The 72,089-nt window shown below is 40.3% G+C and overlaps 1 protein-coding gene across 1 annotated transcript; it reads left to right on the forward strand.

Moving 5' to 3' along the window:
* Positions 1 to 14,402: 14,402 nt before the first annotated feature.
* vstm2b (V-set and transmembrane domain containing 2B) lies at positions 14,403 to 44,959 on the forward strand. The gene is made up of 4 exons (XM_072381299.1): positions 14,403 to 14,573; positions 15,271 to 15,300; positions 15,941 to 16,382; positions 44,061 to 44,959. Exons 1-4 carry the CDS (start codon positions 14,442 to 14,444, stop codon positions 44,147 to 44,149), a joined length of 693 nt encoding a protein of 230 aa, XP_072237400.1. The 5' UTR covers positions 14,403 to 14,441; the 3' UTR covers positions 44,150 to 44,959.
* Positions 44,960 to 72,089: the final 27,130 nt, after the last annotated feature.

Genomic DNA, 72,089 nt, shown 5'->3' on the forward strand with positions numbered 1-72,089 from the left:
ATATTTTTTGAATATCAGTTCTGGATTCTTCACACTTATGATTAATATTGGTGTTGCATCCATTATTTCACCTGGTTAATTCCTTCCCCTTTTTTTTCAAAGCAACTCTTGTATGTCTAAATTCAAGCTAAGCTAAAGCTCAAGCTAATGCTAGTTAGCTAGCTCAATATAATTAGATGCTGCCAATTATGCTAATGAATAGGCTAGGCTACTGTTGGTGCTAATGTTAATGTTGTCCTTGATGGCTAATGGAAGGTTTATGCTCTAGGTTGAGTTAAAACCAATGCTAAGCTAATTTAACTTGTTGCTATTGTGATTTCTAGTTTGGAGTTAGATTAATGTTAGCTTTATTGCTAATGCTAATACTTGCTAACCTATTGGAAATTTAAACTAGATTAATATTACCTTTATTGCTATTGCTAATAAATGCTAGCTTTAATGCTAATTTAGAGCTAGGTTAATGCTCAACCCTTTTTTGATGTGACTCAAGCTAAGGTCATTGCCCTAACTTTTGCCCTACCCAGATGCTTCCAGTTGGATCTCTTCCTAAATTTAAGACCGACGCGCCCATTATTTTTAGGAGTTTCACCAGTTAGAAGCTACTTTTAGCCCTAAGATCCTTTGTGAATACGGCTGCAGATCTACAAGAAACACCATTAACAAACCCTGATTTGATTCTCTTTGTTGGTGGACCTGCTCCAAGCGACCCACAAAGTGGTCGCAACAAAGTTGGTTTTGTTGTCACCTACCACAAAACTCCCCTCTCACTTTTTCTGCACAAGTGGCAGAACTTATAGCCCTGACAGAGGCATGCAAACTGGCAAAAAACAACACAGTAACCATCTACACTGACTCAAGATATGCTATCTTTGGAAACATACAATTCCTAAAATCTGACGGCAAACCCCTTTTTCCATCATGACAAAGTTGCAGTTCTATGCCATTTGGCTCCCAAAGTCAGTTGCTGTTTGTAAATGCCTTGCTCACATTGACAACACAGATACTGTCTCTTTAGGAAATGCAGGAGTGGATGCCGCTTCAAACAAAAGCTACACTTCAATCCACTTCCACCAATCTTCTGTTTGTATCAATTCCTGTCACTAATCCCACCTCCCTTACAGCAATACAGTCCTTTGCCACACCACAGGATAAAACGTTGTGGCGATCCAACAATGAACCTTGCCTGCCTAAACATTTCTTTCCTCACTTCGCAAAATTGACACATGGGTTGGACCATGTGTCAAAAGGGGGAATGATGGATGCCATTACCCAACACTGGTTCACCGAAGGATTTTCAGTTAAAGCAGCAGAAATTCTGTCAATCATGTATGGTTTGTGCAACGCATAACAAGTAAAACCAAAACGATCTCACATGCCGCTCAACCACCACAAACAGACCATTTGAACACTGTCACCAGCAGAAGGGATAGTTGACATGTGGTCGAAATGGATTGAAGTATTCCCAGCACAACACCAAAGCAGCCAAGTGGTCGCATAGGATCTGCTAACAGAGATTATTCCCAGATGGGGAATACCAACTTAACTGAGCAGCGATAAAAGCTCTCACTTTGTCAATTCTGCAGTAACCCAAGTCAGCGAATTTCTTGTTATTGACCTCACACAACATTGTGCATATCACCCTGCCAGTAGAGGTGCTGTTGAACGAGAAAATGGCACTCTGAAATAAAAATTGGCTAAGTGTTGTGACGAAACGGGACTGCCATGGACAAAAGCTTTGCCTATTGTTCTTATACATATCAGAATGAGGAAAACATCCAGAGTAAACATGAATCCCTTTGAAATTATTTTGGGAGTAGAGCCTGTAACCAGTACACTCCCCTCCACTGGCCTATGTGAGGATGACATGCTACAATATTGCAGATATCCTCCTCTCTCATTCAGCAGGTGAAATCAGCCCTTCCACATCACTCCATCACAGCCTGATGATAGGGTGATGATAAAGGACCTAAGAAGGAAGCACTGCCCAGCCAACATGTACATGTCGGGCCCCATATGGGTCACAAAGGGGCTGCATGGGTACCAAGTGGGCATGGGCTTGAACTGGGGAAATTGTCTGGGATCCATATGATTTCAGTAACATGGGTCCCATATAGGAAGCCCGTGCGGGCTGCCCATGTGGGTCCCATAGGGGATATGAGTAGGCAAGGTGAGCATGGGGTGGAAGCAGGCAAGTTATGTGGTTCCCATGTGGGTTGCCTAACATGAGCCCCACATGGGCTTCCCATGTGCTATGGGCCCCATAAGGGACATAAGTGGGCAGAGTGGGAATGGGGTGGAACTGGGTGACATTATCTGGGACCCATATTGTTTCAATAACATGGGCCTCATATAGGAAACTCATTTGGGCTTACTGTGTTGGCCTCATAAGGGATATGAATGGGCTAAGTGGGAATGGGCCAGAAGTAGAAAAGTTGCGTGAGCCCCATGTGGGTTCAGTAACATGGGCCCCACATGGTAAGCCCCTGTGGGCCTACTTTATGGGCCCTAGAAGGGACCTAATTGGGCAAAGACGGCACGTGGAACTTGATAACTTTATCTGTGATTGATGTTGCTTCAGTCAAAATATACTGAATAAAAAAATAATACTAATAAACTCTATTTTTGAATAAAAATTTGTAATTTTTTTCAGTGCAAGGTTTTTGCTTTAAATTGAATTATGTTTCTTAAAAACATACTTTCAGAAGATCAAAGATCAGTCCCCATGTGTAGTGCGCCCAGTAATGATCACACTGCGCGCTTTTATTTAGAATTTCTTCGGATCAGCGCCGACAGCAGCAAAGAGTTTAACGGTAATTTTAATTGTGTAGTATTGTGCATTATGTTGGACAAGAGGAGCCGTTTCACTGTGTGAGACCTCTGAAAGAAACTATGGTAAACGTCGCTACATGCTAAGAGACTAGGCCTCTTTATTAGTTGTTGATGTAGCTTGTTATGTGAAAAAATTGCCTTTTATTGAGATACTTTTCTTAAAGACCGTGTAAAGTGAATTCAGTCACTTTCTTCTAAATACATTAAATATTTTTCAACATATAGCTGTCACTAGATGTCAAATCCAGTATCCTTTCAGTCAAAAGAAGTGAGGCTGTGACTGAAGCCGCAGCTGCTGAAGAAGTGTTGGCGGTGTTGGATGAACAATAAAGGGAAGAGACAGAACTACAACAATTAGAAGCTGAGGATAAACAACGGCTGATACAGTTTGAATCTGAGAAGCTAGTCAGACAACAAGCAATCCAGGAAAGGCGTAGAAAGCTTGAGCGCCTGGAAGAAATAAAGAAACTTAATGCCGCAAGAGCTCAAGCAAAGGTCTATGGCCAAGCTGGTTACCGTGGAGAACTTAATCTGCTGCATGATGTTGAACCAGAATTGGCAATTGTCATTTGAAACATTGATAGACAGGAAAAACATTCTGAAGAATGAAAAATTTTACTACCTAAGACAATATGTAGGTGACACCGCAAAGAAGGCCGTGGAAGGCACGGAGGCAGCTTAAGCCTGCCAACTATTGGAAAATCACTTTGGAGACCCATTCATAATAGGGAAGTCCTTCAGAGATAAGCTGCATGGATGGCCAAAGATAAGCTCCAGGAGTTGTTGTGAGTTAAGAGAATTTGCAGACTTCCTTCAGAGCTGTGAAGCTGCAATGCCCCACATCAGAACACTAGATATTCTTAATGACTGCAATGAAAGTCAAAATATTCTACTGAAATTGCCAGACTGGTTGGTGTCCAGTTTGAACCGCAAGGTAATGGAGAACAGACTTGCAAATGCCACATATCCATCATTCAAAGAGTTAGTTGTTTTCCTGTCAAGAGAAGCAGATCTTGCTTGTGATCCCATCTCCTCAATACAAGCAGTCATGAAGATGGAAGGTGAAAGGCAATACAGAAGTCAAACTGTTCAAGCAAAGACACTGACCACAAACACAACACCACACAGCATTCAATCAAGTGACTTCTGCAAAAGAACAGTTTTGAATCGTGTCAAGTTTGTGCAGACAGAAAGACTTTGCTTTGGATCACTCAAAAGGATGCAACAACAGAAGTCTATGTCAAAAGTGCCAGAAAAGACATCCAAAATGTCTGCATGATGATAAGTTCATAAAAGGTCAAACATCCCCATCTTCAAAGAGGGACAACAACTTAATAAGGAGGAAGAAACAATTTCAATAGCAAATGCTAATAGAGTCGTGCAAGAAGGCCTAAGTACACAGATATCCTCAATTGTGCCAGTTTGGATCTCAACCATAAAGCAGCCTGACCAAGAAGTTCTGGTTTATACCCTCTTACCGGGGGCTCACACCAAAAGCGTCGTGAGCGGCCAGCTGCCATTCATTTTCAATGTAAGCTGGCGTCGATAAGCGGCCGGCGTTGTGAGCTTCATGAGCTTCGTGAGCATCATGAGCTTCGTGAGTGTCGTGAGCTTCAAGAGTTGAGAAAGGCTCAACTTTATGCAAATGAGCAGTGACGCGACGCGACGACAGCCAATTAGGGCCGATCTGGATTCCGAAAGTGAAAAAAAGGCGGAAAAAAGCGGAAAACTGCAGAGCGCAAACACAAAGAAACACAAAGAAGGCTGCCCAGAGTACGATCCATGGTGAAAGAGGGAACCGATGTATGGATGGATTATTATATATATCTGCTAGTTGCTATACATATAAGCCCCGCCCCTTTGGCCGCTTCCGGCTTCTCTGGCCGCTTCCGGCGGCAGAAGAAGTACAAGCGGCGGGTTGTGAGCGTCGTGAGCGGCTTGGTGTGAGCGGCTTGGTGTGAGCCCCCGGTTAGACACGCGATACGTTCATTCTGGATGAAGTGGCTCGTGACCGCAACTCAAAGAAGGAGAATGTTTGTTTGCGGCTGCCTACAATGTGTACTAGGTCAATGGACATACATTGCCAGAAACTGACAAATTTGCAAGTTCGAGGATATAACCAAGAGAAATTAATTACATTGCCACTACTCTTTACAAGAGAATTTCACCACCACTAGATTGTGAAATAGGCCTTCTCATCGGCTATAACTGTCAGCAAGCTGTCAGCAAGCAAGCTGTAAGCAAGAGAGATATTGTCTGGTGAAGAAACTCATCCTGGAGCATCATTGGTTGCTTTAGTATGGCAAGTGATGACGGTGACGCAATAGGAAGATGCCACAGAGTTATAGTGTGTCAAGTGACACCCATTGCTCTAGAATCTGATTTCACAGAGCATACCACAAATGACATATTAGTATCTCAGGAAGACCTTCTGTTTTTGTCCAAGATGAAGGAAAGTATCAGACAGAAGAAAGATGGCTACTTTGAATCACCACTCCCTTTCAAGAAGGAGAAACCTAATCTTCTAGACAACAAACTATGTGCAGTTCATAGACTCTCTGCTTTAGAACGCAGACTGAGGAGGAATGAGCAGTATTACAAGGATTATGTTCATTTCATGAATGACATAATCACCCGAGGAGATGCCGAGAAAGTTCCAAAAGCTGAACTCTAGAACCAACCTGCGTGGTACATTCCGCACCATGGGGTTTATCATCCCCATAAACCTAGCAAAGTCTGTGTGGTTTTCGACTGTTCAGTACCCTTTCAAGATACCTCTCTGAATGATCATCTCCTAACTGGACCAGACCTGACCTGGAGTCCTATGTTGATTCAGAAAAGGGCCTGTAGCTATAATGTGTGATGTAGAATGGATGTTCCACCAGTTTCATGTGGCAATGGAGCATCAAGACTAAGGTTCCTCTGGTGGGATGGAGGTAATCTGAATTCAAAACCCTCAGTGTATCGGATGAAGGTGCACCTTTTGGGGCAGCTTCATCTCCTGGTTGCTCCAAATTTGGATTAAAACATCTGGCATCTCAGGGTCTTGGACTCATCTTCAGCGATGAGTCCATTAAGTTCATACAGAGAAGCTTTTATGTAGATGATGGCTTAACGAGCGTGGACTCACCAGGTGAAGCCATATGTCTGGTTGAGGAGTCGAGAGCTCTGTGCAAAACAGGAAATCTTTGTCTACACAAATTCGTATCCAACAACAAAGATGTGCTTGCCATGGTACCTCCTGAAGAATGTGTGCAAACCAAAGTTCTTGATATTGACCTTGGAGAGTCTCACGTTGAGCGGGCATTAGAAGTTCAGTGGTGCATTGAAGCAGATGAATTTCAGTTCAATTTTCAGTTCAGGGTTGTGGTTAAGGAGAACTCACTGACAAGAAGAGGGGTTCTCTCAACTGTTGCCTCTGTTTACCTTTCATACTAGTTGGTAAACAGATCCTCCAGGAGTTATGCAGAAACAAAGTCAGCTGGGATGAAGATCTCCCTGAACGCATTCGGCCAAGGTGGGAGTCATGGCTTAAAGATCTGCCTCACTTGGCTGCCTTGAAGATCCCAAGAAGTTATTGTCCATCAAACTTTGGAAAGGTCAAGCGGTATGAGCTGCAAAACTTCTCAGATGCAAGCTTTGATGGCGGTATGAGCTGCACAACTTCTTAGATGTAAGCTTTGATGGATATGGTGCATGCTCAAACCTAGGAGCAAAACAGGCGAAACAGGACAAATCAGTTGCTCACTTGTTATGGGGAAGATGAGCGTAGTCACAATCAAATTCATGACAATTCCGAAGCTTGAACTGTCATCAGCTGTCACCTCAGTCCGTAATGGTGAGATCATCAAGGGGAGCTTGAGATAGAAAATCTCCAAGAGTATTACTGGACTGACTCAAAGGTGGTTCTTGGTTATGTGAACAACGATGCCAAGTGGTTTCACACATTCGTTGCTAACCGGGTTCAGTGCATAAGATCTCACTCTAACCCTGGACAGTGGTGACATTTCAGCTCTGAAGACAACCCAGCCGACTGCGACTCGAGTGGCCTAAGTGGGGTTCAACTGAATTAGTCTAATTGGTTGCAAGGACCAGACTTTCTTTGGCATCAGCATCTTCCAACTGAAGACGAGATGGTGGGAAAATTAGAAACAACTGACCCTGAGCTTCGCAAATCATATGTTCAGGCTGTAAAGACGAAGGAGGGATCATTGGTGAATCGCCTCACTAAATTCTCTGAAGTATTTGCTGAAGATATACAAAGGTTAAAGCTCCAGAAAGACCACACCTTGAGTAAACGCAACAGGTTACTTCAGTTGAATGCGTTCTTAGATGAAAGCCATGTTCTCAGGGTGGGAGGACGCCTATTCCAATCAGCTTTACACCACGATGTAAGGCGCTCCGCAATACTTCAGAAGAAATCTCATGTGTCATCTCTGCTGGTCAAGCATCACCATGAGTGAGTTTTTCACCAAGGAAGAGGCATGACAATAAATGAGTTGCGTACAAATGGAATATGGATCATAGTAAGTGGAAATTTGGTCTCATCACAAATTTATAGGGTGTGTAAAGTGTAGGAGATACAGAAGAACACCTGAAGTACTGAGGCATCCCCTCCTTTCACTTATTGTGGTCTCGATTGTTTCGGACCCTTTATTGTGAAAGAAGGAAGGAATTGAAACAATATGGGTTGCTCTTCACTTGTTTATGCTGCAGAGCGGTACATATAGAGCTATTAGACGACCTAACAACAGATGCTTTCATGAATACTCTTTGATCATTCATAGCCATCAGAGGAGCTGTGCGCCAACTGAGATGCGATCAAGGAACAGATTTTGTAGGTGCCAAGAGAGTACTTTCTGAGCTATTAAAGGGAATGGATCAAGAGCAGTAAAAAAGGTTTGGCTGTGAATTTGTAATGAATATCCCATCAGCGAGTCACATGGGTGGCATCTGGGAGCGCCAAATTAGAAAGATTAGAAGTATCTTGACAGTCATGCTCGACAAATCAGCAAGCAGACTCGAAACCACAACTTTGAGGACTTTACTATATGAAACCATGGCTATAATCAACAGCAGGCCACTGAGCACTGAACATCTTTACGATCCTACCGGCCCAGAACCTCTCACGCCTAACCATATATTGACCATGAAGTCATCAGTTATTCTGCCTCCACCCGGAAGGTTCTGTGAAGAAGATCTTTATCCGAGTAAAAGGTGGAGAAGAGTGCAGTTCCTAGCCAATGAATTTAAGCAAAGATGGAAATGAGAATACCTGCTGAATCTTCAACAAAGGCAGAAATGGCAAAGAGAATCCAGAAACTCACAAATTATATGGTGATCCTATAAAGTGACAACTTGCTAAGAGGTGAATAGAAGCTTGGTAAAGTTTTGGAAGTTTACCCCAGCACAGATGGCTTGGTGAGGAAGCTCATGATACTTGTCAGTGACACTATATTTGAGAAAGGAAAGCCCCATACCAGAGATATTCACCTTGAAAGGCCCATTCCCAAGTACTTTAATAGAGGCCACCTAAGCCATATGCATCACTTCACATTCATGAAGATTCACTCAGTCACACACTCTAACTTTTATATTAGAAATCCCTCGTTTCAAGTTAATGAGGGATTTGGTGGGAGTGTAAGTGTTGTAATCATATTTCATGTTGTTAAATACTTAAGTTAACTTAAGTAGTTAAGTTGAAATATGGGTTAATCACTCATTTTTTAAGTTCATTATATTTGTGCTGTTGTATTTGACCCTAAACTGACGTTTATTGCTTGTGTACTGCTACAGCAGACTTATCGTTACATCGCTATATTGCAGAGCAAAGCCCGACATGTATGATGAATCTCTGTTCACAACAAGCGGCCAGCGAGGTACTTTTGCATTTTTTGTGTGTTTTGTTTATGTTTACACAGTGCAACACTCGTCACTTCCTACTGAAACATGGCGTACGCTCAAACCAAAATGCCCTCCCACATACAAAAATATCCGGATGTATCAATGTGTGTGCACGCATGTTTGAAAAGAGAGTAGGCACAACTATGGGTGACACTGCTCTCTCAGGGGTGGTGGGTGTGGGAGTGTGGGTGACTCTGATTACCCCCAAGGTAAATACCGCTATTTGTGTAACTAACAACAAAGGTGTTCATACAGTAATCAGTGCAGAAGTGCGCCGGGGAAAAGGTGAGGCTGATTAAGACATTTCACACTTTACGCACTGGGTTATTAACATTTTCACACAAAGACAATCAGGGGCTTGTTAGAAAGATCTTAAGCTGTTGTTTAACCAGCAAAAAACAGCAAGTTACTAACTTTAACCACCAACTATGATGCTGTGAAGACGGAATAGAAATTGGGGGCACACATGCTCAATGCACGTCATGGGGAATAATATTAGGACAATTACACGAATAAAGTTACTCACCAAGAAGCCACCCATCATGCACAGTGTCACCTTGTAGTCTGTTCCCAACAATTCTGTTACTGAATGTATGAATCGTGCATTGAACCAGGCCACCCCCACAAACCATTTGCGCATCACATACGATCTGTACATTGATGGAATGAAAATGTTTCCTGTTGATATACATCATGTGAAGGCGCGTTTATAGCACTATGTGTGCAGTCTATAGCTCCGATTACATTAGGAATACCGGCTCTCGCTTCAAATTGCGCTTCAATGTTGCCTTTTTCAACTGCATTGTGGGAATTTGATATACCTGCTGATATGCAGATGATTCCGTCCCACTCGGCCGACATGGCTTGGCTCAGGGTGGACTGGCACAGTCCCAATAGGTTGGCCAGCTCCCTCTGGAATGCCCCGGTTGGTTAAACCCTAGTGTGCACATCACCTGTGGCACAAGCAGCGCATGGCTCCTCGCTGTGTTGCTCTCCAACGCCGGCCGCAGCTCTGCGAACAATTCCAAGAGGATTGCCCTCAAAACGGCTGATGAGTCAGTTGTCATCATGTGCCAGCAAATCCTCTGTCTCTGAACACATGCTTTCTTCCAATTGCACCATTTACAATATCTTCCAATACCGCTAAAGCAGCCATTGTTTGAGAAAAAAACAACCTTTGCGTCTTCTCACTTCCCATACACATAATTTCACTCTTTGTTCAATATCTCTTCACCACAACATCAATTTAGTAGTATGAAGACTAAAATAGGCTATTCAAAGTAAACACTAGAAAGTTGTGCACTAAGAAGCATGTACTAGATCACATCTGTGATACATTTGAACATGACTAACTAAAGCTTATAGGCACGTCATCCAACGTGACTTACAAATGAGGATATAACAATGCAGCTAACATCAAAGCTAACATAAGATACATAGAAGGAACCTAAGAACTAGTCACTCTCTGTCAGAGGTGACAGGGGCGACAGTGTATTAATAGAGTGCAGGCATGGAGGGAAGTACAGAAAGAGAACGTGCAATAGGTGGGGAAGGGAAGTAGTGGGTAAGTGCTAGAGTAGGAGATGCTCTCTGAAGAGCTGGGTCTTCAAGATTTTCTTGAAGATAGATAGAGAAGCCAGTGGAGTTCAGTGAGCAGAGGGGTGACGTGTGCTATTTTAGGCTGATTGAAGACCAGACGTGCCACCGCTTTCTGGACCATCTGCAGAGGTTTCACAGCACAGGCTGGGTGACCAGTTAGGAGGGCGTTCCAGCAGTCAAGGTAGAAGATGACCATAGACTGCACCAGAAGCTGGGTTGAGATTGGATTGCGTACGGCATGATCTTTCTTATGTTTAACAATGCAAAGCTGCACAATTGAATGATGGAGGCAACATGATCTTTAAAGGTCAGCTGCTCATCAATCATGAAACCCAACTTTTTAGCTACCTTTGACGGTGCAAGCCAGGAGACATTAAATGACCGTCCAGTGAGATATGATTCAAACCAGGAGTGTGCTCTTCCTGGACATAAGGATACCATGATTGACAGTGTCAAATACAGCCGATAAGTTGAGCAGGATAAGTACAGAGGACTTAAATGTCACTCTGGCTTCTTTTAAGGCTTCTGTCACACCCAACAGAGCCGTTTTAGTGGAGAGGCCACTTTTAAACCCAAATTGGTTTGGGTCAAGGAGGTTGTTTTGTGAGAGGTATTCTGTGTCCTGCTACAGCAGCGGGCATGTAGCAGGACAGCTAAATGTGAGAAGTTTAGACACATTGCTCTGAGTGAGAGGGGTGAATGAAGAAAATGATGCAGAAGGCATTTTGCATGCTGAGTTACTGGCAACCTTGATTAGGGAAGGTTTGGGCAGTTTGCATAGAGCTTTGACTTTGTCAGTAAAAAATGTTGAAGGTGGAAAATAGTTTCCAGGTGTCAGTAGTACTGTGAATCTTGTCAATGCAGAAAGCCTTTTTTGCATCAGTGACACTGGCTGAGAATGATGACAGTAGTGCCTGGAATTGTGTTAGATCTGCAGGATCTTTGGATTTGTGCCATTACCTTTGTGCAGCTCTGAGGTTGGTGAAAGACCGGAGGGTATCTTTGAGCCAAGTGTGGGACTGGGAGGATCGAGTGGGTTTGGTGGATTGAGGACACAGACTATCCCGACAAGAGCTCAGTGTAGAGCAGAGGTACTCTGGCGTCATTAATCTCACGGGAGGAGAATGTGTTGGACGTTGAAAGAGCAGAGGCAACAAGGGACGAGAAGTTTGTGGACGACAGGTTGTGGCGGAAGGAAACCATAGGGGTAGAAGCAGTGGATCTTCCCTGGAGACTCTAAAGTGAATAAAATAGTGGTCAGAAAAGTACAGAGGTGTGAGAGAAGGCATCTGGGGCACAGTTTCTTTTGAAATTTAGATCTAGCTATTTGCCAGCTTTATGAGTAGGAGGACTGTGTACCAGTTGTAGCTCAAACGAGTGCATTAATGTCAGAAAATCTGAAGAGTTTGGACTGTCAAGGTGGATATTCATATCATTAAGGACCATTATGAGATAGTCAGGCTCAGGGATGGAAGAGAGCAAGGTGTCTAGTTCATCTTGAAAGTCAACAAGTTGTTCTGGTGGACGACATATATATGACAACCATGTAGATTTTGACTGGTGCACTTTCCAAGATGTGACGGCTAGCAGTTGGTTGCATTTCCATTTGTTGGAAATGAGCAGGCATCTTCCTCCACCTCACACAGATGTACGAGAGGGTTGGGAGAATGTGTGGTTGGTCAAAAGTGCAGCTGGGGTAGCATTGTTTTCGGGTTTAATCCAGGTCTCAGTGAGAGCCAGGATGTCAAGTGACAGGTGGTTGACATATGCAGTAAGTCTGCTTTGTTCACTGACTATTGGCAATTCCACAGCCCCACAGACAAGGGAGTGAAGTGTGTTTTTCGAGAGTGGAGGTTATTAAGGTAAGGTGACCAGACGTCCCCGATTTCCGGGGACAGTCCCCGGTCAAAACTGTCCCCAAAAATGTCTCAGATTTTGACACTGAATGGGGGAAAATGCGCGCAGACTCAAAGTAACACCAGTTATTACGGTAGCCATTTAAAGCATTGCCAGAGACTACGTCGTACAGACGCAGCAGCGTCAAAAACAACAATCTAGAGTCGGCAAAAAGGAAAGAAAAGGAGACCAACGGTCGCGATAAATGGTATGTTGAGTATTAACTTATTTATTTTGTGTGAGCTGGCAGTAGACTTGGCTGTGAGTTCATGTGAGTGTGTGTGAAGTGATGTGACATTAAAGTAAGACTGTTTTTCTGAATTGAAGACCTAACGTAACGTTATAAAAGTCAGTGAACATAAACATTATGACACTGTTTTCATATCTGTCATTAGTTAAGCTGTAACATTAGCATGAGATTCAGCTGTTGTCTGGGTTGTCTTCAGCTGTTACCCCTTAATTTATGCTGTGCTCCCAGTTCACGTGTTAGTTAATTGCACTTGGCAGAGACCACCCATCCAGAGTTAACCAAGGAGTGGTTTGAGAGAGGGGAGAGACTAGGCGTTCACAGCCCGTGATTAATCTCATTGATTTCTGATGGCCAAACCGAAGCTATTAGATAACAAGTTTCACCTAAGGATGGGTGTCAGTCACATGCTCAACAGCAGATATTGAATTAGTAAAAAAGCTTAGAAAAACTTAAACTAGCAGACAGACAAGGATCTTTCGTTGCAATTTCGTTATCGTTCAATGTGTTCGACATGTGTATAATAAATTAAAGTAAAACCTGTTCAACACAGACAACATGAAACAGGCTCCATCTTTAAAGCTGCTACTTCTCTTCATGGATACCTAAGTGGTTCTCAGGGAACAGCTTGGTATTCAAATGGGGATTTAATATGAAATAAGCTTCAAACTGAGTCGTTCTTTAGATTATCTTTAATTTAAAGTTAAACCGCAGCTTTAGTCCACTCACTAACTTGGTGTGCGTGTGAGTGTGCATTCGTGGCTTAAATTAAATAAAAGAAAAGTATGTTTATTATTTAAAGGCCAGGAGCAGTAAGAGGAGAAGACACTGTGCAGCGGGGATAGAGAGAGAGCGCAGAGGGGGGAGGCTGCCCAGCCGCTCGCGATGCGCTCGCGACGCACATCAAGAGCCAGAGGGCTTAAGGTCTGCTACTGCAGTCAATGCAGAGGCACGGACAAACGTCTGCTCTACCCTGCGATTATTACCGTTGGACAGCACCCGGGATAAACTGTCCTCTTGGTCTCCAGCCCGGCACCCTTTCACACACAAACACACAGAGACAGGATTGGTTATGTGATGGGTGTTGGAGTGGAGCCCGAGCGAGCCTTCCTTCGCCAGGGATGCGGGATAGAGATGGAGAGCAAGTGTATTTCGCTCAGTGCAAAGTCCGTTTTCTTCTTGGAGGCATCGGGGAATAAAAAAGCCGCCGCTCCAAAAAGGGATTCAATTTGCCCCCTGGTTTAACTATTACGGTTCCCTGTGTCTTCGCTGAAATGCGGACTTAACACTCGAGCTCAGCTCTGGTTCGTTGTCTAACTACATGTTGCAGCTGATGCAGCTGTTCTGCTTCAATTAGGTTCTTTGCTGTTCATATCTGGAGTTTTTTGAGCAATCGCCTAACAACTCATCTCGATCAAAAACATGATCTTCTCATAACCGTGCAGAGTGTGACAAGACTGTGACATGGAAAGGACAGGACTCTACAGCCTCCTCTATTATTTTATTCTCAACACGCCTTTTATGATTTGTGCAAATGGTAAGTAGAGTCAGAATAGGGTTAAGCATATCCTTAACAGGGTTAAGCATATCCTGCTAATGTTTAAACTGCCTGCATATTTTACTGTACGTTTTTTCCATTAAAAGCATATCAAAGCATAAGATAAAGACAAGAAATAAGCTGATCATTTCAAGAAGTGGTAAAGACATTTCAAGACTGATAAAGCAGAGGTAGATTTAAAATATAATACTAAAGCCTGTTAATGAGAGTGGGCAGTGTAATTCAAATACAGGAAGATGGTAGGCCAAGAGCAGAATACATTTTAGATTTGTGGAAGGTAAAGAACTTAAGCTTGACATTACCATAAATTTACCTGGTGTTTTACCACTGTGTTTTCCTTCATACACCAAAGCTGCATTTACTGAAATCCCTAAAGACGTGAGTGTGGGAGAAGGAGAGGATGTTGAGATGCCCTGTGCCTTCAAGGCTGTCAGCTCAGCACCCATGTCTTTGGAGATTCAGTGGTGGTACCTGAAGGAGGATGGTCCTAAAGAACTGCCTCATGAGCTGCAGATTAATGCTCCAACAAACAGAGCAAAGGTACCTGGAGCTTACCTACATGTTTCACATCGTCTTAGCACTTTGTTACCCAGCAACTTAAAATACATCCATACATGTGCTACACATCTGCTGTATATATCTGTCTGTTTTTAACAATCTATTGGCTGTAATTACCTGTGAAGTGATTTTCACTGGCTTCAGTTTACCTTTACTTTTTTAAATGCGTCTGACCTTGGCTGTATTTGTTTGTCTTTACACTCACAAAAGGACACAAGCACGTTTATTACTCAGGACGATGGTGATGCCGCTCTAATGGCAGGAAGAGCACATGTTGGTTATGAAATCACGACATTCTTCTCAGGTCCACTGCTTTAAGTCACCATGATAGGATGTTGTGGCAGGACACAGTGGGAATGAGTTTTCCCTTCAGCATGACAGATCAGTCTAAATTTTTTTCAGCTGTCAGAGGAGTCAGGAACAATCACATCTGTGCTATTTCCTCTGCGAATCAAGCACATGCAGTGGAAAATGAGTGTAGAGAAGACAAGGAGGGCCAGGAAGAGAGGCTATCAATGGTGTCTTTGAGACATGTACACAACCAGCTCTGCTCATACCATTCGCTCTCTCAGCAAGGAAAGGGAAAATCTTTTGTTGAAAGTGTGCATCTTTTACTAAAATAATTGATTTAATTTGATCTAATGTTGTTCATGTTATTCATTATGCTTTGTCTTTTCAGGAAGGTTCGAGAGAAGCCACAAAGATAAGTGTAAGTGTCAACTTTATATTCTGATTCAAGGGTGTTCAACATGCCTTTATTCTTTGAACGCCACAACATGTAATCAATGATATTCCAATCTTTTTGACAAATAAGAATACTTTAGATAAAGAAGACATTTGATTCTATAATGATAAATATGCATTTGATTTTGTTTTGTAAATAAAAGTTTGATTTGTGGCATCTGAAAATGAAAGTTGTGAAGAATCTTTTTGCACATTTTTGTGCATTTTTCAAATCAGCCGCATTCCACCTAGTCATGTACTTTCCCACTTGCTGCACACATAGTTTATCTCATAATGTTTTCAGATCTTTAAGTCAGTATCAGTGTATCAGAGTATCAGTGATACCCTGGCAGGTTCAGGTTATAATGTTCCTTTTTAGTAGAGGTAAAGTGCTTCCTTATTAGAGATAATTGAGGCTTTATAGCAATTATTGTGTTGGTCTGCTGAGCAGCTATCACACTGTCATGATTTGGTGCTTTGTTTTTTATGTTTGTACATTCACCTCTGTTCATAAAACATGAAGCTAACCTCATTAAGCTGATTAATTAATGCATATTAAAACCAGCTGTAAGTGAAACTCTGTAATATGCCAGGTTTTTAGTGTTCTCTCTCTGCTTTGGTTTCAGACTGTGCGTGTTCAGGGCAACGCCATCTCCCACCGCCTCAGCTTGTCTAAGGTGAAGAAGGAGGATGAGGGGGTGTATGAGTGTCGTGTGTCTGATCTGTGGGCTGAAGAGAATCAGGAATTTACAGTTCACGCCACCCTGCATATCATACCAGGTGGTGGCATGGTGGCTGAGGAGGCCGTATCACACATCCAGAACCGCTTGTCCCTGAGGAATACCAACACAGCTCTGGGTGGGGGCTCTGCCGGGAGCGCCACCTTAAAGCCCGGCCAAGGGCTCGTAGGAGGTGTGAGTTCAGAGCAGGGGAAGCGCCGAGTGCCTCAGATGACTCAGCCCAACCCCCTCACCTCCATCACATCCACAACCACCACCTCAATGGCCAAGTCATCAGCCTCACCACTGCCAGGGACTGCAACCATCCTTCGGCAGCAGCACAGGGCCGGTGAGTGAGTGTTGGAAGGGTGAAAGAGAACCACAGTGACCCCTAGTGGTTGTTTAAAAAGTTCCACCTGAGATAACCCAAAAACACACACACTTGCAGTTCAGCAGACAGTTTTGTTACTTCTGTAGTCTGCATTTCACAGTCCAACTATCTTAGTAAATCAAATTTTAACAAAATGTGCTGTTGTTTCTCTTGACATGTTCCTTTTAGCTTTGAGCCATAGTGGAAGATTGGGAAGATATGCAGAACTATATTTCTCTCGGTTCCTCCTGTCACCGTAATTTCAATATGTTTTACATTCTAGTCAAGTTTTGTCAACCATGTATGTAAATCTTTATTTAGACATATTTGGAAAGAGTGAGAGATTTTAGGTACAGAGGAGTGTTGAATTTGTTTGGTATTTTAGATTTATTGATCACTTTCTTATCTTTTCCTCAGGATTGATTTATCTTGGAAATGGTTTATGAGAGATCATTACATTGTTGAAGTCATATGAGCGAATAATTTAACATTACTCCCTACACACACACTATGAATTCTCTAATGAGTGCCATCACACCAACAAACCTCTTGCAGACATAGGACATTTTTGCTGACTTGTTTATGGCTCTATAACGCCTATTTATATCTACCTCTTCCAGCAGCTTGACAGATGTTATGGGCAGGGATGGGAGGGGTGGAGAGTTGTAATCTACCTCCTCATAGCTCTTCCCCTGCCCCAGTTCTGTTCAATAAAGCATGCTTATGAATAATTAAAACTGAATGCAGTCTTGTTGAGGCTTGTCGGGCATGCTGCTGATGGGGAGAGCATCCCGTCTGGACAGAATGACAGACTGTGTGCAGGACAGAGAGATGCAAATACCATATGCTTATGTGACAGGCCTGTGCTTTGACTGACTCAAGTATTTTGCTTTCCATTTGTCTCCATCATGTTGCTTAACAAGTGGGACTTCTTAGAGGTGTTGGAGATATTAGAGTTGAAATCATTGTTTGTTGGTCTCTGTTTGTGCTGAGTCTGTTTGGAGGTTTGTTGTTTTTACTGTTCTTCCAACTTTAATCAGGCAATCAGAGGCTTGTCCCAGAAACGAGGGATGGGACTTCTTTTAAATGTATTTGTTGCTCCTCCATGGAAATGTAGCCATTTATTACTTAAGAAATGTCTGCCTTGGTCTGCTAAGACAATCAGAGACTGTGTAAAGCAAAGACATAAGGCATCAAAAAGGCATTAATGGAGATAAGTCATAACAACAAACACTGTACTGAAAACATCCCTTATAGATGCATGAATAAAAATTTGACTTATTTTAACCACTTCTGTTAAAATATGATGACTGGCATGTTTGGAATAATTAAAGAAACCACCTGACACAGTTTGCATAAGCATTTACGGGATGATTGTTAAAGCGGATTATCAAAAAAGAAAATTACTTGAGACAAAAGTATGATACATTCATGTGCTAGAGAAGAAAATGACACATTTTTTTATGTGTCTCCTGAATAAATGTGCTTACCTCCCTCAGTTATTGCAGACATTTGGAAAAAGTGTAGTGGTCAGTTTAATCTGCACATGCACTAATGCTCAAAGCGTGGCAGATAAAATGGTGGAATCCACACACGTATCCCACTGTATCAGTATAATCTGCTAAATGCGTAAACATAAACATAATCTCTGTTAAATTCCAAGCTAATACAAAAGCAATAATACATTGTGAGGCCACGTGCCCATAATTAATTTATGTAACCTGCATCTATTAGCTCTCGTCTGGATGATTACTGACACAGCATAAATGCTGACAGCAACTAAATCTGCTTTCATCACTGGACTGTGATAGATCTTATTGTTTTGGTCTTCTTGAAGAAGTTAAGTCATTAAGTTATCTAAAAAATTGTGATGAAATATTGATCTCAATAAAAATTTACCATGATCTCTTATTTCACCTTTTATATTTTGAAAAGTCGCCTTTCTACAGTCTAAAGTCTTCTGGTCCCTACCAGGTTTTTAAAGTAAGATCAATGTAACCTCAGATGGACAGCAGCACATGACTTATTTTGCTGTGTCATTAATTACTGAACAAAAACTACGCCGAATAGTAGTAATTGTGAATTACCCCATGATTCAACAGCTTGTAGAACCAGCTTTAGCAGCAATAACTCCAAGTAACAGTTTTCTATATGTTATCAGTCATACAGAAAATTAATTTTTGCCCACTCTAATCTTCTCTTTGTTGTGTTTGGTTTTCTCCAAAAACATTGTTGTGCATTATGACATTCCAGAAGTCGTTCCAGAAGTCTTGTGGTCATGCTTTCTCCTGCAACCCTTCCAAACAAGCCATACTTGTTCAGTATTTTTCTTATTGTACTGTCATGAACTTTAACATTTAACATGCTAATTGAAGCCGGTAGAACCTGAGACGCAGTTCTTGGGTTTGGATTCTGAGCCTTAGGTGGGGTTAAGCAGGTTCCAGGAAGTCCGGGGCAGAGTCTGATCAGCTCCTGCTCTCACACCTGTTCCTTACCTGCCCTCACACCTGTTCCTTACCTGCCCTCACACCTGTTCCTTACCTGCCCTCATCAAGGCTTCTTTTTAAGGACCTGCAGGAGCAACCAGACTTCGCCAGATTGTCTCACTACATACTCCTAGTTTCCCTTACTCTAGATTCAAAGACTCTCAGCCAACATCCTTCTGTGGATTCTACAACCATCAACCATCATCACCTACCTGCTTTACTAACCTGCCTGCTCTGTACCACAGCCAGCATTAATGTTTAATGTTTTTCACGAGGGAAGCACAGATATATTGGCCTAACATCAGTATTGGTCAATATTTAGCTTGTTGACTGCAATCGACCTGTCACCAAAATGGATAACATAAACTGAAGACAGTTTTCAGTTTATTATATAGTGCCAATTACAACAAATGTCATCTCAAGGCACTTAACTGATATCATCTAATTCAATTAGAGTCAAATTCAATGTAATCAAATCCAATTAATTAAATAAAAAATTAGTCCAAATCATACATACAGAGCCAATTTAAAAAAAATAAAAATTCCAAGCTAAGGAAACCAACACCAAACCAACAGATTTCACCTAAACTTCTTTTCAGTCCACTTCCCTGTCCTGAGCATGCATGAGGTGACTGTGGAGAGAAACAACAAACACCATAACACCAGGACAGAGATACCCACTGAGCGGATACCTGCTCCTTTGTTCTTCCATAGTGTAAAGTTTAGCATTTTTTTTGTTTTGTAGCATGTCAGGAGCTTACACGGGACAAGTGAAGACTTTGTAATTTTAAGAAATTCCCACCAGGCTGCCAGAGAGGTGCTGATGTTAATGCTTTTGAAACATTTGTGATGTTTTACTTTTTGACTAATAAGCGGCAGGTCGGAGATTTCCAGATTATCACACAGTGCTTGTTCTATATTTATCCATGGTTCATTGAGTGGGCAAGGTTTAAACCATTTTGATATATATTGTAACCTATTGACTAAAAAATAGTGCTGAAAATTAGGTAAATCTAATCCACCACTGTCCTTGGTCTTCTGTAGGGTTTTTAAACTAATACGTGGTGGTTTGTTTTTCCACAGAAATTTGGATATACATGAATCTAGTGACTTAAACCGAGTAGCAGATGGTTTTATGGGGATCATTGAGAACAAGTAGTTAACTTTTGGTAGTATCATCATTTTAATGGTTGCAACTCTTCCCATAAGCGATATGGGTAATGACTAACAACAAGTGAGATCGTCCTCTACTGACTTTAATACTTGCATATAATTTAGCTTTGTTAACTCTGAGAGCCTGGCGGAAATGTTCATGCCTAAATATCTAATATTTCCTGACTGTAAAGTGATCGCAGGTATATTCTGGACTCTGCAGTTAATGGGCAGAACTGTGGTCTTAGACCAGTTGATAGAGTAGTCAGAAAGTGCTGAGAATTTATTTATGAGTGTGATCGTGTGAGTGAGAGACGTTTGAGAGTTCTGAAGGAAAAGTAAAACATCATCAGCATAAAGACTTATTTTATACTCAATATTTTGAGATTGGATGTCTTTAATATTTCTATCTTGTCTGATAGCAGTTGCTTAAGGTTCAATAAAAATAGCAAAAAGTGAGGGAGAAAGTGGGCAACCCTGTCTTGTACCTCTCTGCAGACTGAAGCTTGGACAAGTTTGATCATTTGTCCTGACACATGCATTTGAGGAGCTACATAATATTCTTATCCAGTTGATGAAGTCTGACTGAAACCCGAATTTGTTTAATGCTGCGAATAAAAAAATTCCAGTTAACTTGATCAAATGCTTTTTCTGCATCTAGAGAGACTATTATGGTTTCCAAGTTGTTGATGGTAGAATAGTCTATGAGATTAGCCTGCGTGTGTTAGTGGAGTTTCTACCCTTTATAAAACCTGTCTGTATTATAACTAGAGTTATTTTTTCTAGTCTTTTGTCGAGAGCTTTACAAATTATTTTGAGGTCTGCATTTATTAGAGATATTGGGCGGTAGCTGGATGGAAGTATGGGGTCTTTTCCTGGTTTCTGAAGTATGATAATATTAGCAGAGTTCATGTTTGGGGATAATCTACCATTCTGCTTAACTTGTAATACCATTTTGTGAAATGTAGGTGCAAAATTCTTTGTAGAACTCTGCTGGAAAACCATCTGGTCCTGGGGCTTTGTTACTAGGCATATGTTGAAGGGCTTCATGGAGTTCTCCTATTGAAAGAGGTGAATCCAGAGCCATTGCCTGTTCGGTTTGTAATTTTGGAAGGTTGATATTACTAAGAAACTGATCTATGTTACTGTCTGATGGATCATTTTGTGATGAATATAAGGTTTTATAGAAGTCCCTAAAAATGTTGTTGATTACATCAGGGTCATGGGTGAGATTTCCTTTTGAGTCTTTAACAGAAGTGATTGTTGTTTTCTCTTTCTTTCTCTTTAGTTGATTAGCTAGGAACCTTCCAGATTTATTGCCATGCTCAAAGTTCTCCAAGCGAAGTCTTTGTATCAGAAACTGTGTTTGTTTATCAATAATTTTGTTTAATTCAAGTTTAGCTTTTCTTAGTTTGTGTTCCTCTTTAGAGGCACTGTAGGCAGCTTCTAATGATTTAAACCTGAGTTCTAAATCTGATATCCTTGAACTTTCCCTCATTTTCTTATTTGATGAAAAAGAGATTATTTTGCCTCGCATAACTGCTTTTCCGGCTTCCGAGAGGATACAAACTGACAGTCCTGGCAGGTCATTATTATCTAAGTATACAGACCATTCCCTTTTGAAATAATTAATAAAATCAGGGTCTTTTAGTAATGATGTATTAAATCTCCAATTCCTAGCTGGTGGTGTAACTCTGTTATTTTTCAGTGTGATAGAAACTGGAGCGTGATCACTGATAGTGATGGGGTGGATTTTGGTGTCTGGAATATCACTCGTCAAGGAACTGCTAACTAAGAAATAATCTATTCTTGAATATGAGTGGTGTACCGGTGAGAAGAAGGTGTATTCTCTAAGAGTGGGGTGGTGGGAGCGCCAAGCATCACAAAGACCAAAATCATTCATATACTGTTTAACAATATTCGTGGACTGCCAGTTCCGCTGACTTCCTGAAGTACTGAAGTTCTGTCTACTTCTGAGTCAGATACCATGTTAAAGTCCCCTCCTATGATGAATGTGTTATCTGAGTGATCAGAGAGTGAAGTGAAAAAGGAGTGAAAAAATATCATCAACATTTGGACCATATATATTTGCAATGCATAAATTCATATTTTGGATAGATAAATTAACTATAAGAAATCTACCTTCTGGATCTATAACTGTGTTGTTTACGGTGTAATTTACTCTTCTATTTATCAGAATGGCTACACCTCTTTGTCTGGAGTTGTAACAGGCTGAGTACACATGAGGAAACTGTGCTGTGGTGAGAACATCAGCTGCAGTCTTTGATAAATGAAAGAAGCAAGGAGGCAAGCTTCTTTCAGCTTCACCTCCTAGCAAATGTTAAGCTGTTTCTGAGCCGCTGTGACCTGGAAACAGCCATCCATGCCTTTATTAGCTCAAGGTTAGATTACTGCAATACACTGTACATTGGACTTAGCCAAATATCTCTCCACCGCCGACAACTGGTAGAAAATTCTGCTGCCAGGCTCCTAACTAACTAACTAACTAACTCGTAAACATGACCACATCACAACTGTACTTCACTCCCTCTGCTGGCTACCTGTAAAATTCAAGATCCAATTTAAAACCTTGTCATTTGTTTTCAACGCAGTTAATGGCCTTGCACCCCCCTACATAAGTGAAACTCTGAGGCTTCACCAATCTGGCAGAGCTCTCTGCTCTGCTGCTTAATATCTACTGGAGGTTCCCCGATCCAGGTGTAAGCAGTGGGGTGACCGATCTTTTGCAGTGGCAGGTCCGAAATCTTGGAATACGCTGCCCTCTGATTTACGTACCACCACTGACCTACCTCAGTTCAAACCCTAATTAAAACATACTAATTTAAATAAATAAACATTAAATGTTGATTGATTGATTGATTGGATGTGCCTGGTTCATATGTGAGAATCACGTTCTTTGACTTCTCCAGTGCCTTCAACACCATACGGCCTCCCATACTGAAAGACAAGCTTCTAGGTATGGCTGTGGCCCCCTCCCTGACATTGTGGATTATAGACTGACTGCCAGACCACAGTATGTTAGGATGGGGAAATGTGTTTCTGGAACACTGGAATGCAGTACTGGGACTCCGCAGGGTACTGTTTTGGCTCCTTTTCTTTTCACACTGTACACATTGAACATCAGGTACAACTCAGAGTCCTGCCACATACAGAAGTATTCTGATAAATGTGGCATGTGTGCGTAGTGGACAGGAGAAGGAGTAACAGGATCTTGTGGAGTCCTTCAATGGCTGGATCAAAAATAACTGCCTGCTCCTGAATACTGCCAAGACCAAAGAGCTGGTGGTGGACTTCAGGAGATCTAAAACTCCATGCCAGTCGGTCTGCATTGATGGAGGGGAGATAAAGACTATACAGATCTGCAAATACCTGGGGGTGTTGTTGGATGATCAACTGGAGTGGTCTGTCAACATATAAGCAGTGTCCAGGTCTCTTCTTCCTGAGACGGCTCGGGTCCTTCAATGTTTGCAGTGACAGGATGTGTATGTTTTATCACACCATTGAGAGTGCACTTTTCTATGCTGTTGTAGGCGCCTGGACAAACTGGTGAAAAAGGCTGGTTCTGTGGTAGGCTGAAGGCTAGACTAAGGTCTGAGAGGAGCAGCTGCACTGAGAGGCTAATCTCACTACATAGCAGGACTGAAAGGTTCAGGAGGTCCTTTTTCCCCAGTCATAAGGCTTTTTAACAGTGACTGCTAACATGTTTTTCTCAAGTTTATTTATTTATGTATTTATTAAATTATCATTATTATTGTTGTTGTTATCGTTCTAATATGCAATCATTGTAAAAAAAAAATTGAAAAAAGAAAAAAAATTTGAGCTACTTGACTAATTTTGAATTTCCCCCTTTGGGAGATGAATAAGGATTTTTCTATTCTATTCTATTATCCCAATAACATGTTCAAGTCTCTGTAACAGAATGCTGTGATCGATCGTATCAAATGCAGCACTGAGATCCAACAGGACAAGCATAGACACAAGTCTGCTATCAGAAGCTAAGAGGAGATCATTGGTAACTTTCACCAGTGCGCTTTCTGTGCTATGATGCACTCTGAATCCTGACTGAAACTCTTCAAACAGATTATTTCTATGTAAATTATCACAAAGTTGAGCTGCAATTATTTTTTCAAGAACTTTAGACAAAAAAGGGAGATTAGATATAGGTTGATAATTAGCCAACACTTAAAGGTAAAGGTTTAATTACAGCAACCTTAAAAGTCTGAGGTACATATCCTGTCAACAAAGACCGATTGATCAAATCCAATATGGAAGTGTTGATTAAGGGGAAAACCTCCTTGAACAGTCTGGTTGGGATTGGGTCTAAAATACAAGTTGAAGGTTTAGAAGAGACTATTGCTGTTGTTAGCTCAGAAAGATCAACTGGGCAGAAGCTGTCTAAATACAAATCAGGTTCAATACTTCTAAAGCTGCTCTACTTGATGATACATCAGTGGTAATAGTGGGAAGGATTCCATTAATCTTCTCTCTGATAGAAACAATTTTATTGATAAAGAATCTCATGAAATCATCACTGCTGAGAGTTAAAGGAATACATGGCTCAACAGAGCTTGGACTCTTTGTCAGCCTGGCAACAGTGCTTAAAAGAAACCTGGGATTATTCTTATTCTCTTCTATCAATAATGAATAATAAGCAGTTCTAGCTTTACGAAGGGATTTCTTATACATTATTAAACTATCTTTCCAGACCAATTGAAACTCTTCTAAATTAGAGGAATGCCACTGTCTGTCCAGCTTTCTTGCAGTCTGCTTTTACGCAGGCAGCTGTGAATTATACCAAGGAGCCAACCTCTTCTGACTAATTACCTTCCTTTTCAGAGGGGCAACATTGTCCAGTGTTGTACACATTGAAACTATAGTGCTGTCAACAAGAGAGTCAAGTTCTACTCAAGTAACATTTAGGTAGCCATCCTGTGTCATATCAGCACATGGCAGTGAAGAAAAGGATGATGAAATCAACTCTTTAAATCTGGTTACAGCATTCTCTGATAGACACCTTCTATATGTAAAATTCTTCTCAGAAACCCTATAGTCAAGTAATGTGAAATTCAAAAGTTATTAAAAAATGGTCAGACAAGACAGGATTATGAGGGAACACTGTTAACTGTTCACTCTCAATGCCATAAGTCAGCACAAGGTCAAGGGTATGATTAAGGCAGTGAGTAGGTCTGTGAACACTTTGAGAAAATCCAATAGAGTCTAATATAGAATTAAAGTTAATATTTAGGCTGTCATTTTCAACATCTACATGAATATTAAAGTCACCCACTACAATGACTTTATCTATACTCAGCACTAACTGGGATAAAAACTAAAGACAGAAACTCAGAATAAGGGCCAGGTGGACGATACACAACAACAAGTAGAAGATGTTTTTGTGATTTCCACTTTGGGTGGGAAAAACTGAGAATCAGAGATTCAAAAGAGCTAAAACTGATCTTGGGTCTAGGACTGATTAGTAACCCTGATCTGAAGATAGCTGCCACTCCTCCTCCTCTGCCTGTGGTTCTAGGAACATGAACATTTAAATAGTCAGAGGGAGTTGATTCATTAATGCTAACATGATCCTCCTGCTGCAGCCAGGTTTCTGTAAAACAAAATATATCAATATGATCATCACAGATCAAATCATTCACTAGCAGAGACTTCAAAAGGAGAGATCTAATATTCAGCAAACCACATTTAATAGTTTGATGTTTTTGTTCAGTTAAAGTTTTTCTTAAAATTTTTTTTTTTGCACAAGAGGATTTGCTCCTTTTGTGTTTTTTGATTGAGGGGGGGGGGGCAGCATCAGGTGGGAAGCCTGCAGAGAAGTGTGTAAGACTACAACTCTGCATCCTGGTCTCAACCCTGGGTTGTCATGTTTTTGGATGACTAATAAATTCGTCCATATTTCTAGAAATGAGAGCCGCTCCTTCCAAAGTGGGATGGATGCCGTCTCTCCTCATCAGACCAGGTTTTCTCCAGAAAGATTGGCAATTATCTATGTAGCCCACGTTGTTTGCTGGACACCATCTAGACAACCAGCGATTGAATGAGGACATGCGGCTAAACATGTCATCACTGGTCAGATTTGGCAGGGCTCCAGAGAAAACTACGGTGTTCGGCATTGTTTTGGCAAAATTACACACCAATTAGTGACCTTGGGCAATTTTAGTGACCCCCGATTGGCGTAACCGGGTGTCCTTACCGCCAACGTGAATAACTATTTTACTGTATTTACGCTTATCCGTAGCCAGCAATTTTAAATAGGATTCTATGTCGCCCGCTCTGGCCCCTGGAATACATTTGACTATGGTCGCTGGTGTCTCTAATGCCACGTTTCAGACTATAGAGCTGCCAATTACCAGGGTTTTGTCATCAGCGGGTGTGTCGCTGAGTGGGGAAAATCTATTTGAAACGTGGACAGGTTGATGGTGAACCACGGGCTTGACTTTAGGACTATGACTCCTCTTCCTGACAGTCACCCAGCCACTCTGAGGTCCCGCCTGTTCGGGTAGGGGACGACTAATAGAGCTAGCTAGGGTGGTTGGCTCCGCACTGACTAAAGGGGCCTGGCTCGCTATCGGGTGGTTTTCAACAGTACAGAGCCAAGCTTTCAATTCATATAACCTCGCCTCCAAAACTACAAAAAGACTACATTTGTTACATGTACCATTACCACTAAAGGAGGCAGAGGAGTAACTAAACATCTGACACACGGAGCAGGTGAAAGCAGGAGATGGAGGAAGAGAACTGGTAGCTAAGCTAGAGAACCAGACACACCGCTAAAAAGTGAAAAATAAAGACAGTAAGTGTTGCAATACGTCTTACCACAAAGCAAAGCCGTAAAGTTGCAATGCATTTGCACTAATGCAAACTAATTTAATTTGCACTAATGCGGACGTCACAGATGGATTATTATTATACAAAGGATTATTCACAGGAGTATAAAAATACAGAATGATTCTAATTCCAAGATTCACTGTCACAATCTGTAGATGGCGCTGTGGTTCCATGGCACAACAGTTGGGACCTACGGCGGAATAATTACTTTCCTGGTGTTTTACGTACAGCGTCGTGGAATGTCTTCAAATGACGCTTGAGCTTTCCTTTTTCATATTTCACAGTTAGTAGTTAGTTAAACGGCATATTTGTAACATATTCATTAATCCATCTGGAGTTGGCTCTGAAGATTTCCCTTATTTCCAAAAAGGGTCTGTCTTTTGTCCGGATGGTGAGCGTCACGTTTTAATTTACAACTCTTTAGATAAGAATGGTAATGTCCGCTCTTGGTACGCACCCTACTCACCCATTTGGTACCAAAAGGTGAGTCTTTGTTTGTCCAACCCAGCGCTGGCCGGCAGATGTTAATCTGACTCCAGAATCTTTCAAAGGTGGAAAGTCCTTGGTTGGAATGTTTTTTCACATATTATTATATTCACATTGTTTGTCATGATTATAAATTAGGTGGTTTTGGTTGTTTTAAAACCACTCCTAACAGATCAAAGCAAAAGGGTTTTTTGGGTCTCCCCTCTTTTACCGGTCATCACGAGTATGCTACAAATCGCATCCTATCATTACATATGTTTGCAAAACGGACATACGTCACAACCATTACTCCTCTTTTCACAATCAAAAACACAAAGAGCGCATTTAGAACACACACCCTTATGTGCAATGTGTACTTTTACACAACTACAATGTTTAATACAATTATTTAAATTTACAATGGTCAGTACTCTTATACAGAACAGACTGTTGGTTTGATAGCTGAACATCTGAACATGACTCTTGTAATAAACTGTAATACATCCCACGATGATCGGTGCATGGCTAAATCAAATTTCTCCAACAGCTGTCGGGAAGGACGGAATATTGCTGATGTCCTCCATTCTGTTAGTAGTGAGCTCACATCCATTTAACTTGACAGGAACACCATGCCATTTTTGGTGTCATCATTAACCCTCTGGGGTCTGAGCCCATTTTGGTCGTTTTTCAATACTTTTGCCTTTATATACCACAAAAAAATTGTTTGGCATACCCATGCTTGGTATCTTTTTTTCAACTCAACTTCATCTATATGATCTAATAGTTATTTTTTCACTTTGACTTACTTTATTAACACATTGAGCCCCAAAATACACAGAAATGATCAAATCCGAATTTAAAAAACTTACCATTTATTACAATAAAAAACACAAACCTGCTCAATGAATTGTTTTGGAACTTGAAAAGGGTAACATAGGTTGCAAATATGAACAAATAAATGTAAAATTTAAATAAAGTAATACATTATACAAATATTTACCATAAAAAGCATGTATAATTCCAGGCGTTTTTTACCATATCACCTTCAAAACAAAGTAAGTGCAAAGTAATACAGAGAGCTACACCAGTGCTTTGTATTCCCAGAGTCTCAAATAGCTACTCCCAGAGTTCCAAATAGTAAAAATGTAATATTAGAGGTAAAATTGAGATGTAATCAAACTATATACAAATATTTCAAACAATATACAAACAATGGGACAAAGTTTTTTTTTTTTTTTTTTATATTGTGCCACTCTGCAAAGCAGTTTCTGTCCACAACAAGACACAGCGCCACATCACAAGACTGGCACTTCCAGGGAGTGAGATTTATTTTTTTTGTCGACCTGGTGGCAGTGTAGGCAACTTCTGTGGCTTTCAGGCTGGCATCTGTTCCCATGGAATGTGTACAATGCCACAATCTGTTACCACCATGCAAATGTGGGCACTAACATTGTAATTCTCTGGCTCCTTACAACAATGTGAATACTCAGTTTACAAAAAAACTTACTGGTATAAATAAATACATACAACTAGAAATAAACATAGATAATATTAAATATAACTCAAAATACACACTAATAAAATCAGAATATTCATCTCCTTGAGATAAGTATGAAAATTCAGGTAAAGAGTACAACAAAATGACGGACATTTACCCAGCTCTGTATTTATTATTTCAGCCCTGCTCTTCTGTACACATAAACCTACATAAATATATAACGTTATCAGACAGTTTTATAACGTCTACAATACAGCCGTAAACAAAACAAAAGCTACAAATATTCATGATTAGTATGACTTATCTCTCATCACCGACGACGTCGCTGTTGACAAAAGACGGATCTGTCACCTCATCATCCTCATCGCTGCTCTCCTCCTCCTCGGACGATGAAAAGGAAATGACATCGTCTTCGTTGTCGTTCTCGGCATACAACAGCCTGAGGGCCTGATTGACAGCTTAATTTCTCTCTAAAAAACTCAGTTATCTTGTTCTTCTGTCTTCTTTCTTCTTCCAAAAACACTCGTCTTCTCCTCAAAAACTTCCGCCGCTAACTACTGGAATTGGCTTCCGGTTCAGCGATTTTCTTTGGCGCTCCCCGCATCCCGTGATCGATGTAAGATGTCTCTGGTACATTGGTTATGTAGAGTAGTATTAACAGATTTGACCACTTTTTCCCATTTTCTAAAATCACAAAAAATGACGAAGATATGGAAAGAAATGCAACTCCTGCCCCGCCCATCCCGCCCTTTTTTAACGATCGAATAAGTATTTTTTTACGACCAAATTGAAACTGTCATATCATCATAGACCTCAGAGGGTTAAAGGACAATTTTTTATTTTTTTTTCAAACCTGGGGCTTATAATACATTCATCTACTCAATAACATTTTGGTGAAAGTCGGCTATTTCAATCACTTGAGATCCGCGTAAATCCGTATAACGAGAGTGAATGGGGGAAAGACAATATAGTCTAGTTATTGGGGGCTTTCTACAAAGGGGTCACTTGGGATAAAGTCACAGTAGGAAACTGTAGCTCAGAACAGTTGTCTACCAATCAGAAGGTCAGTGGTTCGACTCCCCGCTTCCCTGGGCCGCATGTCAAAGCACTCTTGGGCAAGACACTGAACGCCATGTTGCCTACCGATGCGTCCATCAGTGAATGAATGTGTATGAATGCATAGAATAAAGCACTGGCTAAGATGTGCCATATGAGTGTGTGAGTAAATGGGTGAATGTGGCATGTAGTGTTAAAGCGCTTTGAGTGGTTATACAATCCATAGTAGTACAATCCATTTATATCCAGTGTATAACAGTGTTTTTTTTTCTTATTATATCTTAATTTGGCTCTATATCCGAGAAATATCTGATCTCTCAGCTCTACTTTGACACTTTCTGACAACACTGACTCATGTGACCCTATGCAATTATCACACTCCAAACTAGTGGACTCAAAGGCATGACTCAGACAGACAGTATTCCAAAATCAGTGTTGGTTTAATAATTCCAAGGTCTGGTACACGGGCAGGCAAGAGTAGATAGGCAAAGGTACAAAACCGGCTGGCAAAATCCTTGGTCAAAAAACTTGCAAAGGAGTGAAATAACTTGAGAGCTGGACTTGAAATAAATGCTTGAACGAATGACAAGACGAACATGCAACGAACAAGACAGACTGGGGTGGACAATGATGCGCAGGTGAAAAGAATTATGATGACGATAATGAGACTGTAATAGGAAGTGACTACCAAAATAAAGCAGGAACAAAGAACACACACATATAGACCTGGCATGACAGCAATGGCTGCTTTAAAACCTACCATGTGACTTAACAAGATCTAACCCTTATATGTGACTGCACTATATTTTGTGCTTATGGTACATGGAAAAAATAATGCAATTGTGACTATGATACAAACATAGTGACAATCAACAAAATTCTACCCATATTAAATCATAAAAACAGTGATTGTTGTTGAAATTGGTCAACTGAAAAGTGACCTGGTGAACGTTACTGGAGTAATTTTTCATACCTTCAAAAGACGGGCTAATCACAGAACATTTCTTTTCTGTGATCTTAATTCAGATGATCCTGTGTTGTTCTCTTTGCTCAACATAGTTTATTGTGGCTCATGAATCAGCTGGGTCCCACTATTGCTGCTGGAGTATGAAAGATAGGTGTTAGGTTTACCAGTAATGCTTTATTTTATAAAGCCACAAAGTGGCTTTGCCTTAAAAAGCCTCCTTTATATTATACAAATATTTTCAGTTTTTCTCTGCTTTTATTGAACCTCTACCTTTTAAGCTTTCTCTCTTTGTCACATATTCTACCTGATAAAAATCCTTAAAGGCACTCTGTCAGGATAATCTTTTCTGTAGTTTCCAGAATTTGGGTGAACTCAAAATATTTTAATTTCTAATGGCAAACAAAATTTTGATCACTGAAATCACCATCATCATCATCATACAAATTGTCTTCATTATGATGAAACTTAATTTTATGAGTGAGCCATTAATAAACACATACATAAGAATTATCATGACCATGTTGGCACTGATGGTTGAGGCTGATGTGGAACGGTTAGATTGATGTTAATTAATTCACATTGTCAATGCTGCGCACATAAATCTATATGTTACAAGCTGCACTGCTGTGAATGAGGCAGTGGTTGAAAACCTTAATGCAAAAAGCAGGCAGGACTCTGCAAATAGAAGCGTATTCAGAGTGTTGCCAGGACTAACATTTCATTAACTGGAATGGATTGAACTTAAGTTGGATACAACCACTGAAGAAATAAAGCGGAGAGTCCCTGAACTGACAGCCAGGCATGCTGCTCATGTCTGTTACACACTAAATCAAATACAGTTGTAGTGGCTCTGTGACACTTTTAAATCAACACAGGGAACAGAAGAATCCCTCCTCTGCATTTTTAAAAATGTTTTCTTAACCTTGTCAGAAAATGAAGGTTGAAAAAAGCTTAGCACAACTGAAAGAATACCTATGTTGCCGTATCTTCAGTAATAACAGCCAAGGTAGTGAGCAATTGAAGATCTTTCACTGTCACTTTCTGCAATGTCATCTGGCTGAGTGACAGAAACAATTAATATGGGGGTGGGGTGCTACCAGAGGAGGGGAGAGATAAGCTGTCATGAGCCTTAAATTGAGAGAGGTCGTATTTTCATTTCTGCCCCAACGCTCCGTCAGTATCCTGTGTATATTCTGTTCACTGAGTCCTCAGCAGCTTGTAGGGTGGGCACACATCACAAGCATGTTGTATTTACAGGGTGTGTCTATGCAGGTGCACACAGTCACCTTCAAAGCGACATTTTTTAATCTAACGACAAACTTCAGGCTATTTGAGGACCATCCCTAATCCTTTTTTAAGAAGGAATGAAAATTGTCTAATAATTAATAACAACGACAACCATATTGATGACAGGTTACATTGACAGAAACAACTTTTGTGTGCAGCACATGTCAGCAAACAGTGATGAATGTGATAATCATTTGCAAGAGTGTTTGTGCATTTTCAGAATGCATTTTGTCTTTTTGGAATGCTCCACAATCGTCAGCAGCCAACTCTGACTGACTCTCTAATGTTTTCTGCTAAGCTGCAAGTGCAAATAATTTTTTCTCTGAAAACATCTAAGTCTCCATGATTCACATTATATCTGTCCTTAAGATTAGAGCTATTTCATGTTAACATTAGCAATAACTTCACAGGCTGAATCCCAGAGGTCCTGATTCAAGCTTTTAAGTAACCTGCTTAAAACATTATCTGATGGGGGGAACACAGCACAGCCTGCTCATCATCCACTGTAGTTTAAACAGAAATGTTGCTGCCAGTTGTGTAACACATGATGAAATGTATTGGGTAAACTAGAATAGGAAACTCAGGTGGCACCAGACTCTGATGCCAGTTACAAAAGTACTTGAACATATAGATTAAATTAAGGCTGAGTTAAGGATTTTTGTTAGAATAAAGGTTGCGCAAAACACATTATTTCTTTAAGATTTTCATCTTACCATGAATTTATACTTAAGGAATTCCTACTTATATATATATATATATCCTTATATATGAGATAAACCATTGCACAAAAGACATTTATGACAGAAACAGACAAATGGTATCATCTGTGTCTTAACCAAAGCATGGCAATAAATTAAGGAAATGAATGCATCGAGAAAAGCCTGGGAAAAAAAACTACTGGAAAAACTATGGGATCTACTTTCCACAGCTGTGCTTTTTCAGTTACACTGCAGTTAACTATAACTCCAATTTCCACTTAGTTATTTGCAAGAAATTTCACGTCCACAAATCAATTGTGTGCAACATCATTGACAAAGTCTCCTTCACCTATCTGCTGAGCACCACAGTGAAGTTCCCCTCCAAAAACAGAAAAAACGGAGATAGTGGCACTGTTTGCTTCCAAGTGATTAGAAGCACACACATCAGGATTGAAGCACATGAACAATAAGATTTATTCATTAGCATGAAGCGTCAATATTAATTTAATGTCCAGTAAGTTTGTATTTATGAAAAACAGTTAAAACATTAATGGTTATGCCAAGTTCATTTGACACAAATCTAGTTATTGCTATAAAAACCCTTTAGTTGAGGTAAATGTCTTAACAATTCAACTAAACTAAAACACCTTTTAAGAAAAGGACTCACATCCCTAAGTGAGTTCCTACAATGAGGAGTGATGAAGCCGTAATGAGGCCTTAACTTAAGAAGAAAACTTGAGGGACTGTGCAACTAGACTCGGATGCTTAATTCCCATTTTGTGAGATCCTGAGATAAAGTCTACTGTTGTCCTACTTCTACTGTATCGTCATTGTCGTCTCATTCGTCATTTTTTAGATGGATTCCCCTGTCTTCTCGATGAAGGTGGCAGTATGTTGCAGATCCTCCAGTTCTCCGTTGAGCTTCCAGGCCGCTGGAATTGGATCGGGCCAGGTTTTCTCTCGGAGCGCTTGGTGGAGCGGGCAGGACTGCAGCAGATATTCTGTTGTCTGGTTGCCTGTTCTGCAGGAGCACAGCTCTGTGTTGCCAATACGGAGTTTTGTATATAGGTGGTGTTTCAGGCGGTTATGGCCTGTCCTGAGCCTGAAAATGGTTACCTGCACTCAACGAGTCAGCAGGTAGTATGGGTCTGCTCTGTTGTGGCTGGCATGTTGCTGCTTTCACTTGTTCAGCAGTTTAATCTTAATGATGGTCCTAGATTCAGAGTAGCTGGTACATCTGTCCATCTGGTGTTTTTTAGTGCCTTCCTTTGCCAGAGAGTCAGCAGTTTCGTTGCCAAGCACATTGCAGTGGGAGGGAATCCACTGCAGGGTAACTGTGTGACTTAAGCAGAGAAAGGCGAGAGAGGAGGACAGATCGTTGAGTTCTGGACTGAAGGGCCAGCAAGATGGACAGGGCATCGGTCAGGAAGACAACATTGTGGCTGGCATAGGGGCTGACCTCAATGTGGGCTGCTGCTGTTTTCAGGGCTTCTGCTCCGGCTCTGTGGTTGGTGGAATATAGGCCGGTAGCAAGGCAGATCTTCTTCTAGTGTATGAAAATTAAGAGATTCAAAAGTGTGTTTAATGAGCTTGTTCTTGCTGCCACACAGCTGATTCAACTTTAAATATGGTTGTATGTCCAGAAGGAGAGAAGGAACAAGCAGGAGAAGGAAAGAAAAAGCAACGAAGAATTTGGCTCAGTGGGAGTGGGAGTATCTCAGTTCAACTGCTAAACAATAAATCTCAAAAATGAGGGACACAGGGTTATTAAAGATAAAAATTAAATATAGAATTAATAATTAATATAAATATTATATAATATATAATTAATTTAAATCAAATTGATACTCTAAGATTGCAGATAAAATTAGCATTTGAAAAGAAACTGGCCAAGCTGGCTGGACTTTTTCCTGTAAAGGATTACAGAAAAATAAAACTGCCTAACACATAAATGTAGCCATACATACTATATGTTATTCTGCAACGAGGAGTAAGGTAATAAACTGAGACTCAATCAGACTGACACCAGCCTTCTTATATGGAGTCTTTCTGCAGAATCAGACCTGACAGCTGCTCCAGTCCCTTGTGTGCTTCCCCTGTATCTGTGCTTTTCAGTTAATGTTAAAGGACACAACACAACTGTCTAAGATGATATAGTGATGCTTTGAAATGCTCACTAGCATACTTTATCTTAAATGCACTAAGAACTAATAACACTATTGTGAAACATTGTGTATACGTGTCTGTATGAGAGAGCATTTGACAAGGTGACAGCTTCAAATTCTGACATCTGTGTTTACAACACATGCAGATTTACTAAGTATCCTATATTTAGTGAGCCTTCAGCTCTAAAACAACACTGTGAATAGAGAGCTTCTGTAGTTAACTGAAAGATCACAGAGATCCATTTCAGATGGCCAACTTTACTGTCAAAAATGACAAAGTATGTCTGGTTGAGATCTTTAATCAAAATAGGACTTAAAATTATTTTCCAAACTTTTATAATCTATCAAATGTTTCCTGAACGCATCTATGAAAATGCTTTTAGTAATGTAAATTTTTCTCAGTTGCAGATTTTACTTTTTTTTGTTAGGCAAAGTTTACTTTTTCCTTACATTCCACATCCTGGACTTTAATGGGATCATTGTAAAAACATTAATGTCTGACACAGTAACACATCAATTCAACAGGATTCTATTAATTATGTCAACTTTGTGTGTTTTGTGTCTTATTCAATGCCAAATTTGCATACTAACTGATTCACACATCTTTTTTTTCCATTTTCTCTCAGCATAGGAACAGTGATTTATAATTCTTCAACTGCTCATGATCAATTACTTTCATACAAGAGGGGCTTGAGAGAAAGTGTTTTGATTTTCTCAACAGATCTAATAAGAGTAAATTTTCTCAAATGTGGACTGCAGTCCCACTGAATCTCGCCCAGTCTACATTGTCAACTGAATTGAGTATTTTTTTTTATAAAATAATAGTAATAACATTTACCGTTCTTGTAAAGATTACTTAACTTGAGAGCATGTACAAAAAATTGGTGAACAGTTCACACATATAATAAAATGACACAATATTCATGAAAATTAATACATTTTGAAATAAAATGTTAACTTAAGTGTCAATCCAGACATTTGGAGAGCATCTTTGACTCTTTGGGGAATTATACTGATACTAATAGATACTAATACTGATGCTTGGGTGGGGGGATGTTTGACAGAGTATCAACACGGCGTGCAAGGTGCACATCCAGGACCAAGAAAGTCCAACACTGGACCCTCAATGTCTCCCAGATCTGTGAGCCAATAAGAAAAGAGGAAAAATCCTGGATTTCATTAGCTTCTACCAGAAAAATAACAAGAACAGGTTAATGAAGTCATGTTGTCTGAATGTTAAAAATCAGTAAAACATAGGTTCAAGAAAAAACATATTGCCAGAACAATAAAGGGATTTGTAAGGTTGGAACAAAAAAACGCCATAAAATTGTCAAAAGTTTATTTAATTCAATTTATTTATTTTTATATAGTGCCAAATAGCAACAATGTCATCTCAAAACACTTCAAAGATACAGTCCAATTCAAGCCAATTGGAATCCAATTTATGCAAATACAATCATATCATCGTGGAAATTTTGATATGGGCATGCCCTACTGCCCATTTCTGCCCCCTTGCTGCTTTGCTTATGAGGTTACAATATGTTGTGGTCCAAATCGTCCAGAGTCTTTAAATTATGTGTGTACGATAAACTATGGCCGAGCAAAAGGCTTCCGAATTCAGCATGTGTGTTCATTAGCATTAAAGTTACGATAGAATTAATGTTGAAAATTATCAAAAATTGTAAATGCCACCCCAATGAGACTTTAGGATGTTGTAGTCCAAACCTTCCAGAGTCTTTAAAAGTTTGAAGGATGTCTGTACGATAAAGTTTGGCCGAGCAAAGCCTCTCCAAAATCAGCATGTCAATCATTAGCATTAAAATTATGACCAATTTAACAAGTGTCATATCTCAAAAACCGTAGTAGCCAGCATAAAGAGACTCTAATATGTTGTAGTCCAAAGCGTCCCGTGTGTTTGAACATTTGAACGATGTCTCTACGTTATAGTGCGGCCGAGCAAAAGTCCTCCAAAAATAGGCATAATAACATAGCATAGCATCAGCTAATAGAGCATGTCTACGTGATTTAACATTAGTATTTTAGGCTTCCCTGAAAAATGCTAATGATGCTAGTATGTTAGCATTTTAGCATGATGTTAGCATCTGCTGGTACTGTCTAAGTTCGTTCTGGTTATGTCTGAGGTGGCTCTGGTTATATTGCATTCACTCTGAGGCTCCCCCTTAGGAATGCATAGGATTTGTGTTGCCACGGTAACAAACCTCATGTTAACGGTTGGGCAAATTTTAACGTTAAATTTCTCAGAAACCATAACAGCCAGCATAATGAGACTGAAATATGCTGTAGTACAACGCGTCCCGGGTTGGGGAACATTTTAATGATTTTTCTACAATGACCTGTTGCCTAGCAGCAAGGGTCCAAAATCAGATTTACAGTTTTTAAAAAATTTAAACTTAGCTATCGCAAAAACCGGAGCACCTAGCGTAACGAGGCTTAATGACCATTTAGTACGAAGCGACCCAAGTCGAATGATGTCTCTATGATAAAGTTGGGCCAGGCAATAAGCGTCCAAATTTCTTCGCTTCCTGGCTTCTACCGTTACCATGGTAACGCTTTTGATTGAGACAAGTAAGGCCCATCGAGGCACGATGGAGATGCACGTAATGACGTATGCTGCGAGTTTCGGTTCGGGCCGAATTAACAGATGAATTTTTTTCGTTTTCGTAGTAACAAAATGTTCAGAATCCTCATAGAAATGCATTGGGATGACTCTACAAAAAAACCCAAAAAAAAATAATTTAATCACAGCTTCATGAGATTTGAATGTGTTGTAGACCGACCACAGTGGGGCGAGTCGTGGAATATATTAATGATGTCTCTACGACAACCTGTTGCCTAGCAACAAGCGACCAAAGTCAAAATGATGGTTTTTAAAAATTCAAAGTTCAAAATCTCAAAAAGCGTAATAATTCGCATAATGAGGTTGTACAGGCGCTTAGTACCCATCAGCCTGAGTCTTTGAAAGTTTGAACGATGTCTCTACAATAAAGTATAGCCGAGCGATAAGCGCGCAAATTTTCCACCTTTTTTCCAGTTTTCGGCACCTAGCGTTGACACGGTAACACTTTTGAACAATAAAAGTAATGCCCATTGAGGCATCGTGGAGACGCATGTATTGATGTATGCCATGCGTGGCTTCACATTGCGGTTCGAGCCGCATTAACAGACGAAAAAGCGTGCGGAATAATAATAAAAAGAAAAGGGAAACTTTTCTAGATACTAGAAATCGCAATATGTGCCTGCCAAAAGGGTTTTTCGTACGTTTTTTTTTTTTTAGGGAGGCTCTAGGTTTACTTTTATTTACTTTTTTTGTAGTTAGTTAGTGGGGATTGCAATTGCAATATGGTCATGCCATTTCTTGGCATGCCCATAATCAAATCAAATTAATTAAGTTCTAAAATTTGTCCATACAGAAACAAGTTGCTTGGCTAAGAAAACCAACAGATTGCACTGAAACTTCACTATTGATTCCCTATCCTGAGCGTACATGAGGCAACAATGGAAAAAACTCCCCTTTAACAGGAAGAAATCTCCATCAGAACCAAACTCAGGGAAGGTGGCCATCTGCCTTGACCGGCTGGGGGTTGAGAGGACGGGATAGAGGGAACAGCAAGCTCCATAATACCAGACCAGAGATGCTGCGAAAGAGAAATACAAATTAATGACAACAAAAATGTTGCGTGTACATGGAGAAGAAAGAGAGCAGAGTTAGTGGAGGTGCATCATGGCAGTCGCCCAGCAGCATATGCCTATTCATGGGCATCACGTCGACGAGACCGCAGCCATATTTGTGTCCAATTTGACAGTTCTCCTCAGTTTCGCTATGGCGGCACACACCTCACACTTGAAAGAGATATAGAAACAACGATTGGTTGCGACCCATATGTATTACCCTCAACCGTATTTTGTCCCCTAACCTCTGCAAAACGCCTGCCCCAACTCATGTTCCCGGCTATTTATATCTTTTTGATCCACAACCCCTCCCCCTAGCCGAGACAGCCTGAAGGCTTTTAAGAGCACGGGTGCCTACCAGTATGCTGTTGCTGGATGAGTGAAGGAATCACGGATATGGCACCTGGAGTCAAAGAAATTATATGTCATCACAGCAGTAAATAATTCGATAACAGTTTTTAAACGTGTGGTTTTGGTATTAGTTTACCATTAACGTTACCCTGATTGTTAGCTAGCGAGTTGTTAGCGCCGGAGCTAACAACTCACTAGTTTGTTTATATTCCCACTTTAGCATGTTGCCAGCTGACAACCATGCTTTATCATGCATGAAGGGAAACATATGTGCAACTTTTAATGTAAAATAGACTGTTTGTGGTTAATTCAGATCATGCCAGTGGTCTCTTCTTATTGCAGCCAGCCATTTATTCCGCCAGTCAATGTCCTTTGGGATGGAATAAAGCTGCATTTTGGGGTTTCTTTGTCGAATGCTATCACATTTAACAGCACAACATATTCTATCTTGCATCTTTCAAATAAGGCCAATTTTTGGTCTCTCGCCGATTTTCCTCCTACTCCACTTGTTCTGGTAACGTGACAATGCTGTATCCTGTGACCTCAGTGCTGCGGGCGGACACAAATATGGCAGTGCGAAAATAAAGTGATGTCATGTGGTCCTGATGAATAGCAGCTTAACTATGGGATATTTCAGGTTCGTCTGAGCCATCTCTAACTGTAAGCTTTATCAAAAATTAAGGTTTTAAAACTTATCTTAAAGGTAGAGAGGGTGTCTGCTTCCTGAACCCAAACTAGCAGCTGGTTCCACAGAGAGGGACCTGATAACCGAAGGCTCTGCCTCCCATCCTCTTTTAGAAACTCTCGGAACAACATGTCCACCTGCAGTCTGGGAGCGAAGTGCTCTGTCTGGAAAATATTGCACTTTAAGATATTATGTGGCTTGGTCAATTAGCTATTGTTCCTCTACTGGCTCACCTCAGGGATGTGTTCTCTCTCCCTTACTTTTTATCTTTTATACAGACATGTGCAAGAGTGTCTATGAAAACAGGCACATTTTAAAATTTGCAGACGATACTGTCATTGTAAGTTTATTGCACAATAATGAATCCAGCCATGGTCCAGTCTTGCAGGATTATCAGTTGGTGCGATCTTTCTTACTTGGTGCTTAACATATCCAAAACAAAGGACATGATTATTGATTTTAGAACTCAGGCTCCAAACCATTATCCCACAGTCATTAATGGCCAATCTGCTGAATGCGTGGACAATTATAAGTATCTTGGGATTGTCATTGATGAAAAACTGACTTTTAACAAGAACTGCAAAGCTGTATGCAAGAGGGGACTGTTTTATCTTCGGAAACTGTTCTGTTTTAATATAGACAGAACTATGCTGACCCCATTTTATCGTGCTTTTATTGAATCACTATTATCTTTTGCTTTGGTGTGTTGGTTTGGTTATCTGTCACTACAGGACAAAAATTCCCTGAACTAAATCATTAAATGGGCTGGGCGGCTAATTGGCAAGCCTCAACTCACCATGTCTTCTCTTTATGACACACAGTTACAACGTAAAGCCACCTGTATTCTCAAAGAAGGCTCACACCCTTTGCATGGCGAGTTCCAGCTCCTTCGCTCTGGCCGTCATTTTGTGGTCCCTAAGAGAAGGACAAAACAGTTCAGAAAGAGCTTTGCTCTGACATCAGTTGTAACGCTGAACAGTAAAGCCCAGAGGTGAACAATCTTGTTCATACCGAACAACTGATGTTGAAGCACTTTTGAATTATTTCACTTTTTATGATTGTATTTGTTAGGACTGTTGTTATCTTGTCTGTCATGATGTATTTTACGTAGCTGTGATTTTGTACTGGGATCATTGAATTCCTGCCTGCACAACAAATTTACCAGTACTATGGTAGGGTACAGATAAAGAAACCTAGAGCTTTATATGTGAGGAACAGAATTTTAAATTCTATTCTGTATTTAACAGGGAGTCAATAAAGAGAAGCTACAACTATAGAAATATGATCGTCCCTGTTAGATCTCATCAGAACTCTGGCTGCAGCATTTTGGATCAGCTGGAGGCTTTTCAGAGAATTTCTGGGACAGCCCAAATGTAACGAATTACAGTGGTCCAATCTTGAAGTGACAAATGCATGGACAAGTTTTTCAACATCACTCTAAGACAGGATGTTCTTAATGTTCTTAGTGAAAGAGGGCAGACCCAGAAACCAGTTTTATATGTGCATCAATGGATAGATTCCGGTCAAAAATAACTTAAAGGTTCCACACTGTAGTACTAGAAGCCAAGAAAATACCATCTAGAGTAACTATATAGCTAGGCAGTTTCTCCATGAAACGCTCAGGTCCAAAGAGAACAACTTAAGTTTTGTCTGAATTGAGAAGCACAAAATTCAGAGTTGTTGGTCTTTATGTATTTGAACATGCTTGTAGTTTAGCCAACTGATTACTTTAATCAGGTTTCATAGGTAAGTACAGCCGAGTATCATCAGCATAGCAAAGAAAATTTATGCCATGCTGTTGAATAATGTTACCTAATGGAAGCACAGATAAATTAAACAAATTGATCCAAGTCCAGAACCCCTGAGGGAATCCATGACTTACGCTGATGTGCGAGGAATTCTTTGTTTACAAGAACAAACTGGAATCTATCAGATAAATATGACTTAAACCAGCCTAATGCAGTTCCTTTAATCCCAATAACTGTCACGGACCACAGGACACAGATGCAGAGTCGATTTCAAGGCAAGAAGGTTTATTTGAAATAAACAAGTTGAGGATCTCCAAAACAGGGCACAACTAAGGGCTATGAAAATCCTGAGGCACTCTCCTCAATAATTATGTTGAGGAGGGTGCAGCTATGCAACTTATCAAAAACCATAAAACTCTCTCCACTCTAGGAGGAAAACAGAAAAGGCTATTAAAGATTACAAATTAACTTTACACACTCTCCTAGTGAGGCGGACCAAACAAAAGACGCTCTCTTGAAAACAAAGGCATTATGAAACTTTAAAAGAAACAAAAACTCTCTCCTTCTAATGGAGGCTCTAAGAAACATCAACAATAAATCAAAGACGTAACACTCCACTATCGGAGGTTCTATGAAACCTTAATTTAAATCAAAATCACTCCTTAAGGGAGGAACAAAACAGGCTATGGAACTTAGCGTGACTAAACTAAGGCTATGGAAAAAACTTACAACAAAAGATAGCACTGTAGGAGGATCGCTCAACTACAGGCTCTTGGATTCAAGGCTGTAGTTTACTGTGGGACAAGGACGCTCGAGTGTGGCAACAGGTTGCAACACACTGGCACAAGACAAGGGAGACACAGACTATTTGAACAGAACAGGAGCCATGGGGAACAAGTGGAAACACTTTGGAATCAGGGAAGACAATCAGACACTTGACACAGGAGAAAGGGCAAGGTTACTTTAATCCCAGTGACGTTGTTTTTAAATTTTCTGGATTTGCTTCTCTTGTGTTTATTGAATTATTTAATTTGGGTTGTCTGGAGCAGACACAGTCATATGGTTGTGGAGGGGCAGCGGCAAGTGGGAAGCTGCAGAGAAATGTGTAAGACTACAACTCTGCATCCTAGTCTCAACATTGGGTTTTTGGATGACTAATGAATTTGTCCATATTTCTAGAAATGAGAGCTGCTTCTTCCAAAGTGGGATGGATGCCGTCTCTCCTCATCAGACCAGGTTTTCTCCAGAAAGATTGCAGATTATCTATGTAGCCCATGTTGTTTGCTGGACATAATCTAGGCAACCAGCAATAATGAATTGGTATTTTACCGTATTTACATTTATCCCTAGCCAGCAGTGTCAATTGGATTCTGCGTTGTCCGCTCTGGCCCCAGGAATACATTTGCCTATGGTAGCTGGTCTCTAATGCCACGTTTCTGACTACAGAGCTGCCAATTACCAGCGTTTTGTCCTCATGGGGTGTGCCGCTGAGTGGGGCAAATCTGTTTGAAGTGTGGACAGGTTAAAGATGAAGTACAAGCTTGACTTTAGGACTATGCCTTTTCTTCCTGACCGTCACCCACCCAGCCAGCGTGGGGTCCTGGCTGCTCAGGTTCTTCTAAGGGGCGGCTAATGGAATTAGCTATGCTTTGTATGCTAGATGGCTCGACACCGACTACAAGGACTTGCTTTAGTTAACAGGTGGTTTTCAACAGTGCAAAGCCAAGCTTCTAATTCAGATAACCTCAACTCCAAAACTACAAGAAGGCTACATTTGTTACATGTACCATTATCGCTAAAGGAAGCAGAGGAGAACCAGAGAGAGACCTAAAGGGTCTAGGCTAGAGAACCAGACACACCACTAAAAAGGGAAAATTAACACCAAGGATCTGTGGGAGTGAGTGTTAGACTAGAACAAGTATGCGATAGAGACTATGCAAACATTTGTAACTTTTTACACATTAAGCTTATTAATTTCTTAAGAGCTCGACTGGACAAAAACAGTCTAAATACAAATCTGGCTCTAGAGATACTTCTAAAGCTTATATACTCATATATATGTCTATAAATATTTTACTGATCTACTCCAATTTTACTTGGAAAGAAGCTCATGAAGTCATCACTATAGAGAGTTACATACATAGATGGAATAGCCTGGCTACAGTGCTGAAAAGAAGCTGTTCTTATTCTCTTCTGTCAATGATGAATAGTAAGCAGTTCAAGCTTTGCGAAGGGCTTTCTTGTGTGTTATTAAAATACATTTCCAGACTTATTTGAAATTTCAGTTATTGGAACGCCATTTAGGATCATTAATTGACAATTTGCTGTTCCATGAAAAATACTATGTTAAATTTTGAGTCAACATAACTTCTCAAAAGAATTACAATGAGAACAGATTATCTCTCTCTCTCAGAGAAAGTATATACAAAATGCATAAACACAGGTCCAGTGTGTGCTGATGGATAACTATAAGTGTGATATGTGCTATAAAACACTGTTCAAATAGTTTTTTCTAATTTCCTTCTCGTCTTTATTTTTCTTTCAGACTGCAGTATCATGAGCATGATGGACCACTTCCTCTACATCACGCTCCTCTTCCTGCATAAGCTTCTACCTTTAATGTTGGCCCACTAAAGACACTTTAGCCAAAGCTATGTCAGCCTCTAAGTCCTCACTTTCTATACCAAATAGAAACCAAGGAGCAGTCGGTGCCCTCTAGAGAGAGGGTCATATTTAATAGATTTATGCAGTTGCAGCACATCACTGCAAGGAGCTAAAGCAATGCAACACTGGAGACAGTAACTGGAATGTGGGAAGAGATTCAAAGGAGGAAGAGGACACTTCTCAGAAAGGACATGGAAATGTAGCAGTTTGACTGATGACTTAGCAGAATGAGGACCAGAATTTGAGCTTACGTGAATGAAGAGAGCAGGATTACTGATCCACATACAGCCTGTGCAGTGTGGCCATATGCAGCGCTGCCATTGCTCTGCCTCACACGCTCCCCTCCTAAAATATACTCATACTTTTTTTTGGAGCAATTTCACTGTGAGTTATGTTCTGCTATTCATTTGAAAATAGTCACTGTTGTTTCTTGTACTGAAGTCATGTGACCACCATGTTTTTTTGTTTTTGTGTGTTTTGGAGGAAGAAATTTGACCTGTCAGTCACTGACATATTTCTCAGTAGCTATGTCAGGCCTGCTCGTTATACATATTCTCGTTACCGTTCAAAACATCTGTTAGTCAAATGTCCATTCACTCCTCTACACACTTTTCCACACACTCACACATGCTTTTGCTCTCGTAACTGTGTTCCATAATGAAAACTAGTAGTAGGTTGATATATTTTGGAATAAGGAAAACCTTTCCACCATTGTTGTTAATCATCTCTGATAATGTTTATTTTTGTTAAATATCTTGTGATCAAAGTGACACATTTTATTTCTACAACACAGTTGTAGGTCAACAGCAGTTGAGATGAAGGTTTATTGTTTTTATAATAAACAGTAGATTACAAAGGTGTTTCATGTCTATTATTCTTTTCACCTCAATTTTTGTAACCTTTGCTATTTATGTTAACAGCTAATTTGGGGAGAAGCAATAAAAGCGGCTGCATATCAAAGTTTGAAGAGAAAAAAATAATTATTTTTGGCAAATTGCAAAATAAGTTCATCTCCAGGTAAGCAAAAATCAGACAGTCCAAAAGAGCAAGATGAAGGCCATGAAATAAAGTCAGGCAAAGAAAACCACAGGCAAGCAGAGACAAAAGAAACCAAACAGATCTATAGAGAGCACTATGCTGATATGTGTACTGAGGGACCAAAAAGATAAGGATAGCCGTAGGGGGGTTGGATGACTGATAATGGTATGCACCAGATTTAAGGTAGCCCTGGACAGGTGAGGAATGACAGGAATAGGACCAATGTTTCAAAAAGAGAATGAAGTGGTGCAAATAAAACTGATCTCCTCGATCAGGATGGCCTCAGCGAATCATCTGTCTCCATCTTACTCCATCCCAAGCATTCTCCTCTGTCACACCAACTCTCTGCATGTCCTCCTTCACTACATCCTCTAAGGTTGTCCTCTTTTCCTCCTGCCTGACAGCTCCATCTTCAACAATCTTTTGTTGAATATATCCACTCTCCCTCCTCTGCACATGTCCAAACCATCTCAACCCTGGCTCTCTAACTTCAAAGAAGAGATTAGAAATGAAAAAAAAATCTATTATCGTCCAAAGCATTATCAAAACAAAATTTGTTCATGCTCATCATATTACTGACCACAACATCAGAAAAAAGGAGAGATTTATCAATGATAAATAATCAGTCAATGTAAACACAAAAAACTTGTGCTAAAGAAAAAAAAAGTAGACTAGACTCAGTGAATAATTCCCTATAGTGAGCAATGCTGACCAACATGTCACTGGGGTCATCAGGTGGGAACCTTCTTTCATCAGTGTTTCATCTAGTTGGGCCCATGACACCTCCAGGAGGCTAGACAGTGATCACTGGCGTCCCAGAGTCACTCCCCTAATGCAAGCTACCCCAGCCTCTCACCAACTGCACACGTCATACCGGGGTGGGGACACAAACCCTGGTTTGGCTAGGGGGTAATGAAAGTATAGAGGGTGCCAGAGGTGGAGGCAGGACCTCAGGGTGTGTTTTGTAAGACGACCTATTCTGAGTTAGGAGCCTGCAACAAGGGTGCCACAAAGAATTCTGAAAACACCATAACTTGTTAAGATATAAAGGTTAAAGATATGGCATAAACTTAGGATATAAGGACATCAAAATGATTATGAGTCTTTCAGATGGAAATCTGTTGGAGCCATGTATTGTTTTGCTCATCATTATTTGGGGTTTTTGCCACAGTGATATGTGGGGTTTGGGTCACATGGGTATCATAGGTCATAGTTGCTGAATCATCTGCACAAGAGAGGAGAGAGGCTTCGTTTAGTTGTATTGCTTTGATACAAACGCAAAAGTGTACACGTTAATCCATCAAATATTGCGCATGTAATCGGAAGGCAACACGTAATCTTTTGTTGGTTATTAAATACTTACCTGGACCCACCGTGTTTAACTGAGCATCAGCATGTCAGCCAAAACATACAGAACCTATTCTCATCCTCTCAAGCAGGGATTGGAAAGCTGCAACAATATCTGTAAAGTTATGACGTATGAATGATGAACCAAACAATGTTATCTTCTTGTGTTAAACATGGAATACGAGAAGAAACAGCAGGAAACACTGGTTAACAGTTGTATTACTTCATATAAATGTCAAATGTCCTAGAGAAGTTGTTGACTTTGTTTTGGGTTTAACTATTCAGTACTACGGAGCACTCGGGGGCAATGTGGCTCCATAAGCCAATTAGTCATTTTCCAAAATAATGACTTCTTCGGTATTCTTTCATGTATGATCATGAAAAAGGTCATAAAATGCAGCCTGTGATATCACTGAGAACCTTAAAGCACTTGCACAAAGATATAAAGCACAGTTTCAAGATTCAGCTGAAAGTGAATCTGGGTGAGATCTTTTTGAGAGATCCATGGAGCAACTGTCTCTGGCTTGGATCAGAGTCAGGGCAAATGTCACTGATCGTTTACTTTGACCCAGATAAGGTCAGAGGTGTCCTGGTCTTATTTTCTCCAATACTCTCCTGAGACGGTCCGTTGTTTGTTCAGCTTAGTTAGCACTAAGCTATTAATGCATTTACGGGCAAAGAATGTTGTAAATTTCTCTTCCTTGATGTAGAAATCCCCCATCTCATATTTCCAGACTGACCATCCCCACAAAAGAATGTTGGAGTCATTTAAAGTCTTAAATTTGAATTAAATTCCACACTTGAGTTTGCTACACAGTCACGGAATAGATTCTAAAAGATGGTTTGCAAATCCCAGAACAATTTTGGCCCAAAATACATTTGTGATATGTTCAGAGAACATAGCAGAGTTCTTAGATCCAAGGACTCAGGTCAGCTGGTCCAGTCCAGAGTACAGACTAAACATGGAGAAGCAGCACCTGCCACCATTTTACCAAACTGTCACCAAATATAGACATTTTTTAATCCAGGTTAAAAACATTTCTTTCTCATGTGTCTATGCATGAAATCTGCACGGTATCTTTTAATTTATCTAAACTGTTACTTGTTTTTAATAATCATTTTACTCTAATTTTAATAATTTTGTTTATTTCTCTCTATATTCTTTTATGCATTTTTAATGCTTCTTCCACTCCCCGCTGCAATGCTTTTATTTTATGCAAAGCACTTTGAATTGTTTTGTTCATGAAATGTGCTACAAATAAATTAGACTTGACTTGACAGTGAAGAAAATGATGATGGAATTAACTCTTTGACTCTGACAGACACCTTCAATATGTGAAATTCTTCTCAGAAACTATATAGTCAATTAATGTAAATTCAAAAGTTATCAAAAAATGGTCAGACAAGACAGGATTATGAGGGAACACTGTTAACTGTTCACTCTCAATGCACTCATAAGTGCATTGCACTCCTAAGTGTCACGTTTCACAATGGTGGACATCTTCGATGTGGATTTGGCCGAGGTATTGGCCGAGGTATCGGCCGCGCTCCACTATACCCTCATCTCTCCTTTTACCTCCCCAGTGTCGTCGTCTCCCGGCTAAGTCAGCAATAATCTTATCGGCCCCTTGCAGATTTCCCACTTTTTTGTAACACTCCACCCTTGTATGTATATGAACCATGTAAATCCAGACTTAATCAGAGTTTTCAGCCAAAGGCCATGACTCTCCTTCATGAAGCAAAATAAACTTAGAAGCTTGATGCATATTCACTGTGCTCTGTTAACAGAAATTTCCACCACAAACTTGGTGTCATGAACAGGATATCACGAGCGGTCGTCAGTAACAGGTGAATGGTGACTGAGATCCTGGGGGATTTTCTCCAGCCTCCAACCTCACGTAGGTGATTAAGAGAAGGGAGGACTAGAGAGCCCGCTCTCCGATCGCCACCACTGGAATTCATGATCCTTAATACCTCTTTATTCACGGAGTTGAATAACCCCCTCCATGAGAGTGGCATTGTCCAGACCATGAGACAGAAATATGGGAATGGATGTTTGAATGAATCAACTAACAATTATGGATTTTCTGAAGGGGGTTCATTAAGTACTAAAGAAGTAAAGAAACCAGAAGGAAAGTTGAGAGAGGCAGAAGACAAGTTGAAAAAGACAAAGACAGTGAAAGTCAGATATGTGGACGAATGTGAGAAAAATAGGTGTTTGGACGTATGGAACAAAGAAGTTGAACGAAGACAAAGATTGTAGTCGCAGAGAGAAATGCCAGGCAGAGAGGATGATTTAAAAGTTGTGATAGGCAGGAAAGAGAATAATTCACGCTTAGATATGCCTGCTGATAAACCTCCATTGTAACATTTATCACCACTGTCACGTGCCAGCACTTCTCCTCAGGTGTCACTGGTCTGAGAGCTGATTCATGAGAGGCTCAGCTCTTGATTGCTCTGATTGCCTGGATGACTTGCACCTTGGAGCCCTCCTTTAAAAGAAGCTCACAGAGATCACTTAGAGGCTGCCCTCCTCACTCACACATCTCTCTGCCCTGCGCTGCCTTATATCTGTGAAACTGGATACTGCTAAGTCAGGTATGTGGTGAGAGGAATGTGGACTAGGTAAGCTGGGGTACCCAATACATTCTTGCCCACAGGTTACCCTATGTCTAAATCATTAGTTGTAGTGGTTGGTGCCACCCTCTATATTTGTTTTAATAAACTCTTTTTAGATAAGTAAGTTAGGTTTTGGTTGTTTGAGTTCTACTTCTAGATTTAGTATACAGTTAGGCTTGGTTTTGTTATGTTTATTTAATTTGTTTAGCCCAACCATCTGTCCCTTCCTCCCCCACAGGTAAAAGCAGCTGATATCCTTTTTCCAGTTCAAGCAAATAAACCTATTTCAATCATTTTACATCCTGATGTCTTCATTCCTTGGTTGTTGGTATGTTACACCCCCTTGGGGGTTGTAACAACCACCGTAAGTCCCTCAGCTTTCTTCTCCCTATGCTGGGCTGATAGGTGCGCTTCAGGCATTGACAATGGATCCTGACCTGGACTCCTGCCCCCCTCTACCACAACAACAGAACAAAGGAGCCGCGAGAGGAGCTGTTGGCATTCGTCCGCCTACCCCACCACCATCAGGTTCTTCCCAGCTTGACTCAGTTTCTCCTGACAATACTACTGGCGTCACAACCCGGGCACAGAAAAAGTTCAAAGTAATTTTGGCCTCCGACAGTGAATCTTCCACAGAAGAAGAGGGAGAAGAAATATTCACTGGCCCCATGGTAGAGGTCCTACAGGCCCAATTCTAGTTCATCCTTGGTCTGCTGCAGATGTTCAAGATGCTGAAGTGTCTGTGTCAGAAAAATTCTCTCAAAATTTAATAATAACTAATCTTTTCCTACTTCTGCAGCCTGTGGCCTTACTAGTTTACAGTGTGATAAGTGAATCCAGGATATATTATTTTACCTGCTGTGGGTGTTATAAGTAATACCTGATATGGATCTTCTTTTTCTTTATCACTTTGAGGATCCAGTCTCCTGGTTTTAGAGATTCCTCCACATGTTCACCTGGAACAGACTAGACAGAAGAGATCTCTCTACTTGTTAACATTTTAACCATATATTCTGCTGAGGTTTCTTTTTCTTCATCTTTCTGTCCGGTGAACAGTTCTAACTGTGGGAGTACAAATGGTCATACATTATCTCAAATGGAATTAATCATGTGGTAGTTGGAGTAATATGCATGTTTAGGACTACTAGTGGTAAACAGTAACTCAATTTTTACTTAATTATTCCATTGTGTCTCCAAACCTGCTGATTGCGGATGATATGCACAGTGGTTTCTAAGGTCTATTCTTAAATTCTTTGCCATCAGGAAGATAACATTGTTTACAAAGTGCGTCCCATTATCACTGTAGATCTTTCCAGGAATTCCAAATAAGAAATATTAAGAAATATTTAATTCACCAGTGCTTTCGTTACTGAGAGTGCCTGTTACTCTGCCTGTGCACATGGAAATACCTCAACTCATTTGGTAAAACATCAGTTAACACCAGGCAGAAATGTTTTTCTTCACATTTATTTAGTTCAATGAAATCCATACAAACGCGTTGAAAAGGGTACTCCGGCCTCGGGAACTGTCCTCGCCCCAGTCCTAGACCACCTCATGGATCATATTTTGTACATATTTGACATGTTAGACAAAAATTATTATATTATTACTTATTATTAGTAAAACCATATGCTGTAAAAACCTTGTTTATTATTGCTACCATCCCTCCTGTGGAGACATGACATGGTCCATGGCTCAGTACTGCTGCATATTTAATCAAACTCTTTGGCAGTATGGGTTTTCCTTCAGGTCACTCAAGTGCATAGTAAATGGCACCTTTATTTTTCCACATCTGTCTTTCTGTTTGTGTGGCTGCTTATTGCATTCTTTATGGTTTATAGATTTACCTGTGATGTTGTCATCCCTCTGTTTTTCCATTGCTGTACAAACACATTAAGATTACTTTTTATTGTCATGTTACAAGTGTTACAAGTCACATGAAATTATTCTCCGCATTTGACCCATCCAGTTTGGCACCTGTTGAACACACATGCACAAAATTTCTGTTTAATTAAATTAATATTTATCTGCAGGCTTAGAAACTGCTCATAGTATTAATTTATTACTCCACTTGTGCAAGTCTCTGGTCACTGTGGCTGGGTATAAATGCACCATAAAAACAAACCTGACTCGTTGAGACTCTGATTCACTGCAGCTGTCTTTAAATGTCTCTTTAAGAAAGCCATTGTTTGATATCAGACTCCTGTAGCATATTTTATTGCTTTTTGTTAATATCCTAATACTCACTTTAGCCCTATCTGTAAAGAACTGTGCTGCTCTGTTATGAGATAAATGCTGTAATCTCTGAGGAATATGATATCAGTTCCTTTAAGTTTAGGGAGGTTAGTCAATCAGAAGTACTGAAGCCATCGATATGTTAAATTCTCCATTTCCTGCTCATGTTTCTGGTAAACTTGTGATGTTGTTGCAGAAGAGCTAACCTGAAATTTAGAAAAGGTATAAGTTTAGCTTGAAAACCATCTGCACCTGAAAGGTCTGACTGTCTGATCTCAGACGTGCTTCAGGTGGAAATGATTACATTTTTAATGCCTTGAACTTTGTCATTAAAGAATATTGCAACAACTCATTACCCTTAGATGTAGAAATGAGTTCTAAAGGCAGTGAAACTGGAGGGTTTGTTAATCCGTTTACTGTAGCAAACAGGACAAAAGAGTTGTTGCTGCGGTCTTTGATTTCAGAAGAATAACTCTCCCTTGTTCTATGCAAAGTCTTGTTGAACACAGTTTTTCTTTGTAAATCTCATAATGAACCTGGAGCTTTGACTTGTGCCATTTCTGTTCGGCTCTCCGGCACTCCCTTTTCTGTGCCCTGACAGACTCTTCTCTTCTCCATGGCGCCCTTTGCTCATTTTAACCATTCTAACCCTGACAGGAGCAATGGTATCCAAAGCATTTAAAAGAGTTGATGAGTAAGAGTTCAACAGATCATCAACATTAGAACACACATTCTAATGTAATCAAACCTAATCATTTGCATAAACTGTGTCCCTGTGCTGTCATTTATCAGTGAAGATCAACCTGCTGGTTTGGGTGTAACAGACAGGTCAAAGAAAACACAAAAATCATCAGATAAAGCTACATCGATGACATCCATATTTAGAATAACAACACCCTTTGAAATGAGCACATCTGGAGTGTGCCTTCTCAATGTGGGGGGGCTAAGTCACACCTGAGTTAGACCAAACATTGCTTATTATGGGCTACATACACGTGCACATTCAAACAAACAAAGATGGATTTACTTATTACGATCCCGAATCGCAAAATTTCTTAAGAAAGCTTCAAATCTTTAATGCGCGCAAAGAGTTATTTATAACCTGTAGTCTTCTCACACAGACAACGGACACGCTCACCTTTAACTTCACTGGTTTGATGTTATACAGGTCTTAGTAAAAGGCTACTGACCTGTGATACTTAGCTGCACTTGAAATAGCACACTATTTTTCGCAAACAATAGTAATACAAAGGGCTCCTTACCATAAATCCACTGGTAAGTCCAAGAATCCAGCGAGTCTAGCCACTGATCCAAAAATTTCCCATCACCTTTCCATCAACCCAGTGGCAGCCAGCCTCTTTCAGTAACTCAGCTGCGAGGACTTTAGTTAGGGGTCCCGGACTCCCCCGTGCACGGTTTCAGCTCCGATCCTGGATGGTGGAAAGGATGTTGGGATCCGGCTCGAAGGACCAAGTTGTCAGAAAAAGTCTCTCAAAATTAGACTCAGAGTTGCTGGATACAATTAACACAAAACATTTATTTCTTGCAAGAAAGAGACAAATTTCGCACAACCTATATGTCAGGGTCTCGGATTTGGACGCGGATGCAGGATCAGGTTCAAAGCACAAATGTTTATTTGACAAATAAACTCACAGACAGGCAGAACGAGGATCTCCTCACAGGGCAAAGAAACGCCAAAGCGCTGTAAAAATGATCAAACATAAATTCACGCCACACTGGGAGGAGCACAAAAGGCTATAAACGTTAACAAAATGAACACACGCTCTCCTGTTGAGGCGGAATCAAACAAAACACTCGCTCTCATAAAACAGAGGCGAAATTAATGTTAACATTAACCGAGAACCTCGCCTTTAACGGCGGTACGAAATATACAGGATCAAACACAAGACGCTCCGCTACTCGGAGGTGACTTTGAAACAATTACAACAGAAATCACTCCTGAAACGGAGTAAACCGAAACAAGCTATGGAAACAGGGAATCAGGGAAGACAACCAGACACTAGACACGGGAAGAAGGTCAAGTTATCTGATACGTAAGGAGACATCAATATTTCAAAATAAAACAGGAAGTGACAAGACAATACATGAAACAAAAACCTAAATCCTGACACTATCAGGAAGCTGGCTCAGAGTTGTCTGACTCACAAAATGGTATTATTGCTATTTATATTATTTATGTTTACTGGCAACACAATGTTATGGGATACAACATTACTAGCCATTCAATGTTATGGGAAAACGAGTTCAGACAGTCAAAAACAATTTCACTAGCTACACTGTGTTATGAGAACCAAAAGATAGGAGGAAGCCTCCCCCTTCACATAAACCTTTATTCTTACAGCTTTTCTCATTGTATAAATTCATGATTTTTCTAACAGTCTGATATTTACCAACTGTGCAAGGGAGTTTTGGGAAATGATAAGAAATATATAGTGACTAATAACCACTAGCTGTGTAGGAGGTTCCGGGCTAAATTAGGACATTTTGAGAATAACACACTACCCAGTTGTGTATCCAGAAGAGGCTCAATAGATACACACACACCATATCCGGGCTTTGTGCCTGTTGATGGGAACATGCAACATCTTCAAGGTCACCAAAAACAGGCACATTATACTTAATGAAAAGCACACCCACAGTAAGGCAGAGAATCAGCGGACATTCAGGCTTGAAAGATCCAGACTGATGCATCATTCTGTAATTCTGATACGAACCTGGTTGACAATAAAGGTTTCTGTGTTTGACCAAGTCTGTGTCAGCAGAGTTCTTCCTGCATCATCTACACATAGGCTGTTTGAAGGCGACCATCCCCAATACACAAAAATGCCGCAATCACTCTTCCAGACCCAACAGACTCTGGCAAAATATTTGCAGAGCAATTCGCGACCTTCTGTAAAGAATTTCGTCCCACTGGAGCAAATACAGAGACTGTTGGCCAGAAAATTAAAAGCTGCTGATCTCCAGAAGGTAGCAGCATCTATTTCAGGACTTGAAATGACACTGACAAACTCTGAATGGGCTGTGTTTGCGAATGCCAATTATGTCATTATATCACTACACTGATTGATGCAATAAAAGCTGCTTTCCCCACTAAGGTGGACGAAGGTCAAAAGTGGCAACAACCTGAAGAACGAGTGGACGATTTCACAACCAGTGTGGCGTGACACAACCAGATAATTTGGGTCAGACTCCAAGGCCTTAGGAGACTCACCTCTGTGAAAGAATTCTGAAGGAATCTGAAACATCGCTTAAGCAGTTAAGCAGTCCGATGGGGGTTGTGCAGGTGAGGCACGTCTGTCTGATCTCAGACGCTATGCTCGCAATGCCCAACAACAGTTACAGCAGAGGAAGAAGATAAAGGAAGAAAAAGTCCAGAAACATTTACACATGGCTGCTCTCACCATGTACAACACTGTGACAAGTTCCTCAGGACGTTTCTGGGGTCAAGGCCAAAACTCAAGAGGTTGAGGACGCAGGCGTTTTCCACCTAGTGATTGCGACCATTGTTTAATTTGTGGAAAGATTAGACATTGGCGATGCGAGTGGTCCCAGTAGAGTGCCTGTGTCGAAATCCCTCCGTCAGCTCTCCTATAGCCACAAGTAGCATAAACAGCAGCTATGAGCTAACAGAGCTATAGTACACGTTCATTCATTCATTCTTCTTAAAGTATTGGTGAAATAAAGACAGATAATGCCTTATTTAGAGGCTGCATCGTCTAAGCCCCATTCACTCCATTATATGGATATACGCCGATCGCGAGTTATCTAAATAGCTTCCGAAGGACGCCGACTTTCGCCAAACTGTTCTCGGTGAAATAAGGTCTAGGTTTAAAAATATCCGAGTTCCCCTTTAAAGTGTACAACGAAGGGCACACCACGACTATCGAGGCGAAAGCTTACCGATCAACGGCGAAATCGGAGCGACCCCATGATCATCAACCTTTATTTAACCAGCGAGTTAGTCAAGAACATGTTCTTATTTACATATATACAGTACTTCAAATAAAATATTATTGGCATGTAACTTAGGCCTGCCATTATTTTGGGTGGCTTTTGACAACCTCCAAGTTGCTCCTTAGACTCGTTCGGCACTTGTACAGTATGATTGGACAATGATCGTTTTGGGGCGGGGTTTTGCGAAAGTTCAATTACTCAAGTAGCTCAAAAATGTTTAGATATTTATAGTGATTATATATGAGACAACAACAACAATAATGATACTACTACTACTAGTAATAATAATAATAAAAAAAGAAGAAATTACTAAATAAATAGAAATTGAGAAGAACATGTCAGCAGTCACTGTTAAAAAGCCTTATGGCTATGGGGACAAAGTACCTCCTGAAACTCTCAGTCCTGTAGCGCAGAGAGATGAGCCTCTCACTGCGTCTGCTCCTCTGTCCTGCCAGGATGCTGTGGAGAGGATATTTATTATTTGGTTAACAGTTACATTACTTCATATAAATGTCCAGTTGTTGCTTTAATTTTGGGTTTAACTATTAAATACTACGGACCACTAGGGGGCAATGTGGCTGCTCCAGAGGCAGGTTAGTCATTTTCCAAAATAATGATTTCTTCTGTATTATTCCAAGTACGATCGTGAAAAAGGTCTTAAAATGCACCTCGTGATTTCACTGAGAACCTGATAGAACTTGTACAAAGATATAAAACACATTTAATACAGTTTCAAGATTTGACTGAAAGGTCATTTTAAGAGTTCATGAAACGTCTGTCTCTGGTTTGGATCAGAGTCGAAGTTTCTGTCACTCTTCGTTTACTTTGTCCATATAAGGTTGAGAGTGTTATAGCCTAGTTTTCTCCAAAAAGGGTTCTTTTTTTGTTCAGGTTAGTTAGCACTAAGTCGTTAATGCATCCACCTAAGTTTATGGCGCAGGTCTGTTGAAAGAGGGTATTTTGTGTTTTGTTCGTAAAGATCTTTGTGCCGCCGTTATAGGTGTGCTTCTTGATAATTGGTAAGGTTTCATAGTGTCTTGGTTTTTGTTTAAGTCCGCCTCAGTAGGAGAGCGTGAGTTTATTTTGTTATCTTTAATAGCCTTTTGTTTTCCTCCTGAAGTGGAGAGGTTTTGTTTGATAATTTTCACAGCCGCACTCTCCACAAGCCTAGTTATTGAGGAGACCACGTTAGGAGTTTCACAGCCTTTTCAGTTGCTCTGTGTGAAAATCCTCAACCTACTGTTTATTAAAAATAAACATCTTGATTTTGAACTCGACCCTGCATCTGTGTGCTGAGGCCCTGACATGCTGAAGGAAAATCCTTGTCATTGAAACTCACAATAGCAGCAGTTTATCACAAACTATGCCGCCTTAGAAGCCCCTCTTAGTTCTATGGCTCATCGGAAAAGTCTTACTCCATTATCTGCCATTCAGTGGACAGCGGAGGCAGAACAAGCTTTCACAGATCTGAAACTTTCTCTCCAGTCCACCCCCACTTTGGGTCTTCTCTTATCGTATTCTTCTAGTCCCACATGCTGTGGCTAAGATTTTTCTTGAACAGAAGAATTATCTTATTTCTACAGCTAGATGGCTCAGGTATAACACTGTATTGCTTGACATGCCAAACATTACTATTAAAAGATGTACAGTTTTGAACCCAGCTACTTTGCTTCCTACTACTGAAGATGGTACCCCCCATGTCTGTGTTTCTGTGCTCCAGCAGCAGTGTTCTCCACATCCAGACCTTGGAGAAACTCCCTTGGACAATTCAGATCTGGGTCTTTTTGTGGATGGGTCAACTTTTTGTGACCCTGCAATAGGGAAAAATAAGGTTGGTTATGTTGTATGTACTGAATATGACATTCTTAAATCTGCTCCACAACCATCTCACTTCTCAGCACAGGCAGCTGAGCTTGTTGCACTTACTGCTGCAGGCAGATTGGCTGCTGGTAAATGTGTAACTGTTTGCTTTTGGAGTTATGCATGATTTTGGAGCTCTATGGAAACATAGGAAGTTCTTGAAATCTGATGGAAAACCCATCCTCTACCATGATAACTTTTCTGCTCTTTTGGAGGCCATTCTCCTCCCAAAATCTATTGCTGTTTGTCTCAATCTCAAGCTGGCTCTTCTGACTTTGCTGCTACAGGAAATGCTCAAGCAGATGTGGCTGCTAAGCAGGCTGTGAGCTCAGCCTTTCAGACCATGTCTCGCTTCACCACTTCTTCTCCTCCACTGACGTCTCTACCAGATACTTTGTCTTCTTTGCAGAGCTTTGCAACACAGGAGGAAAATAACCTGTGGAAGTCTAACGGAGCAGTTTTCTCTGACAATGTTTGGCTTAGACCAAATCACAAGCCTTGTTTGCCCAAGCATTTTTTTCCTCATTATGCTAAGTTAACACATGGGTTAGATCATGTGTCAAAAGGAGGAATGTTAGATGCTCTGACAAAATTCTGGTTCACACAAGGGTTTTCATCCTATGCACAAAAATCCTGCCAAGCTTGCATGATCTGTGCCACTAACAATGCAGGCAAAGGGATATCAGTTCCCCAGGCAGCTCATCCACCACCCACTTGACCACCTCATTATGGATTTCATTGAACTCACACCTGCAAAGGGTAAGAGGTACTGTTTGTTCACATTGTGTGAATACAGCCTTGGATGAAGGAGGAGCCTTCCTGGGAATTGACATCAAAAGACACGGTATCATTCACAGAGTGAAGAAACAGTGGAAAGGGAAAATGGCATACTTAAAGCTAAATTGGCTAAGTGCTGTGAGGAAACAGGTTTAAATTGGATAGATGCACTTCCAATAATACCAACCTACATGAGACTGAGGCAAAAAAACAGAGTAAAAATGAGATCTTGTTTGGACATCCTCCTGGACTAGGAATGGATCCATGAAACAGACTACTTCCATCCACATCATTCTGTGATGATGACATGTTACATTATTGTCTGCGGTGAAAGCCTAACAGCTGATTAACGGTCTTTTCGCCTCATTGCTTACGAACATACACGCATGTAAAGTGGTGAGAAACACCCATACACGGAAGACCTTTGCACTTAACTTATTTCAGGTGAGGACTGCGATGGAACTCAGACCTTTAACCAGTATTCTCAAAAAGACTAGAAGTCGAAAACAATGGGGTTCTGAAAAATGTTTCTGGGTTTGTATATCTTTTGTTTATAGTTTTGATTCTTGCTCTAACATGGTCTCTTTTCCTCAGCTCACCTTTTACTGGAGATGGCAAGCTCATATTTACTCACAAGCGTTCCTTACCACTGAAAGAGCATACAGAATTTTTACAACAACAATGGATCTCACGTAATGTCTGGTATCAGTTGGCAAAATACTCATATAAATCTGTGCTCTTGTGTCTGTATGAAAGATGCAGTACCCATTGCATAGACTGGGGTTCCTGGTGAAGTGGATCCCCTAAACTGCACCTTGTATTCCCTCTGCTCTAATAGCACTCATAATGAAAAACTGTACCTGTCTGAGTATTCTCCTTGGATAGCAGAGATTAGACGTAATAGTACATCTTTGTGGGCTGCAAATTGTACCTATCACCTGTGTTTGACACATTGTTGACACAGGTTCCGAATATCAAAGTACCCTTGGCGTAGTGAATGTGCACCCCTTACTAGTCGCATTATTCCTCCACCACCTAACTTTAAGTTACGTGGGGCTCAAAATACTAACATAGAATCCACATAGAATTGCTATGAATCCAAACCTGAAAAATTGAGTTTTTTTTTTTTTTTTAGTATGTGTTAGCTGAGAACTCAGGTGTGGATACTTTCGTTACAGGTTGGTTTGATTCCATCTTTGGTAAATGGAAAGTCTTGATTCTTTCGCTTATTACAGGCATCCTTATTGGGTTATCCATACTAGCACTATGGGGTTGCTGCATTATACCCTGTATCAGAGGTCTTATTATGCGCATGATAGATGTCTGTATCCAAATGGTACAACCTGGTTTAGATTCAAATATCTTGCTTGTTCCTGATGTGTTTGAAGATTCGTAATGATAATTAATTGTTTTCTTGTGGTCTCTCTTCATGATGATGTGTTTTAAATCTTTTTGAATGAACACATTTTATGTTTCCCTGCGACAATGTTACTTATTTGTCATATACATTTGTGTTCTGTTTGGAGTGATTATTATTAACATTTGTAATCAAAAGGAGGGAGATGTTATGGAAAATGTATTGCTCTTCCTTTAAGAATATGATGGGTGCTGTTGTTCTCTGTTACAAACAATAGGGTGACTCATCCTATGTTTTTTCACATGATTTACACGTTTTTCTATAAGTGAAGTTTCCTGGTTGTATCGGTTGCTTGCGCAGCTGAAGTGACTAAGTCAGCAAGTAATAATTTTATTTGTCCCATGCAGATTTCCCATCTTTGTGTAACACTTCACTCTTGTATATATAAGTACCATGGAAATTCAGAGTTTTCAACCAAAGACTCTCCTTCATGAAGCATAATAAACTTGATGTAGATTCACTGTGCTTTGTTAACAGAAATTTCCACCACAGTTACATGTACCATAAAGGCGGCAGAGGAGTAACTAAACATCTGACACACAGAATAAGTGAAAGCAGCAGCTGGAGGGAGAGAACTGGTAGTCATGCTAAGCTAGAGAATGAGGCACACCACTACAAAAGTGCAAATAAACACCAAAGCTCTGTGGCAGTGACTGTTAGAAGCGTTAACTATGGAAAAATGTAATTTATACAAAAAAATTTATTTATTATTATTATTTTTTTTAATAGTTCAAGAGGAGCAAGAAATTCCACAGAAGACAATCAAGGTAACAGGAGGTGATGCAATACGTCTTTGTAATGAAGATCTCCATTACATGTATCACAATAGCTGCCATATGATGAATCGTGTACAATCAGGTAAGAAATTATGTCACCAAACAAAATTATATTTTATTGGAAATTCAGATGTTTTGATGGCTCCCTCTACAGCTGGAACTGAGGAGACTTGTACTGTTGCAGCATAGAATGTTTGGTTAAATTAACAATTCTCTGGAAACGAGGGATGATTGAATTTCCAGTGTAAGTTTCTTACCTTTTCTGCTTTCTGTTCCGTAGTGTTCGGGCTAAAAGAGCCCCTCTGTGCACCCTTTTAAAGTTCCGGGTGAAACCATGTCTCCATTAAGGAGGGGGTATAACATGTTTGGAATAAAGTTAGTACGATTTTAGAATGCAAGGCATATTATGCAGTTGTGTTAAAATATTTTTGATTGTCAAATGTTTGTTTCTAAGATATTTGTTTATGATTTGGTATATTTTCTTGTTGGGGGGTTTTGAAACAAAGGGATTGTTCTTTTTAGATGGTAGAGTCTGGGGATGAATTAGCGAGGACTTACTTAAAACACATCCATTATTACAAGCCTGCCTGTAGCCTACGCCTATTTATAAGCACATATTACATCCAACCTCGACACACGCATCAAATCTGAATCAAATCAAAACCAAAACATGCCAGTGTGGCTACAAGGAATCAAGTATGCATTAACATTAAAACAACCTCTGAAATACCATAACCGGGAGAGAGCGGCAGGTGGAGTCATCACCATCCGCGGCCTCTGAGCCAACGTTGACCCCATCTCCAGCTTCTGTCGACCCGTCCTAAGCCGGTCACCGCGGGCCCGGGTGTTGGTGGGCTATCACAGGCAGCAGGTTTCCCCGCATTGAAAATAGTCTAACTTTACACATGATCCATGATTATGACAGTACAAAAAGAACAAAAACGAAATGCATGGGAAAAAACAGCATTTTGCCCCCCCCTAAAATTTCACAAATCATGTTTTCAGGGGAGCTCATGTCTCATTAAGGGGGGCTGAGACTCCCCTGGCTCCCCTGTAGTTCGCACCATGCACTTCCATTAGGTAATCTTATTAGACAGCATGGCATGAATTTCCATTGCTATGCTGATGATACTCAGCTGTACCCATCTATCAAACTAATCAGATGGTTAAACTACAAGCATGTCTTAAAGACATAAAGACCCAGATAACACAATTTGCTGCTTCTAAATTCAGACAAAATTGAAGTTGTTGTTTTTGGACTTGAGTACTTCAGGATGAAACTATCTAGTTTTCTACTTACTCTAGATGCCATTTCCCTATCTTCTAGTGCTACAGTGAGGAACCTTGGAGTTATTTTGACCAGAATTGATCATTTGACTCACATATAAAGGACTCCCTTCATTCACCTTCATAATATTGCCAAAATTAGCAACATCCTGTCTCAGAGTGACTGACCGTGAGGACAGAGGGCACAGGTGCAGGGTCTTTTCATGCAAGAGTGTTTATTTGCAATAAACAAGTCAAGGATCTCCAAAACACTGAAAAGCAAGGGGCTGTGAAAATCCTAAAGCAATCTCCTCAATAACTATGTTTGAGGATGGTGCAGCTATGAAAATGATCAAAACCAAAACTCGCTCCACTCTAGGAGGAAAACAGAAAACTATGAAAGATAATTAAACTCTACATACTCTACTAAAGAGGCGGAACAAACAAATGACGCTCTCTCGAAAACGGAGGCACTATGAAACTTTACAGAAAACATAAATCGCTCCACGAAGGGAGGTATTATGAAACTTAACTCTTATTCCTAGGCTCACCTTTAATGGCGGCACAAAGATCTCTATAAATGAAACACAAAATCTCTAAACTAGTGGAGGAACTATGAAACTTTTAACGATAACTGAAACGCAACTCTCCTCTAATGAAGGTTCTATGAAACATTGACAAAAAAACAAATATCACTCCTAAACGGAGGAACAAAACAGGCTATGAAAACTTACCATGGCTAAACTATGGCTATGGAATAAATTACAAACAAGGATAGCACTATAGGAGGATTGTTCAACCACAGGCTCGTGGATTCAAGGCTATGGATTCTGTGGTTCAAGATGCTAGAGTGAGGAACTTGGCAAGTTACAACACACTGGCACAAGACAAGGGAGACGGAGACTATTTGAACACGTGAGGAGCCATGGGGAACAGGTGGAAACACTTTGGAATCAAGGAAGACAATCAGACACTTGACACAAGAGGAAGGGCAAGATACCTGAAACGAGAGGGAAGTTAGCATTTCAACATAAAACAGGAAATGATGAGACAAGACATGAATCAAAACATAAAACGTGACAAAAAAAAGTCATGGTCATTTTTCACTTCAAGATTGGACTACTGTAATTCTTTATTATTGGACTGTCCAAAAGAAATTCTCTGAAAAGCCTCGAGCTGATCCAAAATACTGCTGCCAGAGTTTTGATAAGAACTAGCAGGAAAGATCATATTTCTCCAGTTTTTGGTCTCACCTGTCACCCAGGTATTCAGCCCACCAAAGTGTGTTTTGTCAACGCCTGCCCAATCTGCAGCCAGCATAAGGCTCCCTGCAAGGCTCCTGCTGGTTACCTGCAACCTCTGCCTGTTCCACATCGGCCCTGATCCCATATATCATTGGAGTTTATGACCAGGCTGCCACTGTCAGGTGGATTCACCACTACTCACCACAGCGGTCTCTTTGGCTCTCAACAGCCAAATAGATCGCTGTGGTGAACAGTGGTGATAGTGACCGCTAGATCTAGTTCTGCAGCCGTGCTTCGGCTTCACGGCCTCCTGGTCGGATCTGTTCTCAGATTGAGGTCTCCAGTTCACCTCTGTATTCTGCCCGGAGTTCTGTGGCCTCATCGGGGCCAGCATAAACCTGCGCTTTGGTTTCGATCCCCAGTCCAACGGCCAGTCGGAGAGGATGAATCAAGAAATGGAGACGGTGCTCCGCTGCATGGTGTATAAATATCCCTCAATGTGGTCCAAGCAGCTGCTGTGGGTAGAATATACCCACAACACCCTAACAGCTTCCAACCACCGCTGTTCCCAGCTCTGGAGAAGGAAGCCTCCTGCCCATCTGTTGAGACCTTCAACCACCGTTGCCGCCATACATTGACCCAGAACAGGGCCACTCTCCTACGAACTGCAGACTGGTACTCGATGGCCGCCAGCTGCCATTGTTCCCAGGCCTCCACTTACCTAGTGGGCCAAAGGGAGTGGCTCTCGACCCATGACCTTCCACTGAGGGCGGAGTCCAAGAAGTTGGCCGCCAAGTTCATTGGGCCGTTTGTTATTGAGAAGGCTGCAGCGGTTAGACTCGAGCTGTCCGCAGTGGGATGCCAATGTGCGACGACGAGGTAATAGAGGAGGAGTCATCCTCTGGGGGAGACAACTCACCCTCCAAGGATATGTAGGCTGCCTCATCTCCCGTAAGGCTCTTCCCTTTACTCAGGGCTGCTAAAGAACTGAACTGTACAAGTCCGAGGGCTCACGTTTCTCCCTTGGCACTGTGGCTGGGTTCGGCTTAATCCCTTCCCCTCTGGCCTGAGACCCAGAGACCCAGAGACTGTGTGTGGTCTATTAGTCTTAAGATGTAACTGTTTGCCGAGTTTCTTCATCTGCTCAAGTTCCTGTTTTGCTGTTGTAAAAATAAATGTCATTACCAACTGTGCTGATTTTGGGTCCTAAATACACCTGTTACAGTTTGTTGTGATTTGGCACTGTATAGATCTAACTGAATTGAACTGAAGATAAAAGTCGCTTAGCTGCATCTCTACCCATGACTAGGTAATCAAAAACTTTTCTCATTTCATTAGTGAAGTCTGTGTAAGAAAATGAGCTCAAATAGCAAGTGTCCAATATGGCCTACGCTCACGCAAAAGCTCAGGAGTCGAGTGAACTAACAATATAGGAGTCTGAGGACTAGGTCAATAACATTGTAAAAGAAATCCTTGACATTTACCTAGCTCCCAGGTGAATGGTTTGGGACCCGATAGGTGAAATTCACAGTTGAGGACAGGCGGAGATTAGCTGGAGTCTGGTTCCAGGACTGTTGGGGTAGATGACTGAGAGAACAGGTTTGCTAAAGTGGACATTCTACTAGTAGTATCTTCCATTTTAGATCAGATTTCCTACCAATTGTGACCAAGAGAATGTAGTACCTCAGAATGTTGTCCAAGAAAGATTCCTTGGGAAGTTACTGCATATAGCAGATTAGTACAGGCTTCAGGGTTCAAACTCTCTCAGGAAGATTGATCTGCTGGGTACATATTGTGGCCAGATCATTCTGTTACAAGGTGGAAGTTTTGGACCCAAGCAGATTGACACTGAGGAGTAAGATTTAAAAGATTTATTGCAGTTGCAGAATGTGTTGAATTTAACCACAAAATAATAGAGCCTGCTGGAGAAGTAGGTCAGCCACAGCAACACACACAGGTACACACTGCCAATTCTCAGCAGGGAGAGACGATACAATACACACACATGGGGAAAAGGGGAGGTGAACACAAGAGGGAGAAGACCAGAATCTGGAGAACCATGACAGTTCTATCCTTAACAGAGCAATATTCTCGTATTCTCAAACGTTTCTAGTAGAAAACAGGTACCTAAATAATGTGAGATTATGTGGAGTGTTATTGTCTGTATGCAAAAAAAAGTTATAACTTTATTTACATGGAAATTTTACAAGGGATGGGCAAAGTCAAACTTAGACTTGATTTACTTTGATGTCAAAGTGGATCTAGATCCAGTTATTTTTGATTCTGCTTTGGGGGAGGTATTCTGCCTCGGACTGTTGTTGTTCTCATGTAATTGTAGGAGAAAAACGATTAAAAAAAGTCAGTTTTCTACAATTAAAAGTTAAAGACATAAATCTGATCAAATCAAATTTTGTGTGGAGTATGAAAACAGAAAATGACTTCCAAGAGGTCTCTGTTATATGCAATAAAGAGTGCTGTCACAAGAGAGACATATTTTTGACATATAGCAACAGTGGTTCAGAGTAATAGACCAGTTAGGTAAGATAGATAATCTATAGGTTTCTCAGCTATGGGAATACTGTCACTATTATATACTGCTCAACTTTGGGTGACTTTAGTCTACAAAGGTTAATTGTCATGGGTCTTTTTCAGTTTTGTTGCTTAAATTTAAACTTACTTTTGTGCTGTCTGTAAAGTTTATGAACCATTAATTGTGTGAAATGTGGATGCAGTGACTTTACCTAATGAACCTATTAAAGCTGAGGTACATGTGCCCTCCTTTCATAAAGGAGGTACTCCAAGATCTATTGGTGGATTTGTTCATCGAGACTAATTTGTATTTCAGAAGAAATACATAAAATCAAGAAAGTCTGAGGTAGCAACCCACAAATGATATATTCTTCAATGGCACTTATCATTTCTGCTGATAAAAAAAAAACTGGTGATTAAAAAACATGATACACCATTAAAAAGAGAGTAAAGGAAAAATAATTAAATAAGTGCACAAGATTTTGAGAGATAAATCTGCCACACCAACTAAACTGACAGAAAACTAGAGTTCGGGTAACCTTTCAGGTAACTCTGTTTGATATTTCGATTAGTTTGACAGCTATTTGTGGTGAGTAATTTGATGTAAAGTTAGTGTCGCCAAAATAATGCATATTGTATATTCCGTTGTTAGCATTAACCGAGCTAATATTAGCTTGAAGCGCTAACTGGCTGTATTAGACATTAAACTGACCTGAATGGTGTATTGCTTTTATAAGTTATTGCTTTTTCACTCTATTTTATAAATATTGTAGCTTCCCTAAGCCTCGAAATATCAAACAGAATAACAACATGATACCAATCTTTCTTACTACTGTTTAATGTACTCGCCAAGAACTCCACCAATTGTTGGCTGCCTGCTCAGTGTCCTCTCTGCTGGCTGCTTTTGTTAAACTGTCGTTTAAAAGAAAACATTCTTCTTCTTCTTTGATTTTTAATGGCAGATGGCATCCTTGGTGTTGCATATGCCGCCATCTACTGGACTAATTTTTTTTTCATTTTTTCCCCCCTATTTCTTCTTTTCAATATTCTTTTAATTATTCCAGTATTTACCAAGAATCTTATTGTTATTCTCTTCCCTTTTTTAGACTTAGCAGATTCTACTATGTTTTTCAAATTACATTCTGTTATTCCTGCCCTCTGCAGCCCTATCTTCATTATTTCCCTCTCCCTTCTATATCTGGGACATGCTATCAACACACTGTCTCCCATCTCCTATCCAGCTACACTGCCCAGTTGGATGTTTCCTCAATATCTTAAGTGTATTATTCAGTTTACAATGACCTATTCTTATCCTGCTAATAATGACTTGTTCTCTTCTGTTCTGTCCATAACAGCCTGCCTCTCGTGCTACACTTTGTAATTTATATAAATGTCTTCCTTTTTCCTGATTCTTCCAATATTGATTCCACTGATTGTTTATTTCTTTCCATACTAAACTTTTCCCCTCTGTTTTTGATAATTTTACTTTCATTTCCACCACCTCTTTCTTTACTGCATCCTTAGCAGCTTAGTCTGCTTTTTCATTTCCTTTTATTCCTACATGAGCTGGTACCCACATGAACACTATTTCCCTCCCCTGTTGCATTAACCTGGATGTTTTTAACTGTATTTCATATAAAATTTCCTGATGTGTTTTTGCAGTTCCGTTTTTAATACTTAAGAGTGATGAAAATGAATCGCTACATATAACTATTCTCCTATCCCTCACCTCCTCCATCCATTCTACTGCATATATACTTAAATGATCTGATGTTCTTCTTGAAATTGTCCTATTATAAATGGGAACCACCATTGCTGCTGCTGTTACTCCTGTTGCCTGTTCTTTGGACCCATCTGTATATATATATATACACATATTCTCCATATTTTTCCTCCACATAGATATAAAATTCCTGCACTAGATCTGCTGTTTTATTTCTTTCCTTGATGTTCCACATGTTTAAGTCTACATTTGTTTCTTGTAGCATCCATTTTGGTATTACTGTCCACAGAACTGTTGGGCTGAATTCCATATGTTGTATTTTTAGTTGTTCCGCTAAACCCTCACTGACCCACCCAAAACTCGTTTTTTCCTCCTTCCCCTTTTCCCAGCACATCTCCAGAACTCTCTTTGCTGGATGTTCATCTTTGTGTCCTTTTAAATTTACCCAGTAGTTGGCTATGAGCTGTTTTCTTCTGAGCCATAGTGGCATTTCTCCTGCTTCAACCTGTAGTGAACATGTTGGTGTTGTTTTTATTGCTCCGAGACAAGTGGCTTGGATTATATCTAATTGCGAGAGGACTGATTTTGCTGCCGATCCATATCCCACACTGCCGTAATCTATTCTAGACCTTAATGCGATGTATATATATTTTAATGATGATCAGCACCCCACTCTAACCCAGCCAAACACCTCATAATATTCAATACTCTCTTACTTCTCTCTACAATTCCCTTCACATGCTCCTTCCATGTTAATCTAGAATCCATTATCATTCCTAAGAATCGAAAGCTGTTTACTCTCTCTAAGTTCTTTCTGTACAAGTTTAACTTTTTATTTTCACTAATTTTCTTTTTTGAGAAGAACATTACTTTACTTTTCTCCACTGAAAATTTAAAACCCCACTCTTCTCCCCATTTCTCCACTTGATCTATCCCTTCCTGTAGTTTCTTAACTATGTGATCTATGTTGCCTCCCCTCTTCCATAACGCCCCATCATCTGCAAACAAAGATCTTCCCATTCCTGCTGGTATACTGTCGAATATATCGTTTATCATTATTGTAAATAACGTTGGACTTATCACACTCCCCTGCGGTGTGCCATTCTCTACCATATAGCTCTCTGACACCTCCGACCCCATTTTAACTTGTGTAACTCTTTCACTTAAAAAATCCATAGTCCAGTTAAACATGTTTCCCTCAATTCCCATTCGATGCATTTTAATTAGCAATCCCTCTCTCCACAACATGTCATATGCCTTTTCCACATCAAAAAACACTGCTGCAACTGTTTCTTTATTTACTTGTGCTTTTCTTATATCGTCTTCAATGCATACTACTGGATCCATAGTGCTCCGACATCTTCTAAACCCACTCTGATGTCTAATTACCAATCCCCTTATTTCTATATAATACATCATTCTTTCATTTATCATTCCTTCCATTATCTTACCTACATGTGATGTTAATGCTATGGGCCTGTAATTTATTGTCTTACTATAATCTTTCCCCGGCTTCCTAATTGGTACTATTATTGCCTCCTTCCAACTTCGTGGTACTTTCCCCTCTTTCCAGACTTTATTGAATAATGTTAATATATTTGTTAATCCCCCCTCACTTAAATGTTTGATCATAGTGTAACATATCCCATCTTTGCCTGGCACACTCCTTGTATTCTCTATTGCTCGTTTCATTTCTCTAATTGTAAATGGTACATCTAATTCATTGTCTCTACTTTCCTTTCTTTTTAACACCTCCCTGTTTTCGTCTCTCTTTTTCTTCCTTCCATTTCTTCCCTCCTCAGTTAAATTATTTGAACTGTGCACCTCAACAAAAGTTTTAACCATTAATTCCGCCTTTTCTTTATTAGTTATAGCCACTTCCTCTCCAGAACTCAGGACTGGATAAGTCCAATCCTTCCTATCCCCACCCATTTTCCTCAACATTCCCCATACTTCTCCTATCTTAGTTTTGCTCCGAATCGATCCACAAAATTTCCTCCAATACGACCTCTTTGCTTGTCTTATTCTTTTCCTTACCATTGCTTGCGCTTGCTTATGTCACAGTCTGCCAATCAGTTTATGTTATGTCACAGTTTGTTTAATCATGTTTTGTTCAGTCATGTTTTTCCCCCGTCACGTTCAGTTCACTCAAGTCACCTGGTTAATTGTTCACAGCTGCACCTCATGTCACTGATCACTCCCCTCACAGTATTTAGCTTCCTGGTTTATTTTCAGTCACTGCAGAATCCTCACTATCCCTCCATGCGTTGCACCAAGATAAGGCTGGTTTTCCTGCCTCATAGCCTTGTTCATAGCATTCATAGTCATAGTCTTGTTTTGTTTTCATGTTTAAGTATTTTTGAATCCGGCTCTGTTTTTTGTAGAATAAACCTTGTTTTTTAATCAAAAGAAGCTGCATCTGGGTCCTACCTCACCACCAGTTTTTGACAGCTTATACTGAATCAAATGTTGAAAGTTATGGTATCTTTTAACTAACTTAAACGCTTTATTTCTACTCTTCATTGCTTGTCTACATTTTTCATCCCACCATGGTACTAACTTGTTTTTCTTTCTCCCTGAACTTTTAGGTATATATCTGTTTGCTGCTGATATGATCCCCTGCTTTATGTCCCTCTCCATCATTTCCACCTCCACATTATCATTAACCCGATCCAGATTTTTTTTCACTTTCCTTTGTAAAGTCTATCCAATTTGCTTTTTCTAAGAGCCATCTTCCCCCTACTCTCTCCGTGTCCTGTACTGTCTCTATATTTATTTTATTATATATAGGGTAGTGATCACTTCCTATGGTCCCTTTTTGATACACATTCCAGTCACACAGTGGTGCTAATACATTCGTCACTATTGTCAGGTCTATAGCTGACTCCTTCCCAGTATTTACATCTATCCTTGTTCCTCTTCCATCATTCACACAAACCAGATTCTGTCCATCTAACATTTCTTCTACTATTTCTCCATTACTGTCATTTTTCTCACTCCCCCACAATGTATTATGAGCATTAAAATCTCCACACCACACTGTTTCCATTGCTCTTGCCCTCCATTTCTTCCAGTTTCTTTATATCCAACTTCCTGCATGGGTTATAAAAATGTATTATTGCCAACTTTCACTTCCCTGTCCATATTTCTATTATCATAGTCTCCATCTCAACTCCAATATCGATAACCCTGTAAGGAATGCCCTCTTTAACAAACGTGACACACCCACCTCCTACCCCTTCTTCCCTGTCCCTTCTGACTGCCACGTATCCTGTGATAATAAAATCTAAATTTGGTTTTAACCATGATTCCTGTATGCACAATATGTCTGGTTTTTCCTGCTGACTATATATGAATTGTTTAAATTCCTGACCATTAGCAATTAGACTTCTTGCATTCCATTGAAGGATTATCATTATTATTAATACTATCCAATACATGATGAATCTTGACTGGCCTGAACACTTAACTCATCTCTCACTTCTTCCCATCGTATCCCTCTCATACCCAGATGATGTACTGCTGCTTTGACTATGATCTGTATTCTTTCTGTTTTAGATTTAACATCTGCAGTCGCATTTATGACCCCTGCTATGAATGTCACCGATCTTTTTTTCTCCTCCACCATTTTATTTTCAATTTCTTGCCCAATATCCGTCACCACTTGTTTATCTCTATGGGTCTGCTTATCATTCTCCTTTCCCGCTCTCCTGGCAGCTTCAGCATACGATATTTTCTCATTCACTTTCATCCGCTGCACTGTTATCTCTTTCTTCATAGCCTCACATCCCCAGTATGCTACACTATGTTCTCCTCCACAGTTACAGCATTTTGGTTTCACACCTGTCCCACATTTCCCATATTCATGGTCCCCTCCACACCTTGCACACCTTATTTTCCCTGTGCACCTGCTAGCAATATGTCCGTACTCTTGATAGTTAAAGCACCTAATTGGTTTTGGGACAAATTCTCTAACACTATATTTTACAAATCCAAAATAAATTTCTTTTGAGATCGTTTTTGCATCGAATTCTATAACCACTGTTTCTGATTCTTTTTTCTCAGGCCCTCTTGTCATTCCTTTAACATCTTTAACTGTTGTATTTCTTACTCTCAGATTTTCTATTACGACTTTCATAGTGATTCCAAGGGGAACCCCTGTTATCACTCCCTTACATCCAAAACTTATCTGCTCTCCAACTCTCACCGTTTTTGTAACTTTCATTTTTCCTACACTCGCCATTTTCCGAGCTTTTTCTACTTGTGTATCTGTGTTACACCCGATTAGCAAGTTTCCATCTCCGAACACTTTAGCGTATTTGACTTCTCCTACTTGTGTTCTGATTATTTTTGTAATTTTTTAATGGATCCATTTTTTAACTCCCCCTTCACCTTCAAATTAGTGTTGGGAAGTTCGACTCTTTTTACTGAATCGGATCATTTACTCTCGAACAGTAAATTGAACGAATCTTTGAACGAGTCATTTCGTTAATTTTTCCAGCAGGTGGCGATGTAGCCCTACTGTGTGCGTTGCACAAAACAGCCACGGTTCTCAACACTTAACACTCAAGGCAACATAATTTGCTTCAGCTGAGCTGACAAAATACAAAACACAAAATGCCACAAACAATTCAAACCATGTGAAAACCTGGGAAAGCAAATACACAATAAGGTGACTTGTGTCTGTATCCTCCCTGCCATTGTTGTTTAAAGCACCACAGTGACGCGGTAGCTGTCGAGAACGATCCGTTCAGCCCTGTCACGTGACAGCTGGTAGAGAACAAGTGAATGTAAAACTCACATTGATTTTGACAATTAGTAACACAATTAAGTGAGAAAAAAAGTAACAATACGTTCATTAAAATGTTACATAGTGCATTTATTGTGTCCTATTATTATCATTATTGTCATCATTATTATATTATCATTATTATATTCTATTATTTTATGATAGAGTATAACACAAAATCAATATGCTGATATAATTTTCAAAAGTATTTATTTTCAAACACACTTCACACATTATATACACAATAAAAATATACACATCCAAGGGACATAATTAAAGATAAATAGCAAAATCTAAATAAGAATAAAGTTAAAT

This window comes from Leuresthes tenuis, unplaced genomic scaffold (genome assembly GCF_036924035.1).
Source record: "Leuresthes tenuis unplaced genomic scaffold, fLeuTen1.0.hap1 SCAF_2, whole genome shotgun sequence".
Taxonomy (NCBI): Eukaryota; Metazoa; Chordata; class Actinopteri; order Atheriniformes; family Atherinopsidae; genus Leuresthes; species Leuresthes tenuis.

Excerpts from the sequence above, each read along its gene's own strand:
- vstm2b (XM_072381299.1), top strand. The coding sequence starts at position 14,442 with ATGCCCTGTGCCTTCAAGGCTGTCAGCTCAGCACCCATGTCTTTGGAG. Across the intron at positions 14,574-15,270 it reads CTCCAACAAACAGAGCAAAG|GAAGGTTCGAGAGAAGCCAC; the intron begins GTACCTGGAGCT and ends TTGTCTTTTCAG. Across the intron at positions 16,383-44,060 it reads TCGGCAGCAGCACAGGGCCG|ACTGCAGTATCATGAGCATG; the intron begins GTGAGTGAGTGT and ends TTTTTCTTTCAG.